Genomic DNA, 72,089 nt, shown 5'->3' on the forward strand with positions numbered 1-72,089 from the left:
ATTAGTGTGCCCATTATTTGTTGAAAGTATCATTTCCCAGTGGTATTGGCAGGTTGCCAAAGCTCTTAAAGAAGTCAGTGTGTCTCCAATGCTCAAGAAACTCACTCTTGGTATGGCTAACAGGCAACTATGAACGAATATCTTATCTCCCATTTTGGTCATTGAGAAGTTTGTGTCAGGGCAATTCTGGCATTTAAAAATTTTTTTTTGCATCCTCAGATTTCCTTGACCCTGGTCAACACTGCAGTGTTGTCAACTCTTGTGATTTTATTGTGAGTCTTGTGATATTTTCTTAATCCCCAGCTCCTGGAGTTAATTATGTGAGACTCTAAACTTCCATTTTGACAGAAAAAGTGTTACAGCCTCCTGGTGGCAGAGATCTTGAAAACATGACACCTGATGACTCAAATACCAGTAGACAAATAAAAAGAATCCAAAATGTATTTTTTAAGATTTCATAATCTTTAAACCAATCTTTTGATTTTCAACTCTTTCATTGGCAATACCACAGTTGGATTAAACGGTTGCATAGGGATAAAAACTGCACTGGTTGTGTTAGTTGATGATCACCTTCTAGGAATAGACTTTAATATAATTGATAATGAGTAAACCTAAGATTTTGTCATGGGTAATTTTAGTAAAAGTTAGGGTCAGGCCATGGGCAAAAATCAAAAATTCATGGAAACCTGTGACCTGCCCCTGACTTTTACTAAAATTAACTGTGACAAAATGGGGTGTGGGAGGGTCCAACACATACTGCTGCAGCAGCTCTGGGATCCCCCACATACCCATGGAGGCTTGGAGATCTAGGGTCCCCCTGCGGATCATGGTGGCTGGGAGCTGTGGGGGCACCCTTGCTGCCCACGGCAGCTGGGAGCTCTGGGAGCCCCCACTGTGGCTTGCAGCTCCGGGGCTGGCTCCTGTGAGCTGCAGGATCCTTTCACCACCCACGGCAACTGGGAGCTGCAGGGGCCCCCTGCCGCGGTGCCTGGGAGCTGCAGGGTCCTCTGACTGTGGCTTGGAGCTCTGGGTCTGATGGCTGGGAGCTCCAGTCCTGCCACTCCCAGGCTGAAGTGGAAAATCTCATGGGGGTCTCTGGAAATCAAAGATTACATGATCTCCATGACATAATCGTAGTCTTAATAATGAGATTGTTAACTCATATATGGACCTGCTCTTGAATGGCTGAGTTAGCTTTCTGAGAAAACCAAAAGGGTATTTATGCGCAATTGCTCCAAAGTGCTGTGTCCTGTGGGGTACTATAAGGGTCAATATTGTGATCTGTCCTGCTCAGTATGTATATGACACTGATAGAAGGGCTGATGAGAAGACACAGGCTACAATTAATTTGGTATTTTGATTACAAAAGATGTGAACAAATTGCAGAAAGTCTAGAGGAAAGTGACAAAAATAAGAGGTTTAGAAAACATGACCTATGAGGAAAGGTTGGAAGAACGGGCATGTTTAGGCTAGAGAAGAGGACATGATAAGTCTTCAAATATGTAAAAAAGGTTGTTATAAGAAGGACAGTGATCAATTGTTCTCTATGTTCAATGAGAACAGAAGAAGTATTAATTGATTTAGTTTGCAGCATGGTTAGATGTTGGGAAAGTTAAGAACAAGAATAGTTAAGCACTAGAACAGCTTACCTGGGGAGATTGTGGAATTCCTGTCATTGGATTTTTTAAGAACAGGTTAGACAGATTTCTGTTTGGGATGGTCTATGTATACATAATCCTACCTCAGCATGGGGTGGGGGCAGGGTTAGACTAAGGGTATATCTAGACTGCAAAGAAAAACCCACATCACTGAGTCTCAGAGCCCAGGACAATTGACTTGGGCTCCTGGTGCTCAGGCTGCCGGGCTAAAAATAGCGGTGTAGACATATGGTCTCCAGCTGGAGCTTGGGCTCTGAGACCCTCCCTCTTTGCTGGGTCTCGGGTGTTGATTGTCACTTGCACCCTTACTGCTGGAAAAACACAGGCACAACACATGGTCTAATCAGCCACTCAAGACCTGGCAAACTTGTACGAGCATCAGGCTGTTTAGGGCACGGCTTTTAGTTGCCTTTCTGGTCACAGGCTTACAGCAGTGTTGCAAAGTATGCATTCTTGAGCAGCTAAACCAAACTCTAATTGGACAGAATGAAAACTGAAGTGGATAGGAAAGAGAATAAATAAGGTAGGGAAGGAAAAGAACAAACAAGGCGTGAAAGAGAAGACAAAGTCTCACATCCCAGGTGGCATTTGGAATTTAGTCAGAGGAGGTGGAAATGGCAGTGTTACCTGGGTCTCTCTCTTTGGCCTGGTCTGATCAGGACAATGATTAGGATTAAGATGAAGGCCTGTGGGACCAGCAGGCATGATGGCAAAGCTCACTCCAGTAGCCATTTTTATTTCCCAAAGTTTCTTTCTTTAAGGATCCTAAAAGGGAATGGTGGTTAGAATAGCCCATCCCCTCATTATTTTGTCCAATTATTTTTACCTCATTATTTTGCCTAATTTCTGACACAATTTTGATTCTTTAATTTCCGGTTCCATAGATTTCTTGTTGACCAAGTATGATCTTAATACAGATCTTGAGTTTTATCAGAGGTCCTTTTGTTTGGTCTAATTCAGTCTGTCTCATTTCCGTACCTTTTCCCATCCTTTATAGGTTATTGTGATATCTTATGTATTTATACTCACTTTTTACAGTTGAGCTTACAATTGGGGTAAATTTGTAGGCCTAATTATCACAGCAGACAAGTTCTCCGTGCTGCAATGGCTATTTAATTATTTATAAATAAAGTGGAACAGCTGCAACAGGAATGATTGAGAAAGACCCATACCAAAATAACCCACAGCTTGAGGGGCTAGGGCACTCTTTTACAATGTGAGTGACCCTAATTCAAATCCCTTCTGTGCATCAGGCAGAGAAAAAACTGAACTTGGGTTTCCCGCATACAGTGTGAGTGCCCTAAGTGCTAGGCTAAAGGTTATAAGGGAGGCCCCCACCCCACCCCACCATTTTGTGAATCTAGTCCTCCTTTGCTTTTGGCAAACAGCTCAAAATTGAAATGAAAAATGTTGAGGTTTCGATTAAAATGAAACGTTTAGTTTTGACAGTACCAAAACATTTCAGTGTTTTGGGTTTGGTCAAAACTATTCAGTGTACTCAACACAAATTTGCAAATAGTTTTGGATTGACTGAAACTGCATTTTCCAGTGAATAAAAATTATGCCAAATGAATAAACTATTCTCCAAAAACATTTCACCCAGCAATAATCCAGAAAAAACAGAGAATGGGGGCAGGGTTTGGGAAGCAGTTAGGAGATTTGGTGGAATTTATATCAGTGTCTCTGACTGCAGGAATGTGACTGCCATTTGTAATCCAGGTGTGAAATTTGGGTGTGTTGTTAGAGCCTAGGCTACTTCTGGATACACTGGTAGGAGCTTTAGTAAAGAGGGTTTTTTGATTTGTGCCTGGCAAGAAGAGTGTGACTTTTTCTCTCTGATAGCAGTCTTTGCCACAATTTTGTCACATTAAAATTAAATGATATAATTAGCTGTATATTGTATCGTCCCATGACATAGCCTCAACGCACCAATGTCCTCTCCATAACTATTTCTATTGTCCTTTCATTTATAGACCCAGGTTCAAGTCTTTTGTTGTTATAGTTTTTCACATAAGCATGACAGGATTCCACCTTCAGGCTCTTAATCTGGATTATACACCAAAACATCATGCACTGGGTTCAAAAGAGAGTTGTGATACATTATCAGGTATTGCTTTGCTTGGAGTAGGATATGACTGTAGTCATTTGGTCTCTGATTTATGAGTTCCAATGACAGCATTCTCTTCCCTGACCTTTGCAGATATCATCATACCCCTACGGGACAATGACTTGGTCATTGATAAGGACACCGACATGCTCAGAACTTGAACTGGGATGGTATATAGCACCTCTTGCAAACCTTCTCGTTCTCCAGAATTTCAGCTTTCACTTAAAAACCACTAAAATCTCTAGCTGTTACAGTTGTGAAGTAAACCTTGAAACACAAACAAAAAGTCCATCCAGATGACAAGAAAAAGTACTTTTTGAAATTGAGTTAGCTAATGTAGTTTGAAATACCCCTTAACAGCTAGTGTAGCCATAGTTTAATACTTTAAAGGAGTCTGTATCAGTTGAGTAAATACTGGAGCTGGCTGCAGTAGAGGAAAGTCAGGTAGGGAAAAACAAAGAGGGCCCCTTGCGGCCAGGAAGGCTGAGGAGTAGAAGGCACCTCAGTTGAGTGTATTGATGCTGACAGTCAGGGCTTGCCTTAGGGAAAATAATGCCCTGGGCGAACTTGTATTTTGGCACCCCGACCCCCACTGATTCCCTGGCTCCCCATCCACCCCCTCATTGCCCCAGCTGCCTACCTGGGCTCCCCATGACTGGTCAGCAGCCCAAGAGAAAGCACAGCAACAGCAGGGCACCAGAGTCGTGTGATGGCAGGGGAGCATGGTGACCTGAGAGCCCAAGAAAAGGGAGAGGGAACCAGAGGAGTACAGATAGAGTCTCACTTGTGTGTGGATGCGGGGGGGTGGGGGGTGGGGGGCAGAGACTGGGGGCTCCAGAAGAGCAGATTTCTCCACACACCCAATGTTCAAGTGCCCCTCCTCGGTTCCAGGGAAGGTAGGTTATTGTGGGGTGGGAGGAGGTTAAAATGAAAACACTCCAGTGTACTGGAGGTAGCTAGGGTGCGTGGTGATGGTGGAAGGTTCGCTCCTGAAATATCCCCGACCCCCTGCACAGACACCTCCCTTTGGGATGAGCAAGAAAAAGCTGGGGAGCATAGGGAACTGAGGGGTCAGAGTGTGGTATGGGGGACCTCAAAGACCTGGGGAACACTCAGAACTGGGGAGGTTGGGAGCTGGGTGGGCATGGAGGGGGGCGGGGACCTGGGAGTACAGGAAGGGGCCCACTGGGAGCTGGGGCAGGGGGTCAGGACCACCCCCAGACTTACGCATCTCTTTCCCCTGCAGTTTCAGCTCTCTTATCTCAACCTGGAGAAGGCTGGCAAATTCCAGCTCCCATTGGCCAGGCAAGATGCCATGCTCACCTTTTATTGGGAGAATAGCTAATGTGATGCCAATTAAAAAAAAAAAAAAAAAGAGAGAGATTCCAGAGATGACCCTGGCAATAACAGGTCAGTAAGCCTTCAATACCTGTCAAATTGGTTGAAACTATAGTAAAGAACAGAATTACAGTATCAGACACACAAATGAACATGAGTTGTTGCGGAAGAGTCAGCACAGCTTTTGTAAAGGGAAATCATGGCTCAATCTGTTAGAATTCTTTGAGTGGGTCAACAAACACGTGGACAAGGGTGATTCAGCAGATATAGTGTACTTGGACACTCAGAGAGCCCCCCAACAAAGGCTCTGATGCAAAGGAAGAGTCCTCTCACGGATCAGTAACTGGTTAGAAGATAGCAAACAAAGGGTAGGAATAAATGGCTAGTTTGCAGAATGGAGAGAAATAAATAGCGATGTCACCCAAGGATCTATATTGGGACCAGTGCTGTTCAACATAGAATCATAGAATATCAGGATTGGAAGGGACCTCAGGAGGTCATCTAGTCCAACCCCCTGCTCAAAGCAGGACCAATCCCCAACTAAATCATTCCAGCCAGGGCTTTGTCAAGCCTGAAGTTAAAAACCTCTAAGGAAGGAGATTCCACCACCTCCCTAGGTAACCCATTCCAGTGCTTCACCACTCTCCTAGTGAAAAAGTTTTTCCTAATATCCAACCTAAATCTCCCCCATTGCAACTTGAGACCATTACTCCTTGTTCTGTCATGTGCTACCACTGAGAACAGTCTAGATCCATCCTCTTTGGAACCCCCTTTCAGGTAGTCTTCTGCAGACTAAATAATCCCAGTTCCCTCAGCCTCTCCTCATAAGTCATGTACGCCAGCCCCCTAATGATTTTTGTTGCCTCTGCTGGACTCTCTCCAATTTGTCCACATCCTTTCTGTAACGGGGGGCCCAAAACTGGACACAGTACTCCAGATGAGACCTCAATGCCGAATAGAGGGAAATGATCACGCCCCTCGATCTGCTGGCAATGCTCCTACTTATACAGCCCAAAATGCCATTAGCCTTCTGGGCAACAAGGGCACACTGTTGACTCATATCCAGCTTCTCATTCACTGTAACCCCTAGATCCTTTTCTGCAGAACTGCTGCCTAGCCACTCGGTTCCTAGTCTGTAGCACTACATGGGATTACATATTCATAAATGATCTGGAGAAAGGGGTGAAGAATGAGGTGGCAAAGTTTGCAGATGATACAAAATTACTCAAGATAGGTCAGTCCAAAGCAGACTGTGAAGAGTTACGACAGGGGATGGATCACTTGATAATCGCCCTGTTCTGTTCAGTCCCTTTGAACCTCCTGACATAGGCCAATGTCAGAAGACAGGGTAGTGGGCTAGATGAACCATTGATTGGAGTCAGTATGATTGTATTAGCACACTGAAGCACTCTTTTTCTGTCTTTCAAAGAGTAAAGATTTTATTTTTGAATTTTGTTTGAGGGTATTTTTTTTTAAACTTTTCTTATTTGTAAAACAAGTGCTTCAATTTCTAATTTTCTTTGCAATAGTGACAGAATCAAAGAAATTAGAGATGGAAAAATCCTTTAAAATCATCCAGTGTATCTGTCTGAAAATACAGGAATTACATATTTTATAATGCATATGTAATTCATATTAATGTTTGTTTTCTCTGATGTCTATGCTTTCCCTTTTGACAGTGTTAGTAATATGGTAAAACACTGGAAAAACAAGAACAAAGAAAGCTGTTATTTTAGCAATGCATGAGAAATTTACTCTGGCTAGGTCAGCATCTGAAACAGCCATCTGTTGTTTAGCTAACCTTAGTATATACCTCATTGATCCAGTCAGACATGGCTCCCCAACTAGTAGAGTTCATAAAGATTTTCCCCCTCAGCTGTCATTAAAGAACCATTGTCCTTATTTCAGCAACAAGTGCCATGACTCCTATACACTCTACCACAGTCTAAGCCGGACATTCATTAGTATACATGAGCTCCAAGATTCTCCCTCTAGTTGACCTAGTTACATATCCACCTGTTGTATATCAGAACCTTAAAAAAAAAGAATCTTCCTCTAAAACTGTAGTGTAAAAATAAATAAATCTTCCTTCATTGATAAATGTAAATTATTTTCAGAACTTGACTGGTGATGAGAAAGTAAATAAGGAAGTGTTATTCACTGCTTCTCATAACACAAGAATGAGTTAATAGGCAGCAGGTTTAAAATAAGCAAAAGGAAGTATTTCTTCACAGAACACAAAGTTAACCTGTGGAACTCTTTGCCAGAGGACGTTGTGAAGGCCAAGACTATAACAGCATTCAAAAAAGAACTAGATAAATTCATGGAGGATAGGTCCATCAATGGCTATTAGCAAGGATGGAGAAGGGTGCAACACCATGCTCTGAAGCGTCCCTAGCCTCTGTTTGCCAGAAGCTGGGAATGGGTGATGGGATGGATCACTTGATGATTACCTGTTCTGTTAATTCCCTCTGAAGCACCTGGTACTGGCCACTGTCGAAGACAGGATACTGGGTTAGATGGACCATTGGTCTGAACCAGTATGGCCATTTTTACGTTTTTAATTGTGAAGGGGAGACACACCACCTCCAAGGGGCACGTCCAGCCATGTGAGCTTTGGTTAAAAGAAAAACTGTGGGAACGGGGCACCGAGAAACTCAGTTCAGCAGGAGCAGACAAGCAGCTGCAGCAGGGACCTCAGTTGCTGATACCATTATCAGAGCCTGATTGCTTTTTTTCAGTTTTTATTCTGGACAGTCTATCCCCTATGCTGACTGGACGTATGCTCCAGTTCTCTCCTGTAGTCTCTTCATTTCAGCCTCACTCCGTTTACCCTCCATGCTTTTTCCTTTCCCACTCTCTCAACCTTTATCCCTTCCTTTGTGTCTTTTAGCTAATCTTCTCCGAACAAAAGCCCACCTCCCGCCGCACCCCCCCAAAATGAGGAAAAAGCCCACCAACACAAAACCAACAAAAATCATGGAACTATGTTTACTGACCATCATTCTTTTCACTCAGCTTGTCTCCCTCTTCCCTGTTAGCACTTTGACTGAATTGTTTATTTAGACTGTCAGCTCTTTAGGGCTGGGACTGTCTTTTATTGTTTGTGCAGTGCCAAAGGCCCCAATCTCAGCTGAGGTGGTACTATAATGCAATGAATAATAATTAATAAGTGTTTTGATAATTTTCTTCAGTGATCTGTAATCCACTCCTTTGAAATTTCACAAGAGTACAGAACAAAGTTCTCAAATAAATTGGTTAGTCTCTAAGGTGCCACAAGTACTCCTTTTCTTTTTGCGAATACAGACTAACACGGCTGTTACTCTGAAACCAGAACAAAGTTTGCCACTGCCAACGCTAATCCTTTTAGTTTTTAACATCAGTCATTCAAAAATAAAATATTATTTCCATTGCAAGTGGAAGGTACCACTATGGATAAATACACACAGCCTGTGGCCAAAAATTAAATAACTAAACATAAAAAAAAATATTGCTTAAAGGCAACAGTAAAAAGAAAGTAAGCACATGCAAGTTCTCGGTGGCTGTCACCATCCCTGAGTGGTACTGAAGTACTGTTATCCCCATTCTACAGATGGGGACCTGAGACACAGAGAGACTAAGGCCCTGAGATATTTAGGTTCCTAAATTCCATTGATTTACCTTTGAGGATCTGGGCCTAAGTGACTTGCCCAAGGTCTCACAATCTGTGGTAGAGCAGGGACTTGAATCCAAAGCTCCGAAGACCCAGGCTAGTACACTAATGGCTACTCTATCTTTCCACCTCCCCATTTTCAGGATGGGAACTGAAGCATCATGAGATTAAGGCCAATATATGCAACAGTCCCCACTAATTTTGGGCACCTTAATGATTGCACTAAAATGAGACACGGCTAGAGTCTGATTTTTCAGAGCACTTAGCTATTTATATTCAAACACTGTACAGAGGTGGATTATATCACCCCCCTGGGGAAACCAGTATTAGTACCCCCATTTCACAGATGGAAAAATTGAGACAGAAAGACAAAGTGATTTTCAAGGTCACACAATGACAGAACTAGAATTAGAACCCAGAACCTCCTGTTTTCCAAGCCTATACTCAATCCTCCAGAATACATTATTTTACTACCAAAACAGTTGAGCATCCATAGCTATTTACTTCAATTATGTTTTTTAGAGTTCTGCACTTCAGGTCCTAATATCTCACATTGGTCACCCAGAAAATAAGGAATACACAATTAGTGGCCACCTACAAACATTTTATTTTATGTGAACTGCTCAGCATCACACAGGAAGTTGTGGCAGAGACAGAGATAAAACTGAGTCCTCCTGGGTGGCATTCAACTGCTTTAATCACAAAGCAATTCTGTCATCCCCTCTCTCATTCTGTATACATATTCCAACTTTTACAGCAAATGAGACAGGGATCCTACAGACAACAGCTTAAGTCACTGTGCAACCTTAATCTACTTCCAGAGCACCACCCACTTTGCTCATTACATTCAGTGGCAGGGGTTCTGTGGAAAAAATAGTATGTGTTCACATAATTAAAAACTATCATGAAGCATATGCAGAAGTGGCAGAATTAAGGATGCAGGGGCAACATCAAAGCTGGCATTTCCTAACTTTTGCAACCCACATTTTCTTTTGTTTCTGTAATTTCCTAGCACTTCTTTTTAAAGGGAAAAAAAGACAAAAATGTTCTATGTACAACTGCAACAACCCCAATCACACAGCAGCAACAAGGTTTAAATCTTTCACCTTCCGCACAGCAGATTTGTATCACTTAAGCTAAAGGATTGACTTTAGCAGCTGGAGGTGGTCATCCTCTGTGGACCAGCGCAGTGATGGTGGAAGGTTACAAACTCTGTCCCACACATCATACCTAACCCCAAGGTTCTGTTTCCCATCACAAGCTGGTCCAGTCCCACTGTCTGAACAGTACCCAACCTGTTCTGAGGCAATCCAACCACTGAATTCCATACGCTGTTAAGTCCTATGGGTCTGGGTAGCAATTGATCACTGTTCCTAGCTCTGGGTCACACAGGTGTATTCCACAGGTGCAGACCCCATGCCTGGCACCCCTCTTGGCAGTGGGACCCCAAAGCCAGGCACCTAGAGCCCAAGACCAGTGCCTCAGCCATCCTGAACTCCCCAGTTGCTTCAACACATTTCTCCCAGAGGTCATCTGGCTGTGTGAGCTGTTTTTCCTAGTAATACCCTTCAGGGATCATATCATAGAACAGCTACAGGCTTAAAGGAATTTCTCAAACCCATCCTTTACTCTTAAAAAGCACAAGAGTTACAATTTGGTCCTGAAAGCAATCTCCCTCAGTCTGATCTCAGCCCTTTTTATGAGTCTCTGGTTTGGTCCAGCTTCTTCTGGATTGTCTGGTTCTGGCAATGAAAGTTTCATTGGCTTGGAGAAGCACACTTTTTAAACAGTCTCTTGTCCCTCTTTTTTCAGATGGAGAAAGCTCTCCCACCCAAGATTTCTGCGTAGGAATTCCAGGCCTTCCCTCCTACTCCCCAAAACACACTGTTAGAGGTAAGCTATTCAAATGCAAAGACAATGCTGGAAGAAACCTCATTGTTCAAGCAGATCAGGATCATTTAATATGGTAGGCCCCTTGCTTGCTTGGTCACAACTTTTCTACATGTCAAGTTCCTGCTACAAAATGATCTAATTCACAATAAGTACAAGTACAAGTAGTGTTCAGAAAACAAAATGAAATTCATAACTCAACAGAGATATTTCACAGTCACCCCACTCCATGTTGTGTGGCCCCCACATCCACTGCCGTTTCAATTTTATCTGTCCTGACTGAGGTTCAGCTCTCTGTGGAACACTTATGAGGCAATGGAAAAAGTTGCATGCAAAAAAATCCTTTAAGAACTTCAGTTTGGGGCATGCAAAAAAAGTATGTTTTGTGAGACCAGTCAGGTAATAGTGATTTTCACCATATAACTGGGCTAAATTTGAATAGATTTACAGGCAACCAGCAAAATGCACACCCTGGGCTCAAAAGTTATCAATACTGCCAAATTTCAAAGGTTTGCTGGACACACTGGTGGTGTTGCAGCTATTCAAAAAAACCAAAGAAACAACAAAAAAAGTCAATAATCTTTTATAATGGAGAGTGTTAAAAAAACTTGAAAAGAGAGCTCATAGCCAGTTTCCCCATACACTATGTATAAGGGATCACATCATTATAGAAACACACTGGAAATAATGTGGATCCTAATATGGGCAGGTGACGTGTGTGCATTTGGTACAAGGAGCTCCTGGCTCTCAGAGACTGTGTACAGGCTTTGGAGACCAGGGTATCTGAACTGGAGGAGCTAAGGAAGAGAGACGGGTACATAAATGAGACCTTCTGGGACACACTAGAACGGTCCAACCCCCGGTCTGACAGCCTCTCTGTTGTTGAGGAGAATGAAAGTCTCAGGGAAGGAGAACATGCAACTGGAGCTGAAGGAAATGATCCCCTAGTTTGGACTTTTCTTCCAGATGATGTTGTGGTATCCTCTCGCACTGAGGAAACCTTTCTGGGGAAGGGAACTCTAGTTATTAGGAAGAGACAGGTAATAGTTATGGGGGTCCAATCATTAGAGACATATATAGCTAGCTTTATGATTACCGGAAGAACCGTATGCTGACTTGCCTGCCTGGTGCAAAGGTTGCAGATCTCTTGAGATATCTAGATAAATGTATGTGTAAAAGTGCCAGGAAGGAGCCAGTCGTTGTGGTATTTGTAGGTACTAATGACATAGGGAAAGATAGGAGACACGTCCTGGAGGCCAAATTTAGGCTGCCAGGTAAGAGACTGAAGTCCAGGAACTCCATAGTAGCATTCTCTGAAATGCTTCAGTTCCACGCGCATGGCCACTGAGACAAGCAGAAATGCAGGCTCTCAATGCGTGGATGAGAGGATGATGTAGGGAGGAGGGAGTTTAGATTTATCAGGAACTGGGAAAACTTTTGGGAAAGGGAGAGCCTATACAGGGAGGATGGGCTCCACCTAAACCAAAATGGAACCAAATTGCTGGCACTTAAAATTAAAAAGGTCGTACAGTAGTTTTTAAACTAAGGGCTGGGCGGAAGCTGACAAGTGCAGAGGAGCATGTGGTTCAGACAGAGACATCCCTGAGGGGTAAGTGCTCTCTAAGCTGCGTGGCAGGCTATCAAGGGCTGTGCAGGTGGGGAAAGGTGCCTCTCTCTGGCCCCAGTGCTGACGTAGGAAGAGGGTTGAGGGGAGTCCTCTTTGCAGCCCCCAAACCTCTCATTCCCACCCCACCCCAGAGCCCGCATCCCCAACACCCCAACCCTCAGCCCCCTCCCACACTCCAACCCCCTCGGCTCTATCCCCGTCCCACATCAGCTCCATATTGGTACATGTAAAATTCATTCCGTACATGGATGTAAAAAAAAAAAAAAAAAAAAAAGAGGGAACATTGTTTTTATGTGAGGATCTATTAATGGAGATTCTCTATGTCCTAGTAAGGAGGAGAGGATGGAAGATGATAAGATACGGGTAGGATCTGATGAGAAACAGTCAAACAAAAAGAGAGTCCCATTCAATTGCATCATGTAACGGCAGACAGCAAAAAAGTGACAAGTGATTATATACAAATACTAAAAAATAAGATCGAATAAGATGTGCCTCATATTAAATGAGAATATTGATAGAATAGGGATAACAGAAACTTGGTGGAATGAGAATAATCAATGGGACACAGTACTACCAGGGTACAAAATATATCGAAGGACAGAACAGGTCACGCTGGTGGGGGCGTGGCACTATATATGAAAGAAAGCGTAGAATCAAAGGAAGTAAAAATCTTAAATGAGCCAAACTATACCACAGAATTTCAATAGATAGTTATTCCATGCTTTAATGATCAGAATATAGCAGTAGAGCTATATTACCGACCACCTGACCAGGATGATGATAGTGACTGTGAAATGCTCAGGGAGATTAAAATTGAATCATAGACTATCAGAGTTGGAAGGGACCTCAGGAGGTCATCTAGTCCAACCCTCTGCTCAAAGCAGGATCAATCCCCACCTAAATCATCCCAGCCAGGGCTTTGTCAAGCCCGATCTTAAAAACTTAAAAGGAAGGAGATTCCACCACCTCCCTACGTAACGCATTCCAGTGCTTCACCACCCTCCTCATGAAAAAGTTTTTCCTAATATCTAACCTAAACTTCCCCCACTGCAACTTGAGACCATTACTGCTCGCTCTGTCATCTGTTATCACTGAGAACAGTCTAGATCCATCCTCTTTGGAACGCCCTTTCAGGTAGTTGAAAGCAGCTAACAAATCGCCCCTCATTCTTCTTTTCCACAGACTAAACAATCCCACTTCCCTCAGCCTCGTCTCATAAGTCGTGTTCCAGTCCCCTCATCATTTTTTGTTACCCTCCGCTGGACACTTTCCAATTTTTTCACATCCTTCTTGTAGTGTGGGGCCCAAAACTGGACACAGTACTCCAGATGAGGCCTCACCAATGTTGAATAGAGGGGAATGATCACATCCCTTGATCTGCTGCCAATGCCCCTTCTTATACAGCCCAAAAGGGCACACTGTTGACTCATATCCAGCTTCTTGTCCACTGTAACCCCTAGGTCCTTTTCTGCAGAACTGCTGCCTTGCCATTCGGTCCCTAATCCGTAGCGGTGCATGGGATTCTTCCATCCTAAGTGCAGGACTCTGCACTTGTCCTTGTTGAACCTCATCAAATTTCTTTTGGCCCAATCCTATCATTTGTCTAGGTCCCTCTGTATCCTATCCCTATCCTCCAGCGTATCTACCACTCCTCCCAGTTTAGTGTCATCTGCAAACTTGCTGAGGGTGCAATCCACGCCATCCCCCAGATCATTAATGAAGATACTGAACAACACCGGCCTGAGGACCGACCCCTTGGGCACTCTGCTTGATATCGGCTGCCAACTAGACATGGAGCCATTGATCCACTACCCGTTGAGCCCGATCTAGCCAGCTCTCTCTCCACCTTATAGTCCATTCATCCAGCCCATACTTCTTTAACTTGCTGGCAAGAATACTGTGGGAGACTGTGTCAAAAGCTTTGCTAAAGTCAAGGCACAACACGTCCACTGCTTTCCCCTCATCCACAGCCAGTTATCTCGTCACAGAAGGCAATTAGATTAGTCAGGCATGACTTGCCCTTGGTGAATCCATGCTGACTGTTCCTGATCACTTTCCTCTCCTCTGAGTACATCAGAATTGATTCCTTGAGGACCTGCTCCATGATTTTTCCAGGGACTGAGGTGAGGCTGACTGGCCTGTAGTTCCCCGGATACTTCCCCTTTTTTAAAGATGGGCACTACATTAGCCTTTTTCTAGTTGTCCGGGACCTCTCCCGATCACCATGAGTTTTCAAAGATAATGGCCAATGGCTCTGCAATCAAATCCGCCAACTCCTTTAGCACTCTCGGATGCAGTGCATCCGGCCCCATGGACTTGTGCTCCTCCAGCTTTTCTAAATAGTGCCAAACCACTTCTTTCTCCACAGAGGGCTGGTCACCTCCTCCCCATGCTGTGCTGCCCAGTGCAGTAGTCTGGGAGCTGACCTTGTACTCAATACTTTTTTTGCCTCTGTCTTCACGAACATTAGCTTTTTCCACATCCTCTTTCACTAGGTTGCCTCCCTCATTCAGTAAGGGGCCCACACTTTCCTTGTCTTCCTTCTTGTTCCTAACATACCTGAAGAAACCCTTCTTGTTACTCTTAACATCCCTTGCTAGCTGCAACTCCAGGTGTGATTTGGCCTTCCTGATTTCACTCCTGCATTCCTGAGCAATATTTTTATACTCCTCCCTGGTCACTTGTCCAATCTGCCACTTCTTGTGAGCTTCTTTTTTGTGTTTACAATCAGCAAGGATTTCACTGTTAAGCCAAGGTGGTCACCCGCCATATTTACTATTCTTTCTCCACATCGGTATGGTTTGTTCCTGCAACCTCAATAAGGATTCTTTAAAATACAGCCAGCTCTCCTGGACTCCTTTCCCCCTCATGTTATTCTCCCAGGAGATCCTGCCCATCAGTTCCCTGAGGGAGTCAAAGTCTGCTTTTCTGAAATCCAGGGTCCATATTCTGCTGCTCTCCTTTCTTCCTTGTGTCAGGATCCTGAACTCGACCATCTCATGGCCACTGCCTCCCAGGTTCCCATCCCCTTTTGCTTCCCCTATTAATTTTTCCCGGTTTGTGAGCAGCAGCTCAAGAAGAGCTCTGCCCCTAGTTCGTTCCTCCAGCACTTGCACAAGGAAATTGTCCCCTACACTTTCCAAAAGCTTCCTGGATTGTCTGTGCACAGCTGTATTGCTCTCCCAGCAGATATCAGGGTGATTGAAGTCTTCCATGAGAACCAGGGCCTGTGATCTAGTAACTTCCGTTAGTTGCCAGGAGAAAGCCTCGTCCACCTCATCCCCCTGGTCCGGTGGTCTATATCAGACTCCCACCACGACATCAGCCTTGTTGCTCACACTTCTAAACTTCAACCAGAGACTCAGGTTTTTCTGCAGTTTCATATCTGAGCTCTGAGCAGTCATACTGCTCTCTTACATACAATGCAACTCCTCCCCCTTTTCTGCCCTGCCTGAACACTTTATATCCATCCATGACAGTACTCTAATAATGAGTGTTATCCCACCAAGTCTCTGTTATTCCAATCAGCAGCTAGTCCTGAACACACAAGAGGAAAGGCAACTCTGATTTAGTCCTAAGTGGAGCACAGGATCTGGTCCAAGAGGTGAATATAGCTGGACTGCTTGGTAATAGTGACCAGAATATAATTAAATTTAACATCCTTGTGGCAGGGAAAACACCACAGCAGTTCAACACTGTAGCATTTAATTTCAGAAAGAAGGACTACACAAAAATGAGGAAGTTAGTTAAACAGAAATTAAAAGGTCCGGTGCCAAAAGTGAAACCCTTAAAAGTGGCATGGAAACTTTCTGAAGACAGGTTTCAGAGTAACAGCCGTGTTAGTCTGTATTCGTAAAAAGAAAAAAGAAAAGGAGTACTTGTGGCACCTTAGAGACTAACCAGTTTATTTGAGCATGAGCTTTCGTGAGCTACAGCTCACTTCATCGGATGCATAGCATATCGTGGAAACTGCAGAAGACATTATATACACACAGAGACCATGAAACAAAACTTCCTCCCACCCCACTCTCCTGCTGGTAACAGCTTATCTAAAGTGATCATCAAGTAGGGCCATTTCCAGCACAAATCCAGGTTTTCTCACCCTTCACCCCCCCCCCCCACACACACATACAAACTCACTCTCCTGCTGGTAATAGCCCATCCCTCTTTGAAACCTCTCTTTATAATGCGCATGATAATCAAGGTGGGTCATTTCCAGCACTAATCCAGGTTTTCTCAACCCCCCCTCCCCACACCCCCCCCTCCAAAAACCACACACACAAACTCACTCTCCTGCTGGCAATAGCTCATCTTACAATGTGCACAGCAATAATCCAAGTTTAACCAGAACGTCTTGGGGGGGGTTTGTAGGAAAAAAACAAGGGGAGATAGGCTACCTTGCATAATGACTTAGCCACTCCCAGTCTCTATTCAAGCCCAAATTAATAGTATCCAATTTGCAAATGAATTCCAATTCAGCAGTTTCTCGCTGGAGTCTGGATTTGAAGTTTTTTTGCTTTAAGATAGCGACCCTCATGTCTGTGATTGCGTGACCAGAGAGATTGAAGTGTTCTCCGACTGGTTTATGAATGTTATAATTCTTAACATCTGATTTGTGTCCATTTATTCTTTTACGTAGAGACTGTCCAGTTTGACCAATGTACATGGCAGAGGGGCATTGCTGGCACATGATGGCATATATCACATTGGTGGATGTGCAGGTGAACGAGCCTCTGATAGTGTGGCTGATGTTGTTAGGCCCTGTGATGGTGTCCCCTGAATAGATATGTGGGCACAGTTGGCAACGGGCTTTGTTGCAATTATGCAAGGTAGCCTATCTCCCCTTGTTTTTTTCCTACAAACCCCCCCCAAGACGTTCTGGTTAAACTTGGATTATTGCTGTGCACATTGTAAGATGAGCTATTGCCAGCAGGAGAGTGAGTTTGTGTGTGTGGTTTTTGGGGGGGGGTGTGTGTGTGTGGGGGGGTGAGAAAACCTGGATTAGTGCTGGAAATGACCCACCTTGATTATCATGCGCATTATAAAGAGAGGTTTCAAAGAGGGATGGGCTATTACCAGCAGGAGAGTGAGTTTGTATGTGTGTGTGTGGGGGGGGGGGGGAGAGGGGGGAAAGGTGAGAAAACCTGGATTTGTGCTGGAAATGGCCCTACTTGATGATCACTTTAGATAAGCTGTTACCAGCAGGAGAGTGGGGTGGGAGGAAGTTTTGTTTCATGGTCTCTGTGTGTATATAATGTCTTCTGCAGTTTCCATGATATGCTATGCATCCGATGAAGTGAGCTGTAGCTCACGAAAGCTCATGCTCAAATAAACTGGTTAGTCTCTAAGGTGCCACAAGTACTCCTTTTCTTTTTTCTGAAGACACCATAATGGACACTCAACTTAAATGTGTATCTCAAATTAAAAAACATAGTAAGCGAACCAAAAGTGCCACCATAGCTAAACAACAAAGTAAAAGAAGCAGTGAGGCAAAAAGGCATCCTTTAAAAAGTGGAAGTTAAATCCTAGTGAGGAAAATAGAAAGGAGCATAACCTTTGGCAAATGAAGTGTGAAAATATAGTTAGGAAGGCCAAAAAAGAATTTGAAGAACAGCTAATCAAAGACTCAAAAAGTAATAGCTATTTTTTTTTTTGAAGTACATCACAAGCAGGAAGCCTGCTAAACAACTAGTGGGGCCACTGGACGATCAAGATGCTAAAGGAGCACTCAAGGACGATAAGGCCGTTGTGGAGAAACTAAATTAATTCTTTATAACAGTCTTCCCGGCTGAGGGAGAGTCTCAAACCTGAGCCATTCTTTTTAGGTGACAAATCTGAGGAACTGTCCCAGATGGAGATGTCATTAGAGGAGGTTTTGGAGCAAATTGATAAACAGTAATAAGTCACCAGGACCAGATGGTATTGACCCAAGAGTTCTGAAGGAAATCAAAGGTGAAATTGCAGGACTACTAACTGTCATTTAAATTAGCTTCTGTACCAAGTGACTGGACGATAGCTAACATGATGCCAATTTTTAAAAAGGGCTCCAGAGGTGATCCCGGCAATTACAGGCTGGTAAGCCTGACTTCAGTACCGGGCAAACTGGTTGAAACTATAGTAAAAAACCAAAATTGTCAGACATATAGATGAACGCAATTTGTTGGGGGAAGATGGTTTTTGTAAAGAGAAATCATGCTTCACCAATCTACTAGAATTCTTTGACGGGGTCAACAAACATGTGGACAAGGGGGATCCAGTGGATATAGTGTACTTTGGTGAGAGACCTTGTCAAAGTCTGGACATCTAAGGCTCTTAAGCAAAGTAAGCTATTATGGGGTAAGAGGGAAGGTCCTCTCATGGACTGGTAACTGGTTAAGAATTAAGAAACAAATAGTACGAATAAATGGTCAGTTTTCAGAATGGAGAGATGTAAATAATGGTGTCCCCAGGGGTCTGTACTGGGACCAGTGCTATTCAACATATTCATAACTGATCTGGAAAAAGGGGTAAACAGTGAGGTGGCAAAATTTGCAGATGATACAAAACGACTCAAGATAGTTAAATCCCAGGCAGACCGTGAAGAGCTACAAAAGGCTCTCTCAAAACTGGTTGACTGGTCAACAATGGTAGATGAAATTCAATGTTGATAAAAGCAAAGTAATGCACATTGGAAAACATCCCAACTATACATATAAAATGATGGGGTCGAAATTAGTTGTTACCACTAAAGAAAGATCTTGGAGCGACTGTGGATCGTTCTCTGGAAACATCCTCTCAGTGTGTAGCATCAGCCAAAAAAGTAAACAGAATGTTGGGAACCATTAAGAAAGGGATAGAAAATAAGACCGAAAATAATCGTATTGCCTCTATATAAACCCATGGTACGCCCACAACTTGAATAATGCATGCAGATGTGATCGCTCCATCTCAAAAAAGATATATTGGAAGCGAAAAATGTTCAGAATAGGGCAACAAAAATTATCAGGGGTATGAAACGGCTTCCGTATGAGAAGAAATTAATAAGACTGGAACTTTTCAGCTTGGAAAGAGATGACTATGGGGAGATATGATAAATAAAATCATGACTGCTGTGGAGAAAGTAAATAAGGAAGTGTTATTTACTTCTTCTCATAACACAAGAACTAGGAGTCACCAAATGAAATTAATAGGGAGCAGGTTTAAAACAAATACAAGGAATTATTTTTTCCACAGAACGCACAGTCAACCTGTGGAACTCCTTGCCAGAAGATGTTGTGAAGGCTAAGTCTATAACGGAGTTCAAAAAAGAACTAGATAAGTTCATAGAGAATAGGGCCATTAATGGCTATTAGCCAGGATGGGCAGGGATGGTGTCCATAGCCTCTGTTTGCCAGAAGCTGGGAATTGGTGACAGGGGATGGATCGCTTGATAATTACCTGTTCTGCTCATTCCCTCTGAAGCACTTGGTTCTGGCCACTGGGCTAGATGGACCATTGGTCTGAACCAGTATGGCCATTCCTATATTCATAAAGTTCATATTCACTATATGGATGCATACCGTATATACTCTTTCATAAGCAGAATATTTTTGATAAAAAAGTGACGCATCAAAGAGCGGGGGTCGGCTTATAAACGGGTCTACACCAAAATTTGATGATTTTAAACTCTAATATGAAATCATTGAATTGAATATCTAATACATTGTTGTTTTGTTTACCTGGAGCATCTGCAGGCGTGGAGCCCCTCAGTTCCCTGTGGCCAATGAGAACTATGGGAAGTGGCGCGCAGTGACTAATTTTGAAAGTGAACACCTATTTGTTCAGTTATTGTTCAGTCAGGGTAAGCTGCTGGCGGGCCGGGACGTTTTGTTTACCTGAAGCGTTCACAGGCACAGAGCCCCTCAGCTCCCAGTGGCCGCGGTCTGCCGTTCCTAACCAATGGGAGCTGCAGGAAGCGGCACCACTTCCTGCAGCTCCCACTGGCTGGGAACAACAAACTGCGGCCACTGGGAGCTGAGGGGTTCTGTGCCTGTGAACGCTCCAGGTAAACAAAACAACCCGCCCCATCAGCGGCTTACCTTGATGGGCTGGGATCCAAAGTTTGCCAACCCCTGAAATATAGGGTCGGCTTATGAAAGGGTCATACAGTTTTTAATATTTTTATCTATCTGGGGGGTCGGCTTATAAACAAACAGGCCAATGAACGAGTATACACGGTATATAATTAATACTGATTTTTAGAAAAACGAACCTACCATTAGCTATTAATGGTGAGCAACTGCCATCTTTGGTGGATGAAGATCTGCATACTCATACGTAAACTTGACTAGTAGTAGTAAACTAAGGCTTTGTCCATGCACAAAAGTTTTACTGCTCTAACAATACCACTTGTAGTTATAGTAGTAAAATGCTGCCCCACTGCAAAGCACATTTATACTGCTAAAGATGTCTTCACACTAGGGGTTACACCAGCATAAATGTATTAGTAAAAAAATAAGTCAAACCTCTGAAAGTTATGCCAATACTGTGTGTATATCAGTTACAGGGATTGACAGAATCACACAACAAAGTAAAACACTATGTTTATACCTGTTTAATTTTTTTAATTAGGCTTTTGATTGATAGCATTTATGATCTAACAACAAGTAGTTGTAGCACAATCATCATTGTTATTGCACTACTTACTACAGGCTGTTCCACTTCAAATTACTATAATTATTTTATCTTGATTCTGAACTGTAACTAGCATTAAATACCTTACAACTTTACAGACAATGAAAACGTAGCTCCACTATTGCTTATTCCCTTAAGTGGTGGAAAAATTATATTCATTTACAAACATTTTAATGATTACCTCCACGCTTACTAGAGAAAGTAAGAAAACATCATCATTGGAGGATTTGTTTTTCTATTTTATTATTGAGCATCTTATATGAAATGTTAGTTTGAAATATCACCATACCAAAAATAAGAATTAAAAATACATGGAACTCAAAGTAAATTTAAGTTCTAAACACAAATATTATTTTGAGAGTCTAGTTACTATAATGACAGTCATTTACACCACTTTTTCTGATTAGGGGCCATAGCTATTATAGAAACAGATCAATCTACCAGCTAGTGAGAAATCCACAGCTCAGTAGCCATTCACGTGTATCCTGGTACTATATGCAATCTTTACAGTGATCACCATTTCATATGCAGAATTAGTTTAGTATTTTCCTCCGGAAGCTTACTAGTCTTTTGAGGGACATTTTCAAAGAACAGGTGTTTTGCTTGCATTAAAAAACTGAAATTATGCCTGTCGTTGCTTGTGTCTGGGATGAGTTTTACAGTACACAAACAGTCGTCCACGTCTGCGAACAATAAAACAGTCCTTACAACGCCTTTTGATTACACCTTTTGTTTTCATCCCCATAACCGTCTGTACGACTGGAAGCTGGCTGCTTGCAAGCAGTGGCTGACCTGCCAGGCTGCGCTTCTTGGCGACCAACGCTGGCGCGGCCGCTAGGAAGTGTCCGAAGCCCAGGGAAGAAAAGGGCAGGCGCGGGGGCGCGCCGGGCCGCAGGTAACACAGCGGGGTGGCGGCAGCCGCCAGTAGGGTCTTCACGAGCAGAGCCGCCATGTTGTCACACCTGCGGCAGAAGAAACAAGTGAGCCCCAGGCGCGCCCAGGCAAGGCGCTAGCGACCCCACCCCACTGGCCACCAGCGCAGCCACCAACAGACCGCGCCCCACCGGCCGCGGGGAACGGGCCCAAGCAGGCACCCGGGCTCTCCCGGCTCACAGCGGGGCAGCGAAGCCCCTTGACCCCAGCGCTGCCATGAGCGGGACACAGCCCGGCCCGTGCGAGGCGGGCCCCGCTCGCCGATGGGGAATTGGCGAACCCGGGCCAGGCCCCCGCAACGGCATCGCCCCCCGTCCGAGCCACCGACCTTCGCTCGCCAGCGCCGAAGCAGTTGCAGCGGGGACCGAGGCGGCGGGGACCAAGGAGCGCGGCTCGGGATCGGCGGGGTCACGTGAAGAGGGCGGCGCTGCCAGCTGTCCCGAGCCGAGCCCTCGCGCCACAACCAAAGCGAGTCCGCGCCTGCGCCACCCCAGCGCGGCCCACACGGAGCGAGGGCGGGCCTCATACTGCGGTGTCACGTGCTGAACTGCGCCTCCTCCGAGGCAAAGCGTGCTGCGCATGTGCAGCAGCAGCACTAGGCTGCTCGATCACGTGGTGGAGTCAAAATGGCAGCGTCCTGCTCGACCTTCCGCGGAATGTTGTTGCTAAGGCGCCTCGCTCCAGTTCGGGTGGCGGCCGCTCCCCCGCAGAGGGGCCACGCCGCGCGCGTGTCTGCGAGTGGCGAGAGCGTGACGCACACGGGACAGGTAACGTTACTGTGCCGGGCTGGGGCTGCTGGCTTCCCCCGCGCCGTGCCGCCCCGGGTGGGGTCGGTGAGTGGCCCCGAGGGACGCGGTCCCGGCCACAGCACAAAAGCCAGGGGGCTTCCCGGCGCTGGGAGCTATTTGCCGGCTCCGGGGCGCGCGGCTCCTGCGCCGCTCTCCTGTGTCTTTAGTGCTTTGCATGTCCTGGGGGCAGGGTGTCACTCCGCTGCCCCTTCCGCTCCCTTTTAACCTGGTGTGTTGTGGTAGCCAGAATCCCCAGTCAGATTAGGGCGGTGCTGCGTTTGTGCACAATACAAATATGTGATCAAGTCTACTTTGTTGGAGTGTTCAGATCGGTTTGTGCTTTTGATTAAGGGCATCCACGCTAGCGATTCCCCGTTGCTATAATACTTGCACCTGTGCTAGGATTAGTTTTTATCAATGGAACTGTGTGTTGTCCTTTTTAGCAGGCCCCTCAGCTGATGTATGTAATTCACCAGTTGAGGGCATGTCTACACTTACTGGTGGATCAGCTGTGCTGCAATCGTTGCAGTGAGTGTCGATTTAGCGGGTCTGGTGAAGATGCCCCAAATCAATGAGAGAGCACTCTCCAATCGATTTGTGTACTCCACCTCCCCAAGGGCTTGTCTATGCTTACTGGGTGATCGATGCATCAGCGATCAATTAGCAGGTCTAGCGAAGATCCCCTCGACTTCTGTACTCTACCTGAACAAGAAGCGCAAGGGGAGTCAACAGGAGAGCGTAATGTAGTTTGGACAACACAGTAGGTAGATCTAAGTATGTCGACTTCAGCTATGTTATTCACTTCGCTGAATTTGCATAACTTAGATCAATCTCTCCCCATAGCGTAGACATAGCCTGGATGGGAGACGCTCTACTGTCAACACAGCGCAGTGTAGCCACGTAACTGAAATTGCACAAGTTAGATCGATTTACCATAGTAGCGTAGACCAGACGTGAGATTGCACTTTCACTGCCATGCTCTTTACAGCCCCTCACAGTATTTCTCCTCCCCAGCAATGCCCCCATGGGTCCTCTCTATATTCCTCCCTTACTTTCTCTACAGGCCCTGGGTAGTAATTCAGTTGTGAATTGGTGACTGAGACTACAGCCCTCACAGTATGTCTCTCTCTCTCTGTATGATTTCCCCTTAACTCTAGTAATTGCCTCCTGTCTCTGGTTCACCAACTGAGGAGTGTCACAGAACTAAAGATAACTACTGCAAGTGTTTGGTACGTGGACATATACGGTAGGCGTGGCTGAGTGGATTATTATGTGAGGATTACGTGATGAGAGTGCAGTCTCATCTGATGATCCCCAGCTGGATTGTTTGCTAAGGACCTAGGGGGCAGATTTTGGGGAGGTAACTGGAAAATGGATGGAAGGGGACACTTCTGGGGAGAGTAGAATACTGTGTGGGGGTGAGTAGAATGGGGAATGGCCAGGGCTCTATTAACCTTTTGTGGGTCTGGCACCAAACATATTTGTGGGCCCCCATGTAGTTGTTATGGGCCCCTTCTGAATGTGACCCCGGTATCATTGGCCCTATAGTAAACCCTGTACTGCTGGGATGGGGATGAAAACATTTATTCAAAAACAAAATAAGATATTTGAAGCCATACTGTATTGATACCTCCACTCAGCTTGTAGAGAACAAATTGGGCTAACATCAATATACTCAGGTACTCTTGAATTTGGTTTATTTATGTGGGGTGGGTTGTTCGTTTGTTTTTTCTATTTTTGTTAAAACACTCAGGGCCTGCTTGGGGCCTGAGCACACAAGTTTAATTAGCACATTTCTGAGCCATATTAAGCCCAGTCAGTGGAATTGCACCTGCATCTCCCCACCTCCTCCACCCAAAATTATGTTTTATGAATACATTTTTTGAAAGCTGTATTTTCTACTTTGGTACAATAATATTTACAAAACCTTTTTAAATGTTAGTTTCTTTAGCCTGTTTTTTCCCTTTGCCTCACCATCTCTTATGACTTCAAGTGAAACTGTTAAGTTACTGGGGTGGAGTGTGGGGAGGAAAATTGTTGGTGCCCGTCTTTTGCAGGGAGAAAGGGCCACTGAGAGAGACATGCTTTACCACCAAGGCTACCACAATCCAGCCTCAAGCCACTCCCCCACCCTTCACACCTGGGCTCTCCCCCTTGTCCATCATACTGTTCTCCCCTCCCTGCCCCCAACTAAATCCCACCTTCACACAAGGGCTCTCCTCAATCTCCTTGCTACTGCCAGTATACTCCTGTGGTAATTCTGCACCACTGCACATGCAGAATTTGCACAGAAATTAATGTTGTGTGCACAGAATTTCCTTTTTCTCCCACAGAAATGGGCTGCAGAGCTGTTGGTGGCCACGAGGGGCTTCTGGACTATACACTGTGGGGGGAGGAAGGAGAGAGGAGCAGCAGGGGGGTTCCTGGAGGAAGGAGGCAGCATGCAGGAAATTCCACAGAAGCCTGGGACCCAGTATAAGGCTATTTCTTCCTCTGGATCCCTGGGCTCTGGAGGGTGGTGGGGGGAGGGTGCGGGCGGAGGGGTGCTTGCAGTTGGGCTCTGGGCAGTAGGGGGTCCCTGGGCTAGGAAGGCCCCACAGCTGGGCTCTGGGTGAGGAGGGAGTGTGTGTGTGTCTGGACTGGGGGGACCCCTGTGACTGGGCTCTGAGGGGTAGGGGGTGCGGGTATCTGGGCTGGGGGGGCCCCACGCTGGGTTCTGAGGAATAGAGTGTGAGTGTCTGGGCAGGGGGAGCTCTGCAGCTGGGCTCTGGGGGAACAGGGGGTGTGGATGTTTGGGGGGGGCACCCCATAGCTGGGCTGTGGAGGAGGAGGGGGGTATGAGTGTCTGGGCTGGGGGGGACCGCGGCTGGGCTCTGTGGGTGGTAGGGGGTGTGGATGTCTGCCCCCCCCCCCCCCCAGCTGGGCTGAGTGAGAGGGGCAAAGAAACAGGGGTTTCTTTCTCTGCTCCTGCGGGAATTTTTTTTGTCTGTATTGTTAGACATAGTTGCTGACAGGTATTTCGAAATGAATTACCAAATAATTGAAACTGGTGTGATTATGTAGTGTTGTTTTGGCAAATAAAATATGCAGAATTTTGCAGAATTTTAAAATATTGTACACAGAGTGTTTAATTTTGGGGGGCAGCATTCCCTCAGGCTCATCCCCCACTTTCACCCCCAGGGCTGTTGCCTCCCTCCCTCCCTCCTACTGTCGTTCCCGAGCCAACCCCCACCTTCAACCCAGACTCTCTTCTCTGCCCCCTCTCCCTCCCGCCAGTCACCGCCAGGTCCTCCATTGCACCCGGACTCGTTTCTTTCCCCCAAACCGTGCTTACCATCTCCCCTCCCTGGAGTCCAGGGAAATGTTTCTGGGCATTCCCACTGGCAGGGGGCGTGGCAGCCAGCACCCCCAATGGTACCCAAGGGCTCCCCCCTCTCCTCCCCCCCCCATCGCAGAGCTGCAGGGTTGAGACAGTGCCCAGAAGCGCTTAGCCAGGCATCAGGGTTGCCTGGGGGAGGGTGCGGGGGGGCACACACTGGGAGTCACAGCATTGCTGCTACCCACTGCCCCATGAAAGCAGGGGAGACTCAGGAGTGGGGAGGGCCGAGCCAGGAGCCTCCACCCTGTGCCCCATGGGGGTGGGGAGCACGGGGGGGATCAGCACCCCCAGCACCAGGAACCTTCTCCCTGCGCCATTTCCTTGATTTGGATTTTTTTTTTTTTGGTCTGCTCCACTGCCACCTGGAGTTAAACTGGGGCAGTGTGGCATGGGGCATTTTGGGGGTAGTCGTGCAGCTGGCGGCGCAGGTCCAAGGGGCCTGGTGGAACGCAGCAGTGTGCGAACTACAACTCCCAGCATACTCCGTAACACCAAGTCCCTGTTGCGCCTGTATGCTCTGCTTCCTGGACTGCTGAGGATTTTCAGCAGGTGCTGGGAAGTTGCTGACTCTTCACATTGCCAGGCTGTGGTTAGGGCTGGATTAACCTTTTGTGGGTACCCATGTAGTCGTTATGGGCCCCTTCCAAGTTTGGGCCCGGCACGATGGCGCCATTGTACATCCAGTACTGGGTATGGCTGTGGGGCAGAGAGGAGATTCTCTAGTGGCAAACACAAGAGGTTCACTGACTGAAGGAGTTGTCTACTCTGACAGCAAATCTAAGAGACCAGTCCCTGGTTTGAAGACTTTTTAAGATTAATTTTCATTATAGTATACAACAAACTGGTAACACTGTGTAGATTTAAATGAAAACTGAATTTGAAGGGGAAAAGGAAGGCTAAAATTGTCATGATGATCACAAGCATCCTACAGGCATAACATTTGTGCCACTTTTTCTCTCTGTCCTCTGTGTAGGAGGAGCCTGCTTAATGGGAGATTTAGTTTTTATCCCTGCTCAGACTGTAGTCAATTTGACAATGAGCGTTCTGAGAGCAGACAGCAGTGTCACAGCTGCTTGTTATCCCCAGAGCCCCTTCTGCCAGAATGATTGGTCAGAACTAAGGCTTGTGCTTAGTGTTTCCATTTCCTTCCCCTCACTGCAGCAGTGTCAGAGAAAGGCAGAATTGAGTGCTTTGGTTGTCCCTCAAAATGTACTTGCAAAGCAAAATTTATCTAGTATCTCCAGGTGATGATAAAGTGAGATACATACAGTACTTCACAGGTACTTTTGTAGGGCAGAGTAACGAGTTGGAGAGTAGTATTAATTATAGAAACAAACTAGTTAATTTTAAAATAGGAGTTGATTATTTGGGGAATGTCATAGTTATAGAGTTTAAGGCCAGAAGGGACCATTAGATCATCTAATCTGACCTGTAAGTTGCAGGCTACCAACATCATCCAGCACACTGGTCTAATTTTGGTTGTTGGGTTTAAAGTATTACAGCTCACAGGAGACTAGGCAATTATGTGCCAGAGACAGAGAATAGGAGGTACCAAGGCATACCAGGACACAAGGCTTACAGAATAGTAGGAAAGTGATGATCTGATAATCCTGACAAGTGACCCACACCCATGTGCTGCAGAGGAGGCAGAAACCCCTAGAGTCACTGCGAGTGTGACTTGGGGGTAAAATTCCTTCCTGACCTCACATATGGTTAGATCCTGAGCATGTGAGCACCTGAGAGAGAAAATGCTCTGTGCCACCTCAGAGCCCTGGCCCAGCCCACCAGTGTCTCATCTCCAGCTGTGGCCATCCCTGATGTTTCTGAGGACTTAGATATTTTTTTTTAAAAAGAGTACAGTGAAGGGGGTGGGCAGTGGATCCTGCCCTGAACACCTGCCGTTAGCTAGCTGAAACCCTGAAACAACAGTAAGTTACCAGGACCAGATGATGTTCACCCCAGAGTTCTGAAGGAAATATGAAACTGCAGAACTACTAACTGTGTTATGTAACTTGTCATTTAAATCAGCTTCTGTACCAAATGACTGAAGGATAGCTAATGTGACACCAATGTTTAAGAGAGGCTCCAGAGGTGATCTTGGCAATTACAGGCCAGTAAGCCTAACTTCAGTACCAGGCAAATTGGTTGACACTATAATAAAGAACAGAATTATCAGACATATAGGTCAACTTGTGTTGGGGAAGAGTCAACAGGGTTTTTGTACGAGGAAATCATGCCTCACCAATCTATTAAAATTCTTTGAGGGGGTCAACAAACATGTGGACAAGGGTGATCAAGTAGATATCGTGTAGTAGGACATTTAGAAAGTCGTTGATAAAGTCCCTCACCAAAGACTCTTAAGCAAAGTAGGCAGTCATGGGATAAGAGGGAAGGTCCTCTCATGGATCAGTAACTGGTTGAAAGATAGGAAACAAAGGGTAGGAATAAATGGTCAGTTTTAACAGTGGAGAGAGGTAAGTAGTGGTGTCTCCCAGGGATCTGTACTAGGACCAGTACTGTTCAATATATTAATAAATGATCTGGAAAAGGGGGCAGACAGTGAGGAGGCAAAATCTGCAGATGAGACTCAAGATAGTTAAGTCCAAAGCAGACTGCAAAGAGTTGCAAAGGGATTTCACAAAATTGGGTGACTGGGAAACAAAATGGCAGATGATATTCAATGTTGATAAATGCAAAGTAATGCATATTGGAAAACATAACCCCAACTATATATACAAAATTATGGGGTCTGAATTACCAGTTACCACTCCCAAAAGAGATCTTGGAACGGACCATGTTTATGGATTGGATGCAGATACAAATTTTGTATCAGAGCAGGGATCTATTAAGACAGAAGATATCATAATGTCACTATATAAATCCATGATATGACCACAACTTGAATACTGCATGCAGTTTTGCCACCTTCTCAAAAAAGATATATTAGAATTAGAAAAGGTACAGAAAAAGACAACAAAAATGATTAAGGGTATGGAACAGCATCCATATGAGGAGAGATTAAAAAGACTTGGAGTTTTCAGTTTGGAAAAGAGATGACTAAGAGGGGATATGATAGTGGTCTATAATCATGACTGGTGTGGAGAAAGTAAAGGAGGACCTGTGGAACTCATTGCCAGGGGTATGTTGTAAAGGCCAAACTATAATGGGGTTAAAAAAAGAACTAGATAGATTGATGGATGATAGTTCCATCAATGTCTTTTTAGCTAAGGTGGTAAGGGATACAACCGCATACTCTGGGTGACCCTAGCCTCTGATCGCCAGAGTGGATGACGATGATTGCCTATTCCATTCATTCCCACTGAAGCACCTGCCATTGGCCACTTTCAGAAGATAGAAAGGCTAGATGGACCATTAGTCTGACTCAGTATGGCCGTTCTTATGTTCTAAATGGTATCATTTGCCCATTTGAAATATTTTGTGGGAAGTGATAACTCCATCCTCAATCCCCATCCTCGAGATGACAATGAACTTGAAGCCCAGAAAGCCAATTTCACTTTTGTTTTGAACTGCCAGCAGATTTTTATTGTATTTTAAATATTCGTATCCCTTAGTCATGGTAACTACTTTCTAATTAAGATGCAACTTATTTTGTATTTCAGGTTTATGAAGAAAATGACTACAGGAAGGTTCGATTTGTTGCACGACAGAAGGAGGTAAAACACATTGTATCTAGACTCCTCAGGATATGATTTTAATTTTCTTGGGTAATGATGCCTTAAATATTCAGGTTTATTAAAATAAATATTTTTAATGTCCACAATTTTAAAAATTTGTTACAAAGTAGAAATGGTGGATCTGTTTTACGCTGTCTTCGAACCAGTTGCTCCTCCAGACTCTCGCTGATGTGTACTGCTTTGCTTTGATGTCAGACTGCTTATATACTCCTCTGTTCCACAGCTTTGATCTAGGGAATTGTCTACATGTGGATTCAGAGTAACAGCCGTGTTAGTCTGTATTCGCAAAAAGAAAAGGAGTACTTGTGGCACCTTAGAGACTAAACCAATTTATTTGAGCATAAGCTTTCGTGAGCTACAGCTCACTTCATCGGATGCATACTGTGGAAAGTACAGAAGATCTTTTTATACACACAAACCATGAAAAAATGGGTGTTTACCACTACAAAAGGTTTTCTCTCCCCCCACCCCACTCTTCTGCTGGTAATAGTTTATCTAAAGTGATCACTCTCCTTACAATGTGTATGATAATCAAGGTGGGCCACTTCCAGCACAAATCCAGGGTTTAACAAGAACGTCTCGGGGGGGTAGGAAAAAACAAGGGGAAATAGGTTACCTTGCATAATGACTTAGCCACTCCCAGTCTCTATTCAAGCCTAAGTTAATTGTATCCAATTTGCAAATGAATTCCAATTCAACAGTCTCTCGCTGGAGTCTGGTTTTGAAGTTTTTCTGTTGTAATATCGCAACTTTCATGTCTGTAATCGCGTGACCACAGAGATTGAAGTGTTCTCCGACTGGTTTATGAATGTTATAATTCTTGACATCTGATTTGTGTCCATTTATTCTTTTACGTAGAGACTGTCCGGTTTGACCAATGTACATGGCAGAGGGGCATTGCTGGCACATGATGGCATATATCACATTGGTGGATGTGCAGGTGAACGAGCCTCTGATAGCGTGGCTGATATTATTAGGCCCTGTGATGGTGTCCCCTGAATAGATATGTGGGCACAGTTGGCAACGGGCTTTGTTGCAAGGATAGGTTCCTGGGTTAGTGGTTCTGTTGTGTGGTATGTGGTTGCTGGTGAGTATTTGCTTCAGGTTGGGGGGGCTGTCTGTAGGCAAGGACTGGCCTGTCTCCCAAGATTTGTGAGAGTGTTGGGTCATCCTTCAGGATAGGTTGTAGATCCTTAATAATGCGTTGGAGGGGTTTTAGTTGGGGGCTGAAGGTGACGGCTAGTGGCGTTCTGTTATTTTCTTTGTTAGGCCTGTCCTGTAGTAGGTGACTTCTGGGAACTCTTCTGGCTCTATCAATCTGTTTCTTCACTTCCGCAGGTGGGTATTGTAGTTGTAAGAATGCTTGATAGAGATCTTGTAGGTGTTTGTCTCTGTCTGAGGGGTTGGAGCAAATGCGGTTGTATTGCAGAGCTTGGCTGTAGACAATGGATCGTGTGGTGTGGTCAGGGTGAAAGCTGGAGGCATGTAGGTAGGAATAGCGGTCAGTGGGTTTCCGGTATAGGGTGGTGTTTATGTGACCATCATTTATTAGCACTGTAGTGTCCAGGAAGTGGATCTCTTATGTGGACTGGACCAGGCTGAGGTTGATGGTGGGATGGAAATTGTTGAAATCATGGTGGAATTCCTCAAGGGCTTCTTTTCCATGGGTCCAGATGATGAAGATGTCATCAATATAGCACAAGTAGAGTAGGGGCGTTAGGGGACGAGAGCTGAGGAAGCGTTGTTCTAAGTCAGCCATAAAAATGTTGGCATACTGCGGGGCCATGCGGGTACCCATAGCAATGCCACTGATTTGAAGGTATACATTGTCCCCAAATGTAAAATAGTTATGGGTAAGGACAAAGTCACAAAGTTCAGCCACCAGGTTAGCCGTGACATTATCGGGGATAGTGTTCTTGACGGCTTGTAGTCCATCTTTCTGTGGAATGTTGGTGTAGAGGGCTTCTACATCCATAGTGGCCAGGATGGTGTTATTCAGGAACAGCTATTAACCCACTGGGCTAAGATAAACAGGAACAAGGCACTCTAAGGGCTTGTCTATACTTACATTTTATAGCGCTCTAACTTGCTGGCTCAGGGGTGTGAAAAATCACCCCTCTGAGCGCAGCAAGTCTGAGCACTTTAAAGCGCTAATGTGGACAGGCTCTGAGTGCTGGAAGCCTTGCTCCCAGCGCTCGGAGCTAATCCCCTCGTGGAGGTGGATTACCAGGAACACTGGGAGAGCTCTCTCCCAGTGCTCGCGTGCACCCACACTCACACTTCAAAACCATGCTGCGGGAGTGCTCCCGTGAAAGTGCTTCGAAGTTTCCAATGTAGCCATGCCCTTATTCTGGAATAAGTGTGTCTACATATGTAGTTATCCGGAATAGCACCATGAGTAGACAAGCCTTAAATGTGTATTTACTAACTCCTACTCCCTCAAATATTGTTACTCTGGAGAATTTCCTCTTAAACTTTTTAAAACTTTTAGATATTGGTCACTAAATTTTAGGTAATGACAATATATTTTATTCCATCTACTCAATGAAAATCAAATTCTCCCAAACTGGATTAAATCCATAGATTAATGTAAAAGTATTCAAGGAAAATAATAGCGATTAGATATTTGATACATATTTATTATTTGAATTGTGGTAGCACTTAGAGTCCCCAATGACGTGAAGCCCCTATTGTTCTAGGTGCTGTAAAAACACATAGTGAGAGAGGAACCACATTTCATACAGAATTTTAGTACTATATTACTGTTTGACTGTCCTTATTATAATGAATGATCTTTCTGTGGAAGCTTACTTTGTCTTGATCTTTCCAGCTGCAGTTTCCAATAGAGCAATAATAGTGCTCAATTATAGCAGAGTACTGATCATGATTTGCTTAGTTAAAATTACATAACATTTTCCATTATAACTGACTTTTCAGTTGTTTCAGTTGGTTGAAAACTTCCTATGTTTTGTCTTAGTCTAGAAGCTGAGTTGTTTTGTAAAGTTGAGCAAGAATGTTTCATCTGTTTTTCTGAGCATGACAAGATTGATGAAAGAATTGGAAAACGTACCTTATTACTCAAAGAACTGTTATGATAATTGGACCTACAAATTTACGTTACTTGTTAGCTCAACTGTAATAAGCAATGTAAGTTCATGAGATGTCACAATAACCTGTAACAAATACTGACGGGAAAAGGTGCAAAAGTGAGACAGACTGAATTAGTCCAAACAAAAAAGATAAGACTCAAGGACAGTGTTAAGATCATGCTTGGTAACAAGAGAAGTGTAGAACCAGAAATCAGTGAATCAAAATTGGTGTGTATGAAACTGGGTGTAATTGGTGGACAAAATAATTAGGGGATGGGCTATTCCACCCATCATTTCCTTTTGGGGTCCTTAAAGAAAGCATTTGGGAGAAAAATTGGTTACTGGAATGAGCTTCGCTATCATGGCTGCCATCCTCCCTCCCTCTGGTCTCTTTGGACTCACGATGAGGATGAAAAGGTCCAGAGAGATGTCCTGAGCAGACCAGACCAGGCCAGGAAGAAGGAGCCAAATAACATTGCTACATCCACTGGCTTTGGCTAAATCCCAAATACCACCTGAGATGTGAGACTTTTTCTCACCCTTACCCCACTTGCGTGTTCTTTTTCCTTCGCTACCTGATTTCTTCTCTTTTACTATTCTTTTTCCATCTCTCTAAAAAGAGTCTGGCTTAGTCTGCTAAGACTTTATATTTTGCAACACTGCTATAAGCCTGTGACTAGCAAGAGGCAGCTAAAACCGATGCCTTAAATAACCTGACGCTTGTATGAGTTTGCCAGGCCTGAGAGTGGATGATAAGACTGTACTGTGCCTGTGTTTCTCCAGCAGTAAGGTTGCAAGTGAAAGTCAACACCAGAGAAGCAACTGCAGCTTCTGTCTTTGCTGTTCTTTTTCTCTCCCTTTGTGTGTGTGTTTCTTGTTTTGTCATCTTAGGAAACAGGATTGGACTTTAACAACAACAGCAATAACAAGAGCTCTAGCTCATCTCTACTAAATTCTTATTTCCCCAAAAGGACAGTTATTACTATCTTTAATATCACCTAAAAGATTGTCAAACAAGGATTTTTTTCCTTCTTAAAAAGTCTCCGGCTAAAGGGAACAAGGGCGGCATGTTAAAATGAAAGTCTTCTTTAATGCTTTATATTTCAGATACTTTGAATGTTTTCCTTCTTTTCTGTATCTTTAATACAAAATTAGGATTTTTAATGGTCTGTTTGCCATGATTCTAAGCAGGCTGATGTCTCTGTATACCAAAGCTTGTTTAAAACTGCTTAATGTTGGACAGTAATTGGGTCATATTGACACCTTTAACTGCTTGGGCTCGTATATTCCATCTAAATTAATGTAACAGTACTCAATCTGTTTAACTGAGCAAAGAGAAGGTTAAGGGATGATTTTATCACTGTCTATAAGTACCTACATGAGGGGAAGATATTTGACAAAGGGCTCTCCATTCTAACAGACAAAGGTATAACAAGATCCAATGACTGAAAGTGAGGCTAGACAAATTCTGACTACAAAATATGGTGCACATTTATTACAGTAAGAGTAACCATTTGAACAATTTATAAATGGTTGTGGTGGATTTGCAGTTACTGGAAATCTTTAAATCAAGACTGTGTCTTTTTCTAAAAGAGATGCTCTAGTTCAAACAGGAATTAATTTAGGGAAGTCCTGTGGTGTGTTTATATTGGCCGGTGCGGTGGTGGTGGTCAGCCCTGTTGATCACAGTGATTCCTTCTGGCCTTATAATCTCTGGGTAAAACAGGAGTGTTAAAGGAATACATGTTTTGGGCAATCCTACTGCCTAAATGCATTAGGCTGGAAGCTGAAATTTGGCATGAAATTAGTTTCCACTGAAGAGCAGTCTCAGCCTTATTTCAGCGGATATAGACTTTTATTTCACTGTTTTCTAGGTAATTGGAACTGGGTTCTGACCATGTGCATTAACTTTTTGTTAAGTGTGCACTAAAGAAGGTTGGTGGCATGTGCTTGTGTACTAAATTAGATTCACAATGAACAGTCCAATCAATTTAGGCTCTGATCCTACAGACACTTAAGCATGCACTTAACTTTAAGTATGTGTGCAGATATATGCAGGATTGGGGCCTTAGAGTCAGGGTTGAAGCAAGAACTTTCATACATTGTGTATGGTAATTTAGGGGCTGAGAAAGGGTTCCAACTGATTTTGAAAAGTGCACAGTGGAAACGAGCTCCCCTGGATCCTATATGGTGCACAAGATTGTTATGTGGGAGTTGGATTGTGGTAATTCAGCGCAGTGTTTGCAATTCGTTGGAAATCAGCAAACCTTGGAAGTCATACAGCCTGAAGCTTCTATAGAACAACTTTTTAATATTATGTATAATGGTGGATAGACTTCATTAGGACCTGTTGCTGTTGAGCTAGCATACAGGAATAAAAAAAGATTATATATTACAGAACGCTTCGATGAAGCTTCTGTAGAACATCTTTTTAAAAACAAATATCTGCCCCCTTCTCTCCTAGTAATTCAATACCAAAAATAAGTTGAGACCATTAAGGCTGCATGGTTAAGCACTAAACGTTCATGAAATACCGCAGCAAAGTATGCACGTGCAACCTTCATTCTGTTCCATGTGAGGATGCATTATAGTAGTCCTTAATTACATAATCACATTTTTTCTACAACCTTAGTTGCATGGGTAAAGTATCTGTAGTATTGTGTGTGCTAGAGTTCATGAACATTATTTATATGAAAAGTACTCAGGACACTAATTTAGACAATATATTACAGGTTAAGTATAACTGAGAATAATAGGGAAAATGTGCTGCCATTTATTGGGTTTTAACATTTAATTACAGCATTAAGTCAGGCCTCAGTTCAGCAAAACAGTTAAACACATTAACTCCATGAGGAGTCCTATTGAAGGCCAATGGGACTATTTATTTGCCAAAGTTAAGTACTTATTTGCTAGACTACTACAGTATTGGGTCCTGATCCTGTACACAAAGTGAAATCAATGGGACTACTTGCGTGTGTGAATGTTTGCAGAATGGGGCCTTAGTTTATCAATATATCTTACAGTAAGTACAGTGTTACTACAGGAGTGAGGTTCTGGAACAGCCTTCTAATAGTAGTGGGGGGAAACAACAACTAGTTTTAAGATGGATCTTGTTAAGTTTATGAACAGGATTACATGACTATGTTGCCTGTGTTAAACACCCTTGCCCATTGAGGTAGGCATTGGAGTCCACAAAACAGGTCCCTCAGACTTCCCTGAATTTCTTTTGGTAAAACTAGGGAACACCGGACTTGACATTCTTAATATTTTTATGGGTAAAGAAAAAAAGATTTGGGGGCCTTCTTTATACATATTAGAAAAGCAAAATTAGACGCGAGCCCATTTTAAAATAAATCTTAGCAGGATCACCTTTAACTTTCCCAGTCTACCTCTTAATTATGAAAATGAGAACGTAAATGTTCTTTGGGCGAAGGGTGAAATCTGACGCCATTTAAAATCTTTTTTAGCCCACTTATATTAAAATTTTTCTTAAAATCTCCACTTTTGTATGGGCACTAAAATATGTAAATGGTCTCTCTCTCTCTTTTTTTTTTTTTTCCTTCTGAATCTTCAAGATAAGTATGTTCTACTATAATGACATACAGTTTCTTTTTGCTTGAATTCATGCTTACCCTTCTGGCGTAAGTGGCAGAATACTGTATTGGAGAAGAATCCAAAATGGCAGAATCAGTTTGTGACTTTCAAGCCCAGATTTTCTACATTGCATTTAGTAAGCATGCCAGTTGTGCTTTCTAAAAACAGAAGTTGTGGGTCTTTTGTGGATTTAACCAAATCCATTCAGAATCTCTGTTTTCTGGGACCTTCATGTTTAGTACTCTTACCGCATGATTGTATCTATATATTCTTGATTATGCATATATCCCCTGGTACTTTGGTGTTTAACTACTGGGACAGTGAATTATGGAAATTGGCCAGTATTGGGGAGCTCTTGTTGGGGAAGTACTCTAGAATATGCATGGCATTCTTGAAGTTTGAGATCCTGCAATATCCCAGGTAATACTGTAACTATTTTCTAGCATTCCTGTTTCCACTCAGGAGGTATTTTGCTGTGTTTGTCACTGTTGTTGCCTGATGGATTCAAATAGAAGCATACAGGACTGTTCAAAAGTAGAAACCAAGATGATGGTTCAAGAGGGGATTCTTAACCAGGGCAACCCTTTTCCATCAAGCAAAATTGGAAGGTCTGGGCAGCCTTAGTTATATTCTTGCCCTGTGACCAGGTGGAACATAGCGCTTGGAACAGAACTCACTCAGTGTGTGGGTGGAATGAGTCAATACTGTGGACCTGGGTTGAAAAGGAATGACTGATCAACTGCTGAATGAGGAAGACTGATTTTTCTTTGTGGGGAGCTATCCCTAACATCACAGCAGCCATTTTACTCAGATCTGAGCTACCACCTCTGAAGAGAAGCAAACTGCTAATGTTTTGTTGTGGGCTATAAATATTTAACATAACTTCCTGGTGCACTTGTTTTGATGTGGGCAAGTCAAGAGTTGGATATACTTTGATACAGCAGGAATGGAGTTGAAGTTTTTCCATCATCATAAACTGATAGGTCATAAGGTCAAATTAATCCTCGCAACCTGATAGTATCTGTTAATAACTTCCTTGAGGTACAGCACCTGTGCTTTTAGTTAATCCATGAGTGGCTGGAAATTCTGGAACTTGGAAATTCAGCCCTTGGAATGCTAAACTACCCATATCTATTTCTTTCCCCAAAATTTTAAGGCAACATGATGGTTCACTGAGTGTTTCAGAACTATTGATTAAAATATGGTTAAATATGAAGTAGTTTTAATGGTTCATTTTATCTAGATTTTTAGCTAGGATGTTTCATATAGATGCCAACAAATCTGCTTACTCCACTAGGTTTATTGAAATAATAAGCAATTGAAAATACAAGAAAAGGAAAAGGGGTTTAGTAATCGGATGAACAAGTAACATCCATGAATTCAAATCACCTACATGAACAAGTAACTAACTTAATCATTCACTGCAATCTGTAATACTGTAAGATAATTCATTGTACCTCTTAATTGAAAACAAGATAGGGAATTGTAAAACCACTACTTACCTTTTAAAACCTATTAAAATATTTTTAAGCCTCTTTTTCCACCTCATCAGTGAGAAAGGTAAATCTGATTTCTCTCAAACAACTGCACATCTAATTGATCCTAAATATCAACAAAAGCCTAATAATTAGTCAAAAGTTAAGAACTTTCTGCAGACTCCTTAATGCTAATATTTTTTTTTACTTTAAGGCTGATTAACCTGGTCACCAGAATCTCTCTTGAAAGTTGTTGTTTAGGCATTAAAGGCTTATTGAAAAGTCTAAAAAAGGCATAGACGTTACATTTTAGAACAATGTGCATTTTTAGCTGTAATTTTCAGCTAGTATTTTCACAAAGCCTAACTTTAGACATCTGAATCAATATTTATGTACTTAAGTGGCCTGATTTTTAGTGGGAGCTGCTGAATGCTCAACACTTTGAAAAATCAGGCCACTTAAGTCCATCCCTGTTCAGAGAACTATGTATTTAAAGGGTTTGCTGAATCAGGGCTTTATTTATATGTATGAATATGGATTTAGAAGCCTAACTGTAGGCTGCTATTTTTAAAAATCTTGGGCTTTCAGTCCAAAGTATTTAGCAGTTTCTTAGGAAGATACAGTATCACCCAAAGGTTGGGCAACATTCTTTTAAAAAATGACAAATTGTTAATACAAATTAAAAATGTATTTTGTTGAAAAACAAAGACTGTCACAGTTCAGGTCACCTGCCCCTGTATTCCCCCTCTGTGGTTCAGCAAGGACACCCATTCTATGCTTCAGGCTTCCTAGCCAACACCTCTCTTGGGTGGAGACAAGTGTCCTGCTCCCTTTTGACTGGGATATTTCGTAGAATATCAGGGTTGGAAGGGACCTCAGGAGGTCATCTAATCCAACCCCCTGCTCAAAGCAGGACCAATCCCCAACTAAGTCATCTCAGCCAGGGATTTGTCAAGCCTGATTTTAAAAACCTCAAAGAAAGGACGTTCCACCACCTCCCAAGATAACACATTCCAGTGCTTCACCACCCTCCTCATGAAAAAGTTTTTCCCAATATCCAACCTAAACCTCCTACACTGCAGCTTGAGACCATTACTCCTTTTTCTGTCATCTGCTACCACTGAGAACAGTATAGATCCATCCTCTTTGTGACCCCCTTTTAGGTAGTTGAAAGGAGCTATCAAATCGCCCCTCATTCTTCTCTTCCACAGACTAAACAATCCCAGTTCCCTCAGCCTCTCCTCATAACTCATGTGTTCCAGTCCCCTAATCATTTTTGTTGCCCTCCGCTGGACTCTTTCCAATTTTTCCATATCCTTCTTGTAGTGTGGGGCCCAAAACTGGACACAGTACTCCAGATGAGGCCTCACCAATGTCGAATAGAGGGGAACGATCATGTCCCTCAGTCTGCTGGCAATGCCCCTACTTATACAGCCCAAAATGCCATTGGCCTTCTTGGCAACAAGGGCACACTGTTGACTCATATCCAGCTTCTCGTCCACTGTAACCCCTAGGTCCTTTTCTGCAGAACTGCTGCCTAGCCATTCGGTCCCTAGTCTGTAGCGGTGCATGGGATTCTTCCGTCCTAAGTGCAGGACTCTGCACTTTTCCTTGTTGAACCTCATCAGATTTATTTTGGCCCAATCCTCCCATTTGTCTAGGTCCCTCTGTATCCTATCCCTACCCTCCAGTGTATCTACCACTCCTCCCAGTTTAGTGTCATCTGAAACCATATTGAGGGTGAAATCCACGCCATCCTCTAGATCATTAATGAAGATATTGAACAAAACCAGCCCGAGGACTGACCCCTTGGGCACTCCGCTTGATATCGGATGCCAACTAGACATGGAGCCATTGATCACTACCCGTTCAGCCCAACGATCTAGCCAACTTTCTCTCCACCTTATAGTCCATTCATCCAGCCCATACTTCTTTAACTTGCTGGCAAGAATACTGTGGGAGACCGTGTCAAAAGCTTTGCTAAAGTCAAGGAATAACATGTCCACTGCTTTCCCCTCATCCACAGAGCCAATTATCTCATCATAGAAGGCAATTAGATTAGTTAGGCATGACTTGCCCTTGGTGAATCCATGCTGACTGTTCCTGATCACTTTCCTCTCCTCTAAGTGCTTCAGAATTGATTTCTTGAGGACCTGCTCCATGATTTTTCCAGGGTCTGAGGTGAGGCTGATTGGCCTGTGGTTCCCTGGATCCTCCTCCTTCCCTTTTTTAAAGATGGGCACTACATTAGCCTTTTTCCAGTCGTCTGGGACCTCTTCTGATCGCCATGTGTTTTCAAAGATAATGGCCAATGGCTCTGCAATCACATCTGCCAACTCCTTTAGCACTCTTGGATGCAGCGCATCCGGCCCCATGGACTTGTGCTCGTCCAGCTTTTCTAAATAGTCCCGAACCACTTCTTTCTCCAGAGAGGGTTGGTCACCTCCTCCCCATGCTGTGCTGCCCAATGCAGTAATCTGGGAGCTGACCTTGTTCGTGAAGACAGAGGCACAAAAAGCATTGAGTACATTAGCTTTTTCTACATCCTCTGTCACTAGGTTGCCTCCCTCATTCAGTAAGGGGCCCACAGTTTCCTTGGCTTTCTTCTTGTTGCTAACATACCTGAAGAAACCCTTCTTGTTACTCTTAACATCTCTTGCTAGCTGCAACTCCAGGTGTGATTTGGCCTTCCTGATTTCACTCCTGCATGCTTGAGCAATATTTTTATACTCATCCCTGGTCATTTCTCCAATCTTCCACTTCTTGTAAGCTTCTTTTTTGTGTTGAAGATCAGCAAGGATTTGACTGTTAAGCCAAACTGATCGCCTGCCATATTTACTATTCTTTCTACACATCAGGATGGTTTGTTCCTGTAACCTCAATAAGGATTCTTTAAAATACAGCCAGCTCTCCTGGACTCCTTTCCCCCTCATGTTATTCTCCCAGGAGATGCTGTCCATCAGTTCCCTGAGGGAGTCAAAGTCTGCTTTTCTGAAGTCCAGGGTCCATATTCTGCTGCTGACCTTTCTTCCTTGTGTCAGGATCCTGAACTCGACCATCTTATGGTAACTGCCTCCCAGGTTCCCATCCCCTTTTGCTTCCCCTACTAATTCTTCCCGGTTTGTGAGCAGCTGGTCAAGAAGAGCTCTGGCAGGTCAAGAAGAGTTTCCAGGCAGAACAGTTCCCTGCCTTCACTGTGTTATTCATAGCAAAGGACAGTCTCTGTCTAAGCAGGTCTGCTTGCTTCTCTCCTCAGACGGTAACCAGTATAATTGCCCCAGTTATGTTACCTCACCACTTTTCTTAAGCAAACATATTTTATTCTATGATAAAAGCAATACAGAGAAAGCATAGAAGAACCACCATGCATACTAATAAGCTTACCAGACATCACCTCAACTGCAACACGGGCTCTGGTAGGAGCAATACTTCAGCCATGGTTTTAAGTTAATCAAACCCTTTGCTCTGAACAGGAATAACCCATGGCTCATTTATCCAGTTTGGCTGTTTGAAGAGACAGTGAAGAGGTCATTAGCCAGGCAATGGGTTCCTGCTGAAAGTACAGTTTCAGTAGGATGGATTTGAGGTGGGTCATTTGCATTTTCTCCCCTCCCCCCACCACCTAAATATTTTCTAGGAAATGCATTTTACAAGTATTGTCCCAAAAGTCCTTTGAAGTGCCTAAGATCTCCCACAAATTGCATTAGTCCTATTTTTCTGCTAAAGAATTTCCATGCAATTCCCACAATAGTACACAAACCTTTGCATTTTCAATACAATGGACTGCTAAAATACTTACACTTAATTCACTAAGGTTTGTCCGGTATTTTACAGGACATTGTCATATCTGTCTTACTGTTTAAACAACAAACTATGTACCCTAGCTTCAAGTTGCCCAAGAGTAGTGCTAGTGTAACGTAGGAAGCCTATGTGAGAGAACATGAGCTGTACTATATTAGATTCTGCCTCTTGAACACACAAGGGACAGAATGTGTGTGTGTGTGTGGGGGGGGGGCATTATCCTTATTCTGCTGCTGCCTTAAGGGAGGAAAAGAGATTGAGGTTAGAGTTTCAATCCGAACTCTACATTTCCCACCTTCTGAGTGCCTGGTTGGCTTTTCAGTATGAATGTTGTAAATTAAGAGGTACATATAATTCATTTAGTAAGCATAAGAAGCAATTAATTAATGCAATTAAACTAGGAAAGTGGGAAAAATTGAAATATACAGCAAGGGCAAGTGTAACTGAGATCAGTTGCTTTACTTCTCCATGTCTGTCAGGTTTAAAATATCATTACAGGGAATTATAATAAGTCATTCATAGCAACATACTAACCTAACTCATAGTTGTAGCACTGTGTGCATCAGAACAGCACCCTGAAACCCCCATATTCACCACTGTCATAGAATTATATATTTTTGGACAAAGTATGCCTTGTGAGGTATCATTTTAAAAGTTTTGATCTGTTGAACATACAGTCCAACAGGACAATAATATGCTATCATGGTATGTGAAGTTATGAAGTTTTGCTATATGTTGTGAGGTTGGGAACACCCACAACCAGCCTTTCAGGTACAACAGTGGAGCAGCCAGACGTGCTAATGGCCCTTTAAAGAGAATCCACACTCACAATGACTATCATAGGAACTGTATACAATGGAGACTTCTCAGGCCTTGGCTACACTTGCAAGTTAGAGCGCATTAAATCAGCCCCGAGTGCCCTAACTCCTGAGGTGTCCACACTGGCAAGGCACATAGAGCGCCCAGACTCTGTGGCTGAAGCGCCCCTGGTAATCCACCTCCACGAGAAGCATAAAGCTTGCTGTGCCTCAGCTGGAGCACTGTGTTACCAGTGTGGACACCCTGGTCTATTAATGTGCTCTGATTGGCTTCCAGAAGTGTCCCACAATGCTTGTTCTAGCCACTCTGGTCATCACTCTGTTCCACAATGCCTGTTCTAGCCACTCTGGTCATCATATCTACTGCCCTGTCCTCAGGTGACCAACCGTCAGACCCGCCCTTTAAATTCTCTGGGAATTTTGAAATTCCCTTCCTGTTTGCTCAGCAAGGCGTGTAGTGCTCTCAGCACATGTTTCCAGGTGACCATGCCTCCATGCGCCAGGCGATCCCCAGTATGGAGCAATGGCGAGGTGCTGAACCTCATCAGTGTTTGGTGGAAGGAAGCTGTCCAGTCCCAGCTGCACTCCAGCCGTAGGAATTATGATACCTACGGGCAGATATCAAGGGCCATGATAGAAAGGGGTCATGACCAGGACGCAGTGCAGTGCAGGGTTAAAGGGAAGGAGCTGTGGACTGCTTACCACAAAGCGTGGGAGGCAAACTGCCGCTCTGGCGCTGCCCCCACAAACTGCCGTTTCTACAAAGAGCTGGACGTGATACTTGGGGGCAACCCCACCTTCACTCTGAAGAACACCATGGAGGCTTCAGAGGCCGTAGCAGCCCAGAGTTCAACAAGGCAGGAGGAGGAAAGTGGGAGCGAGGGTGCTGAGGAGGAGGGGGGCCCAGAGCCAAAGGACGGCCCGGCATCCCTAGATGCATGCAGCCAGGAGCTGTTGTCAAGCCAGGAGGAAGGTAGCCAGTCGCAGTGGACAGTGCTTGGGGAAGAACAAACATCAGAGGAAGTGCCCGGTAAGCGGCTTTTATTTTGCGAAGGTAGTTGTTCGGTGCCGTCTCTTGGGGCGAGGAGGGTTGCAGAAAAAAGAGGAGGGCTGTCTAGATGTGGAATAGGGCGTTGATGTGCTCGCTCACATCGTGGTAATCGGCCTCCGTGATCTCTTCAAAGATCTCATGCAGAAGCTGGGCAATCCACTTGTGCAGGTTCCTTGACAGAGCTACTGTGCTCTTTGTCCCAGTAAGGCTAACATGTCCACGCCACTGTGCCATGAGGGGCGGGGGGACCCTTGCTGCACACAGGCAAGCGGCATAAGGGCCAGGGCGGAAGCTGCATTGTAGTAGAAGACCCTCCCTTGCTTCCCAGGTCACCCTTAGCAGCAAGATATCTTCCAGGACTAACTCATCCTGTGGAAAATGTGGGGACAGTGTTCAGTATAGGGGCCCCCTGCAGCTGTTGGCTCTCCCCAAGGCACAGAACCCCAGAGGACAGTATGGCCCTGTAACAATCAGTCCCCCTTGCTCCTGTGGTTACTCACCATTTTGGGGCTCCTGTGGGTTATGTGTACTCACTTTGGGATGGGCACTTTCTGCTATTCTGTACACTGTACTTGTCTTTAAGTATGGCCGAATCATTGCTCTGTCTAGTGTGAACAATGCTGCCTCTGTTAAGTGTTGCATTTTGGCTTTACAGATGCAACCTTGCGATTCCAGCCTCCTTGTTATCAATGGCCGAAAGACTGCAGAGAATCAGGAAGTGTCTGCAGAGAACCAAAGAGGACCTGCTGCATAAAGTCATGCAGCAGTCCCTTATTGAAAATCAAAAAGTACAGGAGTGGCGGGAGACTGAAAGGAGGCTCCACCAGCAGAATGCAGATCGCCGGCACCAAAGCACGGAGCGGCTCCTAAGCATTATGGAGCGCCAAGCGGACTCGATGCAGGCGCTCATAGCACTGCAGATAGAGCAGATCCGCGCCCGCCCCCGCAGCCCTTGTCCCAAAACTCTTTCCCTTGTACCCCCATGTCACTGCTAACCCACTTCCCCCAACATCCGGTTTCTTATCCCCACCAGCTGTCTCCAAGACCTGTAGCTTCACCACCCAGTCCTGCAAACTATGACACTTACCCACTGCACTCAACCCCCATCACCATGCATTTTAGCCAGCCTGAAGTGCAGCACTCATTGCACAGCACTCCAGACAGGAAGGCTGAGTATGATAACAGGACATATGCAAATCTGTGATTGTCCCGTTCTCCACCCTGCCCCCTTCCCTACTTCCACATAGCACAGATATATCATACCCTTTCTGTTTCTCCAGCAGTTGTCTTTTTAATAAATGAATTTTTTTGACTTTGAAAACATTCTTTATTGCATTAAGTAAAGGATACCATAGTCCAGGAAAGCAACAGCACTGCAAGTCAGTGCATCATATGTAGCAAACACAGATGCCTGCTAACATTGGAACCACTGCACTTCACTACTGTGCAGGGCACCAAACATTAGTGGTGGCTTTCAGCATTGAATTGCTCCCTCAAGGCATCCCTAATCCTTGCAGCCCTGTGCAGGGTCCCTCTAATAGCCCTGGTCTCTGGCTGTTCAAATTCAGCCTTCAGGTGTTGAACCTCCGTGGTCCATGCCTGAGTGAAGCTTTCACCCTTCCCTTCATAAATGTTATGGAGGGTACAGCACGCGGCTATAACCATGCGGATGTCGTCATTGGCCAGGTCCAGCTTCCCATACAGACAGTGCCAGCAGCCCTTTAAACGGCAAAAAGCACACTCAACAGTCATTCTGCACTGACTCAGCCTGTTGTTGAACCGCTCCTTGCTGCTGTCAAGGCTCCCTGTGTAGGGTTTCATGAGCCATGGCATTAAAGGGTAAGCGGGGTCTCCAAGGATCACTATGGGCATTTTGACTTCCCCTATGGTGATCTTCTGATCTGGGAAGAAAGTCCCGGCTTGCAGCTTCCTGAACAGGCCTGTGTTCTAAAAGATGCGTGTGTCGTGCACCTTTCCAGACCAGCCTGCATTAATGTCCATGAAATGCCCACGGTGATCCACAAGCGCCTGGAGAACCATTGAGAAATACCCCTTCCAATTTATGTACAATTTATGTACAGGTCGTCTGGTGCCAGAATTGGAATATGTGTCCCATCTGTTGCTCCTCTGCAGTTAAGGAAACCCATTTGTTCAAAGCCAGCCACAATGTCATGCATGTTGTCCAGAGTCATGGTTCTTTTGAGCACGATGCGATTAATGGCCCTGCAAACTTGCATCAACATGATTCCAGCGGTCGACTTTCCCACTCCAAACTGGTTACCAACGGATCGGTAGCTGTCTGGAGTTGCCAGCTTCCAGATTGCAATAGCCACCCGCTTCTCCACCATCAGGGCAGCTCTCAATCTTGTGTCCTTGCACGACGGGGTGGAGGCAAGCTCAGCACACAGTCCCCTGAAAGTGGCTTTCCTCATCCAAAAGTTCTGCAGCCACTGCTCATCATCCCAGACTTACATGACGATGTGCTCTCACCACTCAGTGCTTGTTTCCTGAGCCCAAATGTGGTATTCCACTGTGGTGAGCATGTCCGTGAATGCTACAAGCAATCTTTTGTTGTATGCGTTATGTGAGTCAACATCATCGTCAGAGCCCTCACTGTCAGTTTTTTAGCTTAAGGAGTAATTCTACTGCAATTCGTGACGTGCTCACAAGACCCATCAGCATATTCCTCACAAGTTCAGGATCCATTCCCGCAGACTGGAAGGGAAGCCAGAGTGCGCTGTACAAAAACCCTTGAAAGATGGCGCCAAATGTGGATGGAAGCGCTGGGATGCAAAGCGATGCATCTCGGGGCATTGGGACAGGACCCAGGATGCCCTGCACCCCTCTCCCCCTTCCCACAAGCCACAGTGCCAGAATGGGAAGATGTGCTCTGTGGGATAGCTGCCCGTAATGCCCCTCTCCCAGTGCTGCTGCAACTGTCACAAATGTGGTCACGCCACTGTGCTTGTAGCTGACAGTGTGAGCACACGGCAGTGCTTTTCCTGCTGCGGTCTCTGAGGGCTGGTTTAACTGTTGGCGCTCTACATCTGCAAGTGTAGCCATGCCCTCAGAGAGAGCACGTAGACAATGGAGAATGCTTGACCAATGAGGGTGGACCCATATGAGGAGCAAAGATCTTTCCAGCAAGCTGGAAGAATCTGTAAAAGAGGGGAAGTGACCTCATCACTTGGCCTCACTCCCCCCACAACTGAACACTTAGAAACACATCTAGAGGACAAAGACTGAAAGGGGGAAGGTGGTCCCGAGCTGGAGGGGAATTCCAGCCTGTGTATTGTAGCTCTTTTAACTGGCTTGCACCATCTATCAGGATGAGATACTGCTTGATTCAAATCCTGTTTAGTTTATAAAACTTAACTGTGTGCTTATTTTTATTTATTTATTTTTTATTTTTGGTAACCATCACTGTCCTTTATGCCTACCACCTATAATCACTTAAAATCTATCTGTAGTTAGTAAACCTGTTTTATATTTTTTGTATTTTGTTTGAAGTGCTTGGGAAACCTCAGCTCAGGAACAAAAAAACTGGTGCTGCATGTCCTCTCCACATTGAGAAGGGACGGACGGGTGATAAATGTATTCTGGTCAGGCTGGTACAGCTCAGGGGAATAAAGTTGGGGGGAATTGTTAATTCATGAGTGGCTGGGAGAAGGATTCATGTAACTCAACTGGGTGTGTCCCTGCCTGTGAATGTCTTTGTTAAATGCAGTACCTATCAGAGGTTTGCAAGCTTGTCACAGCTACACAGGGTGAGAAGTAATCCAGGTTGGTGGGACAGAGGGCTCCAAGTTTCAGGTGGCACCTGGGAAAACCCATCACAATAGTCCAAGCCAAAGAATATTAAAATTACAAAGTGAGGAACTCCACTGGTAGTAAATCTGAAATCAAGGTAGCCTTGTAACCTTAATTCTCCCCATCCCATGCATGTGCATTATGTTACTGTCCTTAATTACTTGATTGCTTATTATTTTTCCATATGCTCCATGCAGGTTGAACAGTACATGAGGCATAGTTGTGTAGTGCATGAGGCAGAGGTTCCCTTGGCAAAGGAAATTGTTGGGCATTGACTAAATCTTGGGAGAGAGATGGGTTCTATTCCTGCCTTTGCATCAGCTATACTTCAGAGCCATATCTCCTTCTGTGCTCCCTGTCACGTATTATATGGAAGGAGGCGGACTTCTTCCATGCACACTTTCACAATTACCTAAGTCCTCCCACATTAACTGAAGTTCCACCCAACTTGTGAATACATGCATAATGCCAATGAGATTCTGAGGCACTGGCTCAGCAAAGATTCTGTATTTATGATGATTTGATCATTTTAAAGTTTTGTATTTTGAAATACAATCTCTAATTTTTGCACATGTGTATTTTTAGATAAATAGCTAAAACTTGGTTCAAAATGGAAATTATTGATTAACATCTTTAGCTACCAAAAATTCAGTCTGGATAATTGATTTGATTAATGCAAGATTGGAAAAGTAATGTAGCTAAAGAATTTAAATCCTAGGTGAAAGACATAATTTGGTGGCAGGGAATCTGTTATATGTTGCCATATGCCAGAACTGTAAAGTAACTACTTTTAGGTCTTCAGGATTCACCTAATATAAATATACATACCTTTATGCTTATATTCTCCATGAGTAGCTGCATTTTTCAAAACCAATCAAATTGCACGTTTTGTATAAAACTTGCGAAAATACGCACACAGCAGAAACTGCCTCTTTTGATTGACATTGCAGAATATTTTATACTCTTGTGTATAAAAAACTGATTTTTTAAAAAATACCCAGCTTTTCTAGTAAAGTAGATGCCAGCATCACACAGGCATGTATTAACTAAGGTTATTCTTTTGGGAAAAGTGGTATGTTAGTCTGTGTCCAAGCCCTAAAGGGAAAACGATGTGTATATTCTTCATTGACAATACGGATCAATTAAAAACTGCTAGAATAACTTTAAGTTTCTCCACGTTTGTATTTTAATTGAATACAATAAGCTGTACTTTAATAGCTGTTAAAGTTAGTGTTCAATACTTACCGATATTCTCCAGATATTTTTTCTAGACTTTCTCCCATTTGGTCTGTGAGATCAAAGTTAAAGCCTGTTTGCTGTTCAGGAGATACTGTGTGTATAAAAATATGAATTAATTGTGTTGAATTCTACATTTGCTCATTTGAACTTATTAAAGTTAGTGAATGTTGTATTCACATTTGAGGGCAGAATTTGTTCCTTAGCATAAAAGCAGAGTTCACGCTCTTAGTTAGAAGTGTGTGTAATCAAAGGTAAGTGGGCTGAGTCTTTGAAGAGTACAGGTGAGTTGCATCATACGCGCATTTAACTTATGTGAATTCAACTATATGCACTTGGCAAAAAAAAATAAAATAAAAAAAATAACAAGATACCTGTAAATAGTGCGGGTGATTCCGCCCACCATTCCACTCAATGAGCGTATGCCCTGGAGTGAGCATGAGATGGGAGACTTAAATCTGCTGTTCCCTCAGGTTTTAGTTCCCACGTGCCTCTCATAGTGTGAGCATCTCGCCGTGCTGAGTGTGAGTCTAGTGTTTAAAGATACTGTACGTATTTTTTGTACAACATGGCCCCTAAATGCAAGCCAACTACTTCATCTGGTGCTCAACCGAAGAAACAGCGATCTGTTCCAACACTGGAGGAAAAACTGGCTGTGTTGGATTATTGAGAGATGGTATGTTGGTGTCCAACATGGTGCGTAAATATGGCCACAACAAATCTTGCATCCATGCCATCAAGATTAGAGAGAGAGAAATTCATCAAGCCGTGGCATCAGGTGCTCCAGTAACTGCTAAGGTGATGAGCCAGGTGTGTGATGAGACTTTAGTGAAGACTGAAAAGGCATTAAACTTATGGCTGGAAGACATGAACTGTAAACATCTGCCTATCGATGGCAACATGTTGCAAGAAAAGGCTCTTAGCCTCTACGCACTGTTCAAACCTCCCGCCGAAGAGGGACAGCCTTCTGATGAGAAGGAATTAAAGCCAGCCAAGGTTGGCTTAACAGTTTTAGGAACCTCTTTAACCTCAAAAACATTCAAACTACGGGTGAAGCTGCATCTGCCAAAGAAGAGGCAGCAAAAGCCTACCCCGAACAATTAAAGAAAATCATAGAAGAAAAGGGCTATCTTCCGGAACAAGTTTTTAATGCTGACGAGACTGGACTCTTTGAAAAAAAAATGCCAAACTGCACTTACACTTCGAAATCAGAAAGACCAGCCCCTGGCTTCAAAGCAACTAAAGACCATGTGACTGTGTTGTTTTGTGGCAATGCGGCTGGGCATTTAATAAAGCTGGACTTGCTCTACAGGGCTGCCCCGTGCCCTAAAAGGCAAGAACAAAAATCTCCTGCCTATGTTCTGGCAATCAAATAAAAAAGCTTGGGTGACGGCAGCATTATTTTTGGATTATTCCACAAGTGTTTCATTCCAGAGGTCAAGCGGTAACTCGAAGAGAAAGGACTTGACTTTGAAGTTTTTTTTAAAGGGTTAGGGTAAACGATGCTCCTAGGCACCCTGCGGCACTCCGGTTTGCGCATAACGATGTTGAAGTTGTCTTTCTCCCCACCCACAATACTGCTTCCAACCTCTCGACCAAGGTGTGATTCGCTGTTTCAAGGCCACGTACATGAGGCTTACATTCTCATGGATGCTGATCCCAATCTTAATGTGATGGAGTGTTGGAAGTCCTTTAACATTGCCGATTGCATCACTTATATAAACAGGCAATGGAGTCAATCAAACCTGAAACAGTCAATGCATGTTGGCGAAACCTATGGAAAGAATGTGTGAATGATTTTAAGGGTTTCCCGACCATTGACAAAAAAGTGAAACACATTGTTCAGGTGGCCAGGCAAGTGGGTGGTGATTGCTTCGTCGACATCCTTGAGGAAGAAATTGAAGAATTAATTGAGGGCCATAGAGAAACATGGACTAACGAAGAGTTAGAGGAACTGATAAAATTGTCTACAGAAGACGAAGATGATGACGACGAACAGGAAGAGCCAGCAAGTTGGAATCTTCAAAAATTTGCTGAAGCGTTCCAAGCAGCGAAACACTTGAATGATTTAATTTCTGAATACGATCCCTCTATGGCACGGGGCCTCAAAATCACATGTAGTATTACAGATAATTTGAGACCGTATCAAAAAAAGTTTGAGCAGCTCAAGAGACAACAGCGACATTTGCTGATCACCATGTTTTTCAAGGAAAAACAACCAGCAGGAGATGAGCCTATGCAATAACTTCTCGAGCTGAACCAGAGCCAGCCACTTCATCTACGACTTGCTCTCCGTCACCCAAGCTCTCCGTCACCTCCCTCTTCTGGATCGACATCAAGCCCTGATGACCCCCTGTAATTACCCCCTATAATTAAAAATACAGTAGTGTAAAATTATATTTTGCATCTGTACTCTTTATTATATACTGTACATTACTGTATCCATTATACATTTATATATATTACTGTACAGGGTTGTATACACAAAACCATGTACAGTATACTGTACTTTATGGGCGATTTAAGGGATTTGCAAGGGTAATTTTGACTATATGCGATTTTCGCCTTGCCCGTTGACTTTAGAACCTAACCCCCACGTAAGATGCGACTCCACTATGTACACAGTGGATTTGGGAAAGCCTGGACAGATAGGTTTGTGACCATATTTGAATGCAGTTGAATAGATCTAAAGTTATTTTTGAACTCTGTTTGCTTCAAGTTGAGGTAATTATTATTTTAAATGTCTATGCGCTATTTATAAAATACAAAATTTCTGTTTCAGATATATTCTGTTAAAGGAGTTTCTGTGTACTTCAGAGTTCACTATAGTAAAAAATCCCAATGTTTTTCCTAACATGAAGAGGTTTAAACTGCTATTGTTCTACTAAAGGAAGGAAATTTACCCATAGTTTGGTAGAAATTAGATAAGCTTTGCTTAATATTTAGTATGTGATTTGTTCCCTTAAACAATACCTATCGTTATCTGTTCAATATTTAATAATGCTGCTTTTAAAAATTACTGCAGAATTTGGTTTCTGAGGGACTCAGATGGTGATCTTCTGAGTTGTATCTTTGTGCAGTGAACCTCAGGAAAAATCTTTTCTCTTGTTCTGTTATTGCAGGTGAATGAGACCTTTGCTATTGATTTAATAGCAGAGCAGCCTGTGAATAAAGTTGAAAGCCGAGTGATATCATGTGATGGTGGTGGTGGAGCTCTGGGACATCCTAAAGTGTACATAAATTTGGTAACAGAACTTTAATCTCCTCTTTTGCTATTCCCTGTATCACATGTAGTATATTTTATTTACTAATTTATTTATGGTAGGTAAAATCGCGCTCTCTTTTGATGTTTTGGCTTAGTGAGTTGGAAAGGAGGGAGTGACTGTCACTTTTATTATTTCTATAATAACATAGGTGAACATGGCACTCTAAACATATAAGGGTAAGGTTTTCTGCTCAGAAGACTTTACAGTCTTAAATGACTGAACATGACCCTCATCTCAAGTCCATTGAAATTAACAGGATTCTTTTTGTTAACATCTATAGGTTTTAGATTAGATCCGAGGAAGTGGAAGAAATGGCATGACCAAACAAAGGCATAGTGGAAAGTGAGCTAGGGAAAGATCAGCTAGGAACAAATAATGCCTTATAAACAAAAAGTAGGAACTTTCTTTGAGACATTTCTGTCCTGAATATCTATGCAGATTCATGATGATCTATTTTTCCAAGTAAGAGTTTTCTTAGATATGCTTTAATTTTTTTAAAAAATTCTGTTAGTTTCCTGCTTGTATAAAATGCTGGCTTGACAGTTTTGAGGATGAAAGTCCGTTATATATCCTAAGAGAGCGTGTGCAGTATGAACTTCCCCTCACTATCTTGCTGTTCATAAGTACTGACAGTTTCCGGGATGCTGCCCTACCAAAGCGTATCATTTTAGAGGAACCATCTCTATGTGTAAGTAGGATGTGATTATTGATGACCTGGTAGCATGCTGGGTGCTCGCCACACACACAAGACATGGTCCCTGATTAAGAGTTCACAATCTGAGTTTAAATAGTCATTCTCTATGTCCTCTTGGCCTCTGGCTGAGAGAACCATCAAGAACGCCTTCTTTTTTTTTTTTTTTTTTTTAAATTGGTGGTTTTATTTGGTGTCAACATCATTGTGATTTTTCCCAATATGGAAAAACCCCATACATTTCATGAAGAAAACACATGCTGTGATTCATTTTATAAGCATATTTATTACTCAGACATGGAAAGGCTCAATTATATCTAAAATTGAAAAGTTTGTGATTCTATAAATGAAACAAAATAATGGAATCCACAGTCTATAAGGCATATCTCTGAGATGTTTTTACCAACTAAATTGCTATTTTAGTTCCTAGCGCGTTGTGTAGCTTTGAACAAACTAATATGAGTATGCTGAAAACTTGCTAAATGGATGTGGAGCTGAATGGACAGAAGTGTAGATATTTTAATTCACAGTTCTGAATTAAGTTGTCTCTTCTTCTGTGACTTAACTTTCACAATTTCTCACTGTTTGTTTCAGTTCAGTGCAACAAATCACCTTTATAAATATGTATTTGGGTAGTAATCTGGATCTTTGGTTCTAATGGTGGAAGATTCTTTTAGTTTCTGTATTTTTCCTCTTTTTCTTCACTTGAAATATCTGACAGTGGATCTGAGAGTTAAATCCATCTGGAGGAAATGTCCAAGGCAAAGTGCTTCAGTCCCTTTTATTTAATTGCTAGTTAGGATAAAAGAAGATTGGAATGTTTTTCTCAAACTGAAGTCTTTGCCTGTCAGTTATTTTTGTGGCACAATCACTAATGGATTTATGCCATTTGTGGGGGCTGTTAAAGATGAGTGGAGACTGCTCCTGAATGAACTTGATGTTGACGAACAGCTGGAATGCCAGTGACAAGTGCTTAGCTCTTATGGTAGCTTATGTTTGAGGATGAGAAATGCATGAAAATGTCTTGCTGGCAGAATCAGTCAAACTCTGTGTTCTATGGTCTGAGTTCAGTAAACAAACTAATTCTATGGTACTTTGGATCTAAAAAACCAAACAAATAAATTTTCTGCACTTTGAGATGAGCTCTCAAGGTCCTTTCCAGTTCTGTGATTCTACAAATGCTTTTTATATTGTTACTTAACAACTCTTGGCTATATTTGCCTGGACTTTTCATAGTAATCTTATTCTTCCTCCAGAGTTCCCCCTTTAGGATATCCCTCAGAAGTCAGCCTCTGAACTTTCCTTCTCTTTGTCAGCTACACTATAGGACTGTTCAATTGCCTGAACTCCTAGTGTAGACATGTCTTAAGAGAGTTACTCTCTACTATTTTGAATAATCAACATATAATGTTTGTTAATTCCAATCAGTGACATCTGTGCAAACCCAGTGAAGTTACTTTTTGAGGTAACTTTGCAACTTGTGGGGTTGCATAGGTGTCAGAGGGTCCAGTTTGGCTTGAGAAACCTTTTACTGTTCTTATACTAATTTTCAGATCCCACTTTGCGCTTATAGAGCTGCCATTTTTAAAAGGAGGAGAGAAATACCTTGGAAACTGGGCATGATATGGAAGTCAAACATGACCCTTTCACTGCCACTTCTAGTCAATTTTCAGTGTAGGTACCACAATTGAAATATGTAAAGTTAACTACATTTTAATCAGGATGTTAGTCATTTTAGGAAAAAGATAGGTAAATATGCAGGTAATTTAGTGAAGTGCAATTTTTAAAATGTACAATAGTAAAATAAAATTGTATTTGGCAAGTCTTATATTTTTTATTGAGATCTCTTCTTTTTGCAGGACAAAGATACAAAAACTGGAACATGTGGTTACTGTGGACTTCAGTTTAAACAGAAACATCACCACTGAAAGATCATCCCTTCATGCCCTGCAGAATTCTGTCAGTATTTCAATGTTAAAATATTGACAATAAAAGAAATTTAAAAGCTCAAAGCCTTTTTATTTGTTTAAAAAAATATCTTTCACGAATGGAGTTTCCATAGCTTAAAATTTGAAAAACTAAGGGCTTCTGTACAGGGTGATGCACAGTAAAGTTTCCCTAGTGTTCTTTAATGTAGTGTACAGTACTGTGTTAAGGCACACTAGAGAACTTTTAGTGTGCACCAGCAGAGTCTAAACCATGGGTAGACTGTGGGCCAAACCTAGATCACCAGACGCTTTTTAACAGACCCCAAAATCTTTTTTTTTACCTATTAATAGTATTATTGTTGTGTTTTTCTTTATTTTCTCTGGAACCTGGACAAACTTCTAGGGCTGTCAAGTGATTAAAAAGTTAATCGTGATTAATTGCACTGTTAAACAATAATAGAATACCATTTAATTATTTTTGGATGTTTTCTACATTTTCTAAAATATTGATTTCAATTACAACACAGAATAAAAAGTGTACAGTGCTCACTTTATAATTATATATAATTTATAATAGTATTTTTTAGTTCACCTAATACAAGTATTGTAGTTCAATCTCTTTATCATGAAAGTTGAACTTACAAATGTAGAAAGAAAAGGAGTACTTGTGGCACCTTAGAGACTAACCAATTTATTTGAGCATAAGCTTTCATGAGCTACAGCTCACTTCATCGGATGCATGCAGAGGAAAATACAGTGGGGGGATTTATATACACAGAGAACATGAAACAATGCGTGTTACCATACACACTGTAACAAGAGTGATCAGGTAAGGTGAGCTATTACCAGCAGGAGAGCGGGGGCGGTGGGAACCTTTTGTAGTGATAATCAAGGTGGGCCATTTCCAGCAGTAAACAAGACAGTTTTGTGGGGTGTGTTAAGGGAACCACTGTTGTGGCCCCTTGTGGCGTATAGTAGTTTAGATAGTGTAGTGTCCTTTTTCTTTTGTAGAGAAGCAAAGTGTGTATTGTAAATGACTTGTCTAGTTTTTGTAAAGTCCAGCCACGAGGAAGTTTGTGTGGAAGGTTGGTTTTTTTATGAGAGTATCCAGTTTTGAGAGCTCATTCTTAATCTTTCCCTGTTTGCTATAGAGGATGTTGATCAGGTGGTTCCGCAATTTCTTTGAGAGTGTGTGGCACAAGCTGTCAGCATAGTCTGTGTGGTATGTTGATTGTAATGGATTTTTTACCTTCAGTCCTTTTGGTATGATGTCTGTTTGCATTTGCAAAGGAAGATGATGTCTGTCTGTATCTATACGAGTTTTTTCATGAAGTTGATAGATTTCCACTCCATACGGCTAAATTCAGTGCCTTGCATAATGAGAGGTTTCAGAGTAGCAGCCATGTTAGTCTGTATCCATACCTGGAAATTCTGGACGCCTAATGCCCCTACTCTATTTGCGCTACATTGATGATATCTTCATCATCTGGACCCATGGAGAAGAAGCCCTTGAGGAATTCCACCATGATTTCAACAATTTCCATCCCACCATCAACCTCAGCCTGGACCAGTCCACACAAGAGATCTACTTCCTGGACACTACAGTGCTAATAAACGATGGTCACATAAACACCACCCTATACCAGAAACCTACTGACCCCTATGCCTACCTACATGCCTTCAGCTTTCATCCAGACCACACCACGCGATCCATTATCTACAGCCAAGCTCTACGATACAACCGCATTTGCTCCAACCCCTCAGACAGAGACAAACACCTACAAGATCTCTATCAAGCGTTCTTACAACTACAGTACCCGCCTGCGGAAGTGAAGAAACAGATTGACAGAGCCAGAAGAGTTCCCAGAAGTTACCTACTACAGGACAGGCCCAACAAAGAAAATAACAGAATGCCACTAGCCATCACCTTCAGTCCCCAAGTAAAACCTCTCCAAAACATCGTCAAGGATCTATAACCTATCCTGAAGGATGACCGATCACTCTCACAGATCTTGGGAGACAGGCCAGTCCTTGCTTACAGACAGCCCCCCAACCTGAAGCAAATACTCACCAGCAACCACACACCACACAACAAAACCACTAACCCAGGAACCTATCCTTGCAACAAAGTCCGTTGCCAACTGTGTCCACATATCTATTCAGGGGACACCATCACAGGGCCTAATAACATCAGCCACGCTATCAGAGGCTCGTTCACATGCACATCTACCAATGTGATATATGCCATCATGTGCCAGCAATGCCCTTCTGCCATGTACATTGGCCTGGACAATCTCTACGTAAAAGAATAAATGGACACAAATCAGACGTCAAGAAATTATAACATTCAAAAACCAGTCGGAGAACACTTCAATCACTTTGGTCACTCGATTACATACCTAAAAGTGGCAATTTTTCAACAAAAAGACTTCAGAAACAGACTCCAACAAGAGACTGCTGAATTGGAATTAATTTGCAAACTGGATACAATTAACTTAGGCTTGAATAAAGACTGGGAGTGGATGTGTCATTACACAAAGTAAAACTATTTCCCCATGTTTATTCCACCTTTCTCCCCCCCCCCCACCCCCACTGTTCCTCAGACGTTCTTGTCAACTGCTGGAAATGGCCCACCTTGATTATCACTACAAAAGGTCCCCCCCCCCCCCCCCGCTCTCCTGCTGGTAATAGCTCACCTTACCTGATCACTCTTGTTACAGTGTGTATGGTAACACCCATTGTTTCACATTCTCTGTGTATATAAATCTCCCCACTGTATTTTTCCACTGCATGCATCTGATGAAGTGCGCTGTAGCTCACAAAAGCTTATGCTCAAATAAATTTGTTAGTCTCTAAGGTGCCACAAGTACTCCTTTTCTTTTTGTGGATACAGACTAACACAGCTGCTACTGTGAAAACTTACAAATGTAGAATTATGTAAAAAAAAAATGCATTCAAAAATAAAACTGTAAAATTTTAGAGCCTGCAAGTCCACTCAGTCCTACTTCTTGTTCAACCAATCACTCATACAAGTTTGTTTACATTTGCAGGAGATAATGCTGCCTGCTTTTTGTTTAGAATATCACATGAAAGTGAGAACAAGTGTTCGCATGGCCCTGTTGTAGCTGGCGTTGCAAGGTATTTACATGCTAGATGCACTAAAGATTCATAGGTCACTTCATGCTTCAACCACCATTCCAGTGGACATGCGTCCATGCTGATGACAGGTTCTGCTCAATAACAATCCAAAGCAGTACAGACTTTGTTCATTTTCGTCTGAGTCAGATCCCACAAGCAGAACGTTGATTTTCTTTTTTGGTGGTTTTGGGTTCTGTAGTTTCTGCATCGGAGTGTTGCTCTTTTAAGACTTCTGAAAACATGCTCCACACCTTGTCCCTCTCAGATTTTGGAAGGCACTTCAGATTCTTAAACCTTGGGTCAGTTAGAAATCTCACATTGGTACCACCTTTGCATTTTGTGAAATCTACGGTGAAAGGGTTCTTAAAATGAACATGTGCTGCGTCATCATCTGAGACTTCTGTAACATGAAATATATGGCAGAATGAGAGTAAACAGAACAGGAGACATACAATTCTCCCCCAAGGACTTCAATCACAAATTTAATTCACACATTTTTTTAATGAACGTCGTCAGCATGGAAGCATGTCCTCTGGAACGGTGGTCGAAGCGTGAAGCACCATATGATTGTTTAGTATATCTGGCACGTAAATACCTTGCAATGCCAGCTACAAAAGTGTCATGCAAATGCCTGTTCTCACTTTCTGGTGACATTGTAAATAAGAAGAGGGCAGCATTATCTCCTGTAAATGTAAGCAAACTTGTTTGTCTTAGCGATTGGCTGAACAAGAAGTAGGACTGAGTGGACTTGTAGGCTCTGAAGTTTTACATTGTTTTGTTTTTGAATGCAGTTATGTAACAAAAAATCCACATTTGTAAATTGCAGTTTCACAACAAAGATTGCACTATAGTACTTGTATGAGGTGAATTGAAAAAGTACTATTTCTTTTATCATTTTTACAGTGCAAATATTTGTAATAAATATACACTTTGATTTCAATTACAACACAGAATACAATGTATATGACAGTGTAGAAAAACATCCAAAATATTAAACAATAGAATACCAATTGAAATTTATTAAACAGTCCAATTAAAACTGATTAACTGCAATTAAATTTTTTTTAATCGGGCTCTAAGGTGCCACTAGTACTCCTTTTTCTTTTTGCAATTAATCAACAGCACTAGTAACTTCTTATAGCTTTCTTCACTTCCCTGCTAAACCAGGTCACTTTCTTAAAAATCAATACAGCCTTTTTCCTCTATTGTGGCTTTTTGGTTATATAATAAAGTGTTCTTAAATAATTTAAAGTTATTCACATTTCTGATTTAATTGACATTGCTCTGAATTGGTCTGGCACTGACAGTGACTACTGATTATCTGAAACTTAGTGGGGGTGAGTCTATTTAAAAAAAACAAAACACAGCTTTATACTGATTTAGTTGTATTGGTGCAACTGTGTGTTTAGATAAAGACCGGCTTTAAACCAATTAAAAAATAGCTCCTTGGCTTGATTCATAGTTTCCCAGGCCCGAGGGGACCACTGTGATCATCTAGTCTGACCTCCTGTATAACAGGCCATAGAAGTTCTGTGGCCTAATTTCTAGAGCATATTCTTTAGGAAAAAAGTCCAATGTTATGGAGGAAACTAAACCAATATAACCAAGTTTAAGTGAATGTAAATGCCTCCTTGCAGCAGTTTGTACTGACTTAACTAAATGCAGAGGGAATGTGAGGAGAAACATGGCCACTTGTTGAAACTGGATCAGTTGTGGTTCAGCTTCCTGAGAGCTTGACCTGCGACGCTTTTTAGCAGTAGGATGAGTGACTTCACATGTGTTTGTCTGTGCCTTTATTTGTGGATTCTGGCAGAGCCTGCATGGCTCATTTAGATGCCTTGTGATGGAAGAGAGGGAAGTATCAGTAGGGGACAGGCCTGCTGGCAGTGTTCCTTCAGGCATGTGCAGTTAGCTAGCCTGTCACTTCATTGTCTTATTTCTTCAGGTGACCAGAATCTGCGGGTTTAAAAAAAAAAAAAAAACCCTAGAATAAAGCACTGTTTTATGTCAGTCACTCAGGGACATTAGAAGAGGTCCTCAAAACAAGACTTGAGTTTTCAGAAGTACTTAATCACCTTATATCCATTCTTACTCGTGCACCAGAACATCTTTCACTATGCTCTGGGCGCCATGGAAGAGCTTGGCGCAGTGGATATTTAACACTTGAGGTGGGGAAGTGGTTCACCCAGACCAGCAAGGGGTTTTCAGCACCTGCCCTATAATCCTGGGGTTTCTGGACTGTGCTGCTTTGGCTCAGAGCCCGAACACCAGTCACCTACTCACAGCACAATGGCTTTCCCCTAGCTTCCCCCAGCTTGGTTACTCCTTGCAGCAGAACACCAATAGCCTTTCCAGCCCTGAGTCTCCCCAAAACAATCTTCCCTGCTGTGTCCAGTCCTCATTGCACCCTCACAGAAATTGTAAAGTTTGCTTCCTCCAAAGAGACAGAGCACATACCAGCCTATTGATTTGGATGAGGATTTTACGTAGTACTGAGATGGTTTCATAATAAAACAAAAATAAGTTTAACAACCAAGAACAGATGAGAGAATAGAAAATAAGACATATTATTTCTATTGACTAAAACTTAACTTCAGCAAGCTACTTTGTCTAGACATATTTCTTCCCTATAATTAGTTCCCAGAGAGACTTCAGCTCCCTTTGCTTGAAGGATACAGTGACCTCAACTTGGGAGAGCTCTGGCCCCTTGTGTCCATCCAGTGATGGATGACAAAATGGCTTTTTGCCTCTGCATATATCTTCTCAAAGTTCACTCACACTGTTTCAAGCAGTAGGAAGGTTTCCTCAAGGGTGCAGTCTCCAATCCTTGCCAAGATTAACTGGTCATCTTCCCTCACTTACTCACCTCTTGGCTTTGGTTTACTTTACTTGTAAGTGTACTTTTCATTCTCTTTGGTCACATCTTGCTTAATTTACTTTGGAGACACAGTCAACCCTGGAAAACAACATTTCTTTGTCTAGAGCAGGCTAGACTTAGGGAGGGCCTGCCAAATATTTTAGGAACATTTCCAGCACATATGTATAATTCTTTAATCATCATCCCTATATACATCATGCAATAATATTAAAGGCAAGCCTCTTACCAGTTTGCATACAACACCTTTTAGATACTCACTGTCATAATCTGTATGTCATGCACGAAGTGAGTTGTGTTGTGGTGTGTCCTCTTCTTGTTGGTATTGATGGACACCCTGGCTCACAGTGTTAAAACTGTGGGTTTATGCAGCACTTGACAGTGGCCTGTAGATTGCTGGGTGAGTAGTGCTTGCTCTGCACTGCTAAAATGCATTCAAAGGTGGTGCAAAATAAATCGAGTACTTTCCTAATATCACTTCTCTGTGTAAGCAATTGAGCAGTTGCCACAGGGTGTTTAATCTCATTAATGAATGAATGATCAACATAATTCAGAATGGAAGGGGATGTGGGCCAGGATAACCTTCTATGAAGCAGTTTTCATTGTGGAAAGTGTCCTGTAGTGTTATCTCATATACACGGCTGTTCTCTCTTCCTTTCAGCTATAGGTTCACTTAATATGTTTTGTTCAACTTCTTTATTAATGATCTGGATGATGGGATGAATTGCACCCTCTGCAAGTTCGCAGGTGACACTAAACTGGGGGGAGAGGTAGATATGATGGAGGGTAGGGATAGGTTCCAGAGTGACCTAGACAAATTGGAGGATTGGGCCAAAGGAAATCTGATGAGGTTTAATAAGGACAGTGCACGGTCCTGCACTTCGGAAGGAAGAATCCCATGCACCGCTACAGGCTGGGGACCGACTGGCTCAGCAGCAGTTCTGCAGAAAAGCACCTGGGGATTACAGTGGATGAGAGGCTGGATATGAGTCAGCAGTGGGCCCTTGTTGCCAAGAAGGCCAACGACATATTGGGCTGTATTAGTAGGAGCATTGCCAGCAGATTGAGGGAATTGATTATTCCCCTCTATTTGGCACTGGTGGGGCCACACCTGGAGTATTGCGTCCAGTTTTGGTTCCCCCACTACAGAAGGGATGTGGACAAATTGGAGGGAGTCTAGCGGAGGGCAACGAAAATTATTAGGGGGCTGGGGCACATGACTTACAAGGAGAGGCTGAGGGAACTAGGGTTATTTAGTCTGCAGAAGAGAAGAGTGAGGGGGGATTTGATAGCAGCCTTCAACTACCTGAAGGGGAGTTCCAAAGAGGATGGAAGTGGCTGTTGACAGAATAAGAAGCAATGGTTTCAAGTTGCAGTGAGGGAGGTCTGGGTTGAATATCAGGAAACACTATTTCACTAGGAGGGTGGTGAAGCACTGGAATGGGTTACCTTATGGAGGTGGTGGAATCCTTAGAGGCTTTTAAGGCCTGGTTTGACAAAGTCCTGGATGGGATGATTTAGCTGGGATTGGTCCTGCTTGGAGCAGGGGATTGGACTAGATGAGCTCCTGAGGTCTCTTCCAACCCTAATATTCTATGAATGCCTTTTTTCCTCCCTCTTCAAACACTATGTAGTTATGGTGATATATTGGGTGTAGTTTATCACCCTGAGTAAATATTGCTCAGTATTCAAACTGATGTCCTCTAGATCAGTGGTTCTCAAACTAGGGCCGTCACTTGTTCAGGGAAAGCCCCTGGAGGGCCAGTTTGTTTACCTGCCACGTCCGCAGGTTCAGCTGATCGTGGCTCCCACTGGCCACAGTTCACCGCTCCAGGCCAATGGGGGCTGTGGGAAGTGGCATGGGATAAAGGTGAAAGTCATCATGATCTAGTTATATTTATGTGCAAACAGAATATCATCCCAAACAGTAATATATTTTTTCAGTGCTTGAAAGTGGCCAAATTCCTGAAGCTGAACATAATTATGAGTAAAACTGATTGGGATGAAAAAAATTAAACAGAACATAAATAATTGGGAGGTGTATGTGTACATATGTAAATTTCATCTCAATCAGTTTTGCTCATGGTTGTTTTATGCTACCTTTACTAGGATCACAAAAGGTGGCTTTGTCAGTTTAAATAAGAGGTAATCCTGGTTAAGAAGATGTGAAAGCAACAATAAAAAGTGATGTATATAACTGAGAATGTTTTTGATGAAGCTTGAAAAATGTAGATGAAAAAAGAAATTTTTGCAAAAAATATTTAGTCAAAAAAATCATTTTTTGCTGAAAGTTTTTTTTTAAAGAAAATGTTTTTATCAGTTCTAGTAACAACCCTGCCTGGATTAACAGAATTAGGGTTGACTTGTCAAGGTGGCTGCCACTTTCCATTTAATTTTTTGAGAATTAGTTTTTATAGTGAAAATTATGTCTTGTACATTATATAATTAACAATCTTAGCTGATTTTCAGGTCTGTCATTTTGGAACAGCACAAGTTGTTTTAAAAAAAAAAAAAGTAAACCAAAACCCCACCATGATAGGCCTGCACATTTGTCAATGAAAGGGAGGGGTGTATCAAGCTTTTCTGTCCTGAAACTGAATTCACCTTGTTAGGAGTGCAGCATTTTCAATTTGCTGATTGCCAGAGAACTTATCCAGTCAAGACCAAAGAAGTTTTTTGCTTGCTTCTTTCAATATGGCAGCTAACCTTCTTATTGGATTCTCAGATCCCCAAATCAGAATACTCTATTCTCTGATAGTTACTTGGTAGGCAGCATGTATATAGTCTGCTTCAGGATTGGTACATTTCCATTTCTATCTCCATTAAATCCTGTTTCTTTTTCCATCTAGCTTGGTGAAGTCAATATTCAGGGCTTAGAGAAAAGCTGATATTATATATCTGGCTGATACATATAGTCTCAAAGGGCTGTACTCTTTTACAGAATTAAATAAAATAGAGGTGCTACCCAGATCCCATTTTCTTACTTAACTTCAGTTCAGATGCTTCATAGAATCACATATATGTGAAACAGGTATTGGTCTATGTCTTTCACTCCTGGAATCCATTCTGAACACCCAGATTCCTGTAAAGATTGGATATCTCCCATAAACAAATTATTAATTAGAATAGGAACTTTTGTTAGACCTCAGGTCAGAGGGGTGTGGGAATGTTTTTGTCAGGAGCTTCTCAGATAGGTCACTTTTGGAGTACAGAATGTAACCCAGTCCACTTTATCTCCTTGGAAATCAGCATTTCTGCAAATCATCTCCAGGGAAGAAAAAAATAGCAAAATGACATAAAATTGACACTTGATATAAGGAGTGGAAACCATTCTGAACTCTCCATCTGAGTGAATTCAAGAGACAGAAGTTTCAGGGATATAGCCCACAGCAAAAGTATAGGAGTTTAGAGGGAGATTTCTGACCCTCTCAGAAGACAGGATGGGCGGAGAGGGCCAGATAGTTATCTGGTGAAAATCAGCATAGTTTCACTGAAGTCAGTTTTACATAAGCTAAGGTTCTGGCGAGCATCTTAAGAAAATTATTATTAATGTTTGATTATTTTTTTGAGGAAAGGGAAGTAGTTTGGGACAATGAGTACACTTAAAGACACTCATTCTTTTGATCTTATAACAGCAGGCACTCATCTCTTGAGCACCTCCTGCTGCTGCCTGTAGTATTGCAGGCCTTTTCCCACTTCATGTATAGAATCATAGAAGCTTAGGGTTGGAAGAGACCTCATGAGGTCATCTAGTCCAACCCCCTGCTCAAAGCAGGACCAACACCAACTAATCATGACAGCCAGGGCTTTGTCAAGTCGGGCCTTAAAAACCTCTAAGGATGGAGATTCCACCACCTCCCTAGGTAACCCATTCCAGTGATTCATCAACCTCCTAGTGAAATAGTGTTTCCGAATATCCAACCTAGACCTCCCCCACTGCAATTTGAGACCATTGCGCCTTGTTCTGCCATCTGCCACCACTGAGAACAGCCTAGCTCCATATCCTCTTTGGAACCCCCCTTCAGGTAGTTGAAGGCTGCTATCAAATCCCCCCTCACTCTTCTCTTTTGCTGACTAAACAAGCCCAGTTCCCTCAGCCTCTCCTCATAAGTCATGTGCCCCAGCCCCCTGATCATTTTCATTGCCCTCTGCTGGACTCTCCAATTTGTCCACATCCTTTCTGTACTGGGAGGCCCAAAACTGGACGTAGTACTCCAGAGTGGCCTCACCAGTGCCAAATAGAGTGGAATAATCACTTCCCTTGATCTGCTGGCAATGCTCCTACTAATGCACCCCCTACTAATGTACCCCCAGTAGGTTATCAACCTCACTTGGCAGGTCTTCAGTGGCTCAGCGCTCCAGCTGGATCATACAATGAAAATGAATCCCTTCTAGGGTAGGCAGTTTTGTTAGACTTTTGCTATCTGCCCTCACCAGCATCTTCTGCCCTGGTTCTGGGCCTTTTAAATTAAGCCCTTTGCTCAGGCTTCCAAATAAGACTTGTCCCCCCTCTCACTTCTCATGATTTACTCCACTTTGCCAGTGGTGGAACCCAGACCTGCCCATTATTCCAGGTTCTAACCCAGGGACCCTATAAACAGCAGCCACATACTGTAGACTTCAGTTCATTGCTGCTATTTCCCTGGACCTCTTCTCACCAGGCCTCCTTATCTTCTCCCCTTACCTCAGGGTTTAAGTTCTCAGGTCTTCTCTCTTCCAGTTTCAGCAAATGCAGCCAGAACCAAACTCTAGTTATTCCTCAAGTGTCTTTGGCCAGAGAAGGCAGGAGGAACATCTATCCATGGCCCTCTGGTGCCAGGCAGGAACTGCATTGCTAAGGTTCCTGCAGCTGTTTTTATCTGGGCCTGCTCAGCTGTGATTGGCTACTTCTGTGCAACCTCTCTCTGTGGGCCTGGAAGACTCACATTTGCTACTTCTTTCCTGGGGTGGGGTGTAGTATGACTGCAGGACCTCCTGTTAGAAGCTGTAACATATAGTCACAGATCATACAGTATTTAGAGAAAAGTGCACTGTTTGACAAGTTATATTTGGTAGTGTGTGCAATGGGAAATACATTTTTTTGCTTTCCTTACTGGTTAATAGCAATAAAATGATATTTTTAAAAGTACTATAACAAGTAGTGGAAAGATGGATTCCAGCATAGGCCAATTCAGTGATGGTGCGTGACATTAACTTCCTAAGTAAAGTCTTGTGCCAAGGTGAATATATAGCATCTTTCCTTTTACTTTTCCCTTCTGGTTATTTCATATCAGTGAAAGTGTGGAACCAGAGTGGATGAAACTACAAATAAATTAGCTAGTAGATACTATGTGAATTTAAGATCATTGTATTCTCAGAGATATTTGGGGTTATTCATCTTCATTTCTTCTTACTTTCATGTGATCGTCTCTCAATCATATTTATGAAAGGAGCACTATAGTAGGTGGTAATGTGCAAGGTATATGTATACTTTTCCATGTTGGTAAATTTTGTCTTACATACAAAACATCAGTTATTATTTTTATATATGTTATATTTGTTCATCATGTGGAGTGGAGAAGTAGATGTTCTGTCTTTTAAAAAAATATAATTTAAAAACAGTTATGGACCTTATCTGTGAATGTATACAAAATTAGATTAAAATTGTTTAATAAAATATTTGGATGGTTTGCCAGTGAAGCCAAGGAAACTCACATTGTCAGTTCATCACTATGAACCCCATGATACCATCTAAAGTGTTTCATGTATCATTCATTATAGCAGGTAGGACAACATGAAAATGTGGTTCACTCTAGCAGTGTGTTCCTCCAGGACTATTAGGTTAACTGACTTAATAGTTTATTCTTAATGTTCTATTCTTTTATTCTGAGACCTCATAAATCAAAATGCCCAAAAATAATTCAAATTTTTCTTGCTTGGCAGCAGATCACCTATGAAATATTTTCTGTCCACAGTTTATTATTTTTTAATATAAAATGTGAAAAAACCCCAAATACATTCTGTTTACATGCCACAGTATATATGTTGGATTTATATACATATACACTTCCAGGCAAAAATCACTCACTTCTTCCCTCCATACAAATTCCATTGAGAAAAGTATGTACTAAATTCTCACTAAAATTCCTGAGTTACTTTCTGTTCAATAGCTATTAAACTCTACAAATTGGCAACATGGAGTCAATTTTTAGCAGTTCTTGACTGCCAAGAGCCATGGATGGTACTGGAAATAAAAAATTACACATACCACCAAATCAAATGTATTGAGGGGTTAATGGTATTCACACTAGGTTATTTTAATTTATTTTACTCAGATTTTCCTAGATTACAGAAAATATATAATATCTGTCATATGGCAGAAGTTTTGGAAAACACTAAATACCAGATATTCAAAGGAAAAAATGAAATGTGTTTCAAATTGATATACAACAATACTACCTGGGAGATATCCATAGAAGAGACATTTACAATCTTTCATAGAAAATCATAAAGAGGAACAACCTAAAGCAGTCTTCAGACCCAGTTCCTACTTTTCAGAATAGATGTGTGCCGTTACCTACTGAAAAAAGGTAGAAGAAAGCTGTACCATAACCTGTCAACAATCCATCAGAAAACAGCATGTAACTTGCGTGAAATCGTTCTTGGGAATATGATTTAAAACAGTCAAAGTGAACATTTGACACAGATAAAATTTTCCTTAAGAAAATCTCTCTTGGTTAGATTTCAGTAAGGTATAATATCTGTAACTGTCACAAGTCCAAGGACAATGTTGTTTTGGGTTCCATAATCAGGAAATCATATCATAGACAAGGAGCTTTTCGTGATTCCATACAGCTCTGGTTTGACTACATCTAGAATAAAGTGTTCAGTTCTGCACAATACACTACCAGACAGACAAATTGTTCAGGCAAGAGTAACAATAATTACTAAAGGGAAGGAGAGTGCTTATTAAAAGACAAAAGAGGGTGACACTTTATAACAGACCAAAAAACCCAAATATTTGTAGACTGTAAAAACTAACAACAAAAGGCAATAATTGGGTGAGTGAAGTGAAGCCCTACACTCTACTCAGTGGCATTTCTCTGTTTGTTTGTTTGTCTGTCTGTCTGTCTGTCTATAACAAAATAACTTTTGAAAACTACATCCTTCCAATTCCACAATTTCAAGGAATGTTCTAGGTATCAATGAGAAGAATCCTACTGATTTCGGAGCCAGCCAGAACCAGAAAAGCCTGATTTCCACTAAAAATGGGTGATTGATTTGCATCTGTCATCATAATCACACTGGGGAGCTTCTGGATGCTGAAGAAAAACAGAAGAAACATAGAGACCCTGGCATGGGGTGGGAAAATGGGGTACACTGTTATGCAGATGAGGGAGCACATATGATTAGGGTTAGGGGGATGGGAGTGTGGGACACAGTGTTGAGATTAGGGTTTGAAACAGAGAGAGAGACTGAAAGGTGGGACACAAGAAGTTTGTGGAGAACAATGGAGGTATACAAGCAGCTGTATGTGTGTACAATGAACTTGGCCTACAGAAGTGACAAAATGTGCAACCTTCTAGAGGGTTACATATTTGTTGCTCATGTAGGCCGAACTCCGTGTGTTATCCAACTTTTTAAGTGCAAGTGGAGGCCTGGCTGGGAGGGGTGGATGGAGTTAGAGGTAAGGATCCTGGCAGGGGGGCTGGCAAGAGTGGGGATGAGGGTCCTGGCTAGCGAGCCTTGCAGGAGTGGGGGAGGCTTGCCACAGTGGGGGTGAGGAGCCCACCTGGAATGGGGCATCTGCCAGAGTGCTGGAGAGTGCTTGGCTCAATGTATATCTTGCCCTACATAAGCAACAAAGTGTGCAACTCTCTAGTTTAGGATGGCCCACAAGGCTATAAATAGGAGTAATGGGAGGAAACTAAAAAAGAGAAAATGTAGACTGAATATCAGAAAAAAAACTTCCTGACAGTAAGATTTTTCTAAACCCTGGAATTTATTGGAGAATGACAAAAAAAACCCACCATGGTAACAGAAATCCTTCTGGCTCCATCAGCCTCTGAGATTGGGCCATCAAAATAGGCCCCTAGCCTCCATGGGAAAGCTGAACATCAATCCCAAATTGCAGGAAGTAGTGATTGGCTCAAGTTGAGTATACAATTTCCATTCTCCTCAGGGGCGGCAGGTTTGTATAATTTCTGGTGGTGCCCAGAGTGGGTCCAAGTCCTGCACTCCCCACCCCCCCCAACTGCCTCAGGCTCTGGGAGGGCATTTGGAGTGCAGGCTGTGGGAGGGAGTTTGGGTGTGGGGTGTGGGCTCTGGACTGGAGCAGGGGGTTGGGGTATGGGAGAGGGTGAGGGGTGTGGCACTTACCTCATGTGGCTCCCAAAAGCTACCAGTACACCCCTCTGGCAGTGGCTCCTAAGCAGGGAGGACAGGGGGTCTCCACATACCACTGCCCACAGGGCACCACCCCCGCAGCTCCCACTGGCCACAGTTCCTGGCCAAAGGGAGCTGCGGAGTCACCTCTCAGGGCGGAGGCAGCGTGTGGAGATGCTCCCCTCACCCCAGTCCATAGGGCCGTTCTGGCTGCTTCCGCGAGTGACGCGGAGCGTGGCTGGGCAGGAAGCTGCCTTAGCCCCTCTGCACTGCCGGTGGTGGTGGCGGTGGCTGGGGGCCCTTTTAAATCGCCTGGGGGCAGCAGGCGGGGCCGGGAGATGCTCCAGGGGAGGTGTGCACGGATGGCAGGTGAGCCGGGGGAGAGACCCAGCCCCGAACATTGGTGGAGCTGGGCCCCTGGGCCCTGTATATTCCTGGAGCACGGGGACCACGGGCCCATATAACACGCAACCCCTGATTCCAGAACTTTCAATCTCAACCCAAACACTAGCTCTCAAGTTTGACCAGCTGTATGAGTTGAGCCTACAACCAACTGTGATAGTCCCGTGGCAGAAGAAAGAGAATTATATGGCTATTGAAATCACCAAGCACAGTCAGACTGGATTACTCCAGTGTTATAGCAGTAAGACATTCCATCAGCTTAAGTAGGGACTTTGTTATGTAGCAATATAAACCATACATTAGAACCATCCTCATTTTAACTCCATCCCAGGACTCCCATACTAGATGGAACACTGTATCAGATCCATGTTTTGGGTGGAAGACCTCCTGTATTTATAGGTTAGATGCAAACAGAACAGCTATGTCTCCCCCCCTATGATCCTTCTTAGTTCATACGGTACCAAATAGCCTGCCAGTACCACCTGGGCCAAAATTGGTCCACTGGCATAATCCAACCATATTTCAGTAAGGGTTGCAAAACTGGGGACCTCACCTCTGATTAAATCATAGATGTACTAATAATAGATGCTTATGATTATGACTAAATTAGGTCTCAGGTCTCCAGCCATCACCTGTCTTGGGGGGAGGGACACTTGTCCCAGTGCCTTCTGACTGTATTTTTTTAAGGGTGCATAACTCTTTGCCTTTCATTGTGATATCCCAGGCAAACCAGTCTGCCTAATGGCCAATGCCTGTGCATTGCTTTGTCTGTGAGGACTATGAATAGAATCATAGAATATTAGGGTTGGAAGAGACCTCAGGAGGTCATCTAGTCCAAACCCCTGCTCAAAGAAGGACCAACCCCAACTAAATCATCCCAGCCAGGGCTTTGTCAAGCCGGGCCTTAAAAACCTCTAAGGATGGAGATTCCACCACCTCCCTAGGTAACCTATTCCAGTGCTTCACCACCCTCCTATTGAAAAAGTTTTTCCTAATATCCAACCTAGACCTCCCCCAGTGCAACTTGAGACCATTGCTTCTTATTCTGTCATCCACCACCACTGAGAACTGCCTAGCTCCATCCTCTTTGGAAGCCCCCTTCAGGTAGTTGAAGGCTGCTATCAAATCCCCCCTCACTCTTCTCTTCTGCAGACTAAATAACCCCAGTTCCCTCAGCCTTTCCTCGTAAGTCATGTGCTCCAGCCCCCTAATAATTTTTGTTGCCCTCTGCTGGACTCGCTCCAATTTGTCCACATCCCTTCTGTAGTGGGGGGACCAAAACTGGACGCAATACTCCAGGTGTGGCCTCAGCGGAGCCGAATAGAGGGGAATAATTGCTTCCCTTGATCTGCTGGCAGCACTCCTACTAATACAGCCCAATATGCCGTTGGCCTTCTTGGCAAAAAGGGCACACTGCTGACTCATATCCAGCTTCTCATCCACTGTAATCCCCAGGTCCTTTTCTGCAGAACTGCTGCTTAGCCAGTGAGTCCCCAGCCTGTAGCGCTGCATGGGATTCTTCCGTCCTAAGTGCAGGACTCTGCACTTGTCCTTGTTGAACCTCATCAGATTTCTTTTGGCCCAATCGTCCAATCTGATTAGGTCACTCTGGACCCTATCCCTACCCTCCAGCATATCTACCTCTCTCCACAGCTTAGCGTCATCTGCGAACTTGCTGAGGGTGCAATTCATCCCATCATCCAGTTCATTAATAAAGATGTTGAACAAAACTGGCCCCAGGACCGAACCCTGGTGCGCTCCTCTTGATACCGGCTGCCAACTAGACATGGAGCCATTGATCACTACCCATTGAGCCTGACAATCTAGCCAGCTTTCTATCCACTTTATAGTCCATTCATCCAATCCATATTTCTTTAACTTGCTGGCAAGGATACTGTGGGAGACCGTATCAAAAGCTTGGCTAAAGTCAAGATATATCACATCCACTGCTTTCCCCATATCCACAGAGCCAGTTATCTCATCATAGAAGGCAATCAGGTTGGTCAGGGATGACTTGCCCTTGGTGAATCCATGTTGACTGTTCCTGATCACCTTCCTCTCCGCCAAGTACTTCAAAATGGATTCCTTAGGACCTGCTCTATGATTTTTCCAGGGACTGAAGTGAGACTGACCAGTCTGTAGTTCCCCAGGTTCTCTTTCTTCCCTTTTTTAAATATGGGCACTATATTTGCCTTTTTCCAATTGTCGGGGACCTCCCCTGAGTGCCACGAATTTTCAAAGATAATGGCCAATGGCTCTGCAATCACATCAACCAACTCTCTCTGCACCGTTGGATGCATTAGATCTGGACCCATGGACTTGTGCATGTCCATCTTTTCTAAATAGTCCTTATCCTGTTCTTTCCCCACTGAGGGCTGCTGTCCTCCTCCCCATACTGTGTTGCCCAGTGCAGCAGTCTGGGAGCTGACCTTGTCTGTGAAGACCGAGGCAAAAAAAGCATTGAGTACTTCAGCTTTTTCCACATCATCTGTCACTATGTTGCCTCCCCCATTCAGTAAGGGTCCCACACTTTCCCTGACCTTCTTCTTGTGCTAACATACCTGTAGAAACCATTCTTGCCAGCAGTTAAAGCTACCACACAGCTCTTTTTAAGCAAGCACATTTATTCTTCAGATAAAATTATTACAGAGAAAACATCATAAAAACAATAAACAGATTAAATACACACTGAATGTACCAGGAATCACCCAGCAGTCTTCTGGGACCCTACTTGGGCAAAGTTTTTCCAACCCTTCCACAAGGGTTGGGGCCCTGTCTTGAACAGAAGGTAGATTTGCTAGATCACAAAGAAGGCCCTGAGTCAGTTTGCCT

At 43.2% G+C, this 72,089-nt stretch overlaps 1 protein-coding gene across 1 annotated transcript; it reads left to right on the forward strand.

The window, feature by feature from the left end:
- The first annotated feature begins 22,341 nt into the window (after positions 1–22,341).
- Positions 22,342–54,572, forward strand: NDUFS6 (NADH:ubiquinone oxidoreductase subunit S6). The gene is made up of 4 exons (XM_074945090.1): positions 22,342–22,624; positions 29,645–29,698; positions 51,716–51,838; positions 54,410–54,572. Exons 1-4 carry the CDS (start codon positions 22,484–22,486, stop codon positions 54,476–54,478), a joined length of 387 nt encoding a protein of 128 aa, XP_074801191.1. The 5' UTR covers positions 22,342–22,483; the 3' UTR covers positions 54,479–54,572.
- Positions 54,573–72,089: the final 17,517 nt, after the last annotated feature.

The sequence above is a fragment of the Natator depressus genome, chromosome 2 (assembly GCF_965152275.1).
Source record: "Natator depressus isolate rNatDep1 chromosome 2, rNatDep2.hap1, whole genome shotgun sequence".
NCBI lineage: Eukaryota > Metazoa > Chordata > Testudines > Cheloniidae > Natator > Natator depressus.

Excerpts from the sequence above, each read along its gene's own strand:
- NDUFS6 (XM_074945090.1), top strand. The coding sequence starts at position 22,484 with ATGGCAGCGTCCTGCTCGACCTTCCGCGGAATGTTGTTGCTAAGGCGC. Across the intron at positions 29,699-51,715 it reads TTGTTGCACGACAGAAGGAG|GTGAATGAGACCTTTGCTAT; the intron begins GTAAAACACATT and ends CTGTTATTGCAG. Across the intron at positions 51,839-54,409 it reads CTAAAGTGTACATAAATTTG|GACAAAGATACAAAAACTGG; the intron begins GTAACAGAACTT and ends TTCTTTTTGCAG.